Source organism: Mauremys reevesii, linkage group 7, assembly GCF_016161935.1.
Source record: "Mauremys reevesii isolate NIE-2019 linkage group 7, ASM1616193v1, whole genome shotgun sequence".
Lineage (NCBI taxonomy): Eukaryota > Metazoa > Chordata > Testudines > Geoemydidae > Mauremys > Mauremys reevesii.
This window is the reverse complement of record NC_052629.1, coordinates 3,380,924-3,449,529: the sequence shown is the minus strand read 5'-3', so window position 1 is coordinate 3,449,529 and position 68,606 is coordinate 3,380,924. Positions and strand designations below refer to the sequence as shown.

The following is a 68,606-nucleotide window of genomic DNA, read 5'->3' as shown; positions in this document are numbered from 1 at the left end:
GTGGGCTTTCCCCTTATACTATACAGATTTCATGGGGGAGACCGGCATTGTTCAAATTGGGGGTCCTGACCCAAAAGGGAGTTGCAGGGGGGCCGCAAGGTTATTTTAGGAGAGATCGTGGTATTGCCACCCCTACTTCTGCGCTGCCTTGAGAGCTGGGCGGCCGGAGAGCAGCGGCTGTTGGCCGGGCACCCAGCTCTGAAGGCAGCGCCGGCACCAGCAGCAGTGCAGACGAAGGGGTGGCAATACCATACCAGGCCACCCTTACTTCTGTGCTGCTGCCTTCCGAGCTGGGTGGCTGGAGAGTGGCGGCTGCTGACTGAGGGCCCAGCTCTGCAGGCCGCAGCGCAGAAGTAAGGGTGCCAATACCATACCAGGCCATCCTTACTTCTGTGCTGCTGCTGGCGGTGGCTCTGCCTTCGGAGCTGGGAGGTTTGCGAGGATTCCAGCCCCGTGGGACGAGGAGACCCGCTCTGGGCTAATATCTCCCAGCAGCTGGTGTGTCGAGCGGACGGGACCTGCGCTGCCCCCTGCCATGGCTGCTCATGTGTCCCCTTAGCACCCCCATACTGCTTGTGGCCCCAACTCCACTTCGAGTGGCTGGGGGGTCCCCTCCCAATGAGGCAGAAGCAGCTGCAGCGGGGACCCCTTTCCCTCCAGGAGCAGCAGGGGTGGTAACAAGCGTCCTCCTTGCCCCTCCAGAATAAGGGACTGGGGGATCCCCAGGACTAAGCCCAGCAGCTGGTGTGTCTCTGCAGGGGTGGGGTTTGGTAGGGCCATGCAGAGCAGTAGGTCTTGGGGTGCACTCCCCATTGAAATGCCCGGGGCAGTTCCCCTTCTCGGAGTAATGGGCTCAGGCTCTCTGCAGACTCAGGCAGCGTCACTGTGTCAGTGACACTCAGGGCAGTTACTCCCTCTCACAGCGAGAGGTTCAGGCTCTCTGCAGACTCGGGCAGCGTCACTGTGTCAGTGACACTCAGGGCAGTTACTCCCTCTCACAGCGAGAGGTTCAGGCTCTCTGCAGACTCGGGCAGCGTCACTGTGTCAGTGACACTCAGGGCAGTTGCTCCCTCTCACAGCGAGAGGTTCAGGCTCTCTGCAGACTCGGGCAGCGTCACTGTGTCAGTGACACTCAGGGCAGTTACTCCCTCTCACAGCGAGAGGTTCAGGCTCTCTGCAGACTCGGGCAGCGTCACTGTGTCAGTGACACTCAGGGCAGTTACTCCCTCTCACAGCGAGGGGTTCAGGCTCTCTGCAGACTCGGGCAGCGTCACTGTGTCAGTGACACTCAGGCTCTGCAGACTCGGGCAGCGTCACTGTGTCAGTGACACTCAGGGCAGTTACTCCCTCTCACAGCGAGGGGTTCAGGCTCTCTGCAGACTCGGGCAGCGTCACTGTGTCAGTGACACTCAGGGCAGTTACCCTCTCACAGCGATCTCACAGCGAGAGGTTCAGGCTCTCTGCAGACTCGGGCAGCGTCACTGTGTCAGTGACACTCAGGGCAGTTACTCCCTCTCACAGCGAGAGGTTCAGGCTCTCTGCAGACTCGGGCAGCGTCACTGTGTCAGTGACACTCAGGGCAGTTACTCCCTCTCACAGCGAGGGGTTCAGGCTCTCTGCAGACTCGGGCAGCGTCACTGTGTCAGTGACACTCAGGGCAGTTACTCCCTCTCACAGCGAGGGGTTCAGGCTCTCTGCAGACTCGGGCAGCGTCACTGTGTCAGTGACACTCAGGGCAGTTGCTCCCTCTCACAGCGAGAGGTTCAGGCTCTCTGCAGACTCAGGCAGCGTCACTGTGTCAGTTACACTCAGGGCAGTTACTCCCTCTCACAGCGAGGGGTTCAGGCTCTCTGCAGACTTGGGCAGCGTCACTGTGTCAGTGACACTCAGGGCAGTTACTCCCTCTCACAGCGAGGGGTTCAGGCTCTCTGCAGATTCGGGCCGATGTGGCTATATCACTTACACGCAGCACGGCTCTTCCTTGCTCTCAGAGTGATTGTCTGAGGCTCTCTGCAGACTCAGGTAGTATCAGGGCTGGCCCCCCTCTCAGAGAGATTGGCTCGGGCTCTCTGCAGACGCAGGCAGCTGTCAATGCTTCGGTTACACACCGATCACATTTCCAAGCTTTTCCTTGCAGCCAAGAGAGCTGGATACATAATATTTTTTTAATGACAGCTGAGATTCTGATCTCACCATGTGACTCCAGGAGCAGGGGCTTTAGACACAGGCCTGTGGGGTGTCTGCTTTCATACAGCTGTGCTGGCAGCTCTAAAGTATGTGTGGGGAGCACGAGGAAAAGAGAGGATGATTCTTCCTGGCCCATCCTGGCCACTTTTCACAAGGGGTCTGACCTGGCCGGACTAAATTCAGCCCTGGCATAACCAGGGGTAGCTCTCATTTGAGCCAGTATAGTAGCTTTGTGACTGCTTACTCCTCAGCAGTGCCACTCTGTGACCTAGGACAAGTTTCTGCCCAGACATCTGCCTCAGTTTCCCCATCTGTAAAACGCACCTGTCGCCTGTAACTGCCGGTTTCTAGAGACCTTAGGACGAGGGCTGCTGAGGATGTGAGCAGGGTGGTTAATTACTCGTTAGAACCCTGGGGAGATACTTCCCGTGTCTGTTCCTGCCGAGCAGCTCCCAGCCTCCCCTTTGGAAGCCAGATGTGTGTGATTCTCCGAGATCTTCCGCTCACGCAGCTGTTCCTCCCTGGCTCTGCGGGAGCCAGACCTCGGGAAGATGACTCTGCCAGACCCTAGCACCATCAGCTGGCCTCATAACCCCACCTTTGGATTTGGTGGGGGGCGCTGGGTCATCTCAGCTGATGGGCAATGGGGATGACCTAATGGGCTCTGGCATTAACACCTCATGGAGCGGGGGTGGATGGGGAGGGAAGGATAGTGGCCGGGGGATCTGGAAAGGGGGCTGGGGGAAGAAGTAGGAGCTGGTGGAGCAGTGGGGGTGGGGGAGTTTGCCCGGGCAGAGGGACCCCTGAGAAGGGAACAGGGCAGCTGGCTCTCCGGTGACTGGCTCAGAGATGGCCCCCCACGGCTTAGGGCCCTTTGCAGCTGTCGCTGATTTCAGCTCTGATTTCAGGCCTTGGCCTGGCCACGCCCAGACGTGGGGCTCAGGGACTTCGGAGGGGGCCAGGCAGGCTTGGCCGGGAACCCGACGGCTTTCCAGGAACTCCGGCTGCTCTGGCTGCGGGACAGCCCTGGGGGATGCATCCTGCAGCCTATAATTAACCCCCTCTTCCTGCTTCCTAGCCCGGCCCATCGCAGGCCGCAACGCGACAGGCTTGGCAAGAGAACTACAGGTCTGAGCATTCAGCTCCGCAGCGGGACAATCCGCCCATGCATGGAGCTGCAGGCCCATCGTCCCGGGCTGGACCGGAGGCTGCCTCAGGTGGGTGCTAAGAGCTCATCAGGCACCACTCTTCACACTCCAATCCCTCCCAGAGACCCTACGCGTTCCCTTCCCCAGTGCAAGCCCAAACCACACTCTCCTAGCCCGGCAGGGAGGCAGGACCCTCCCGTGGCCAGCCAGGTTCCCACGGCGCAGCGTCGCCCAGCGACTGGTTTGTGGGTAGCTGGGTGGGCACAGACCTGAGCGGGGTGAGGGGATCTATCTCCCCTGGGAAGAGATTTAAAGCGGTGGCTGAATTTATCCCGGGACTCCCCACAGCGCTGGGCACCGTGTGTCACTGCTCTGAGTCGCACGGGCCCGGGCCGGGAGGTCCCGTTGAAGCTCCGACACCTGGAGCACCAACCCCGGAGCGATGACGTTTGAACCCTGGGCCGGCCGGCCCCTCGCCTGGGTCGGACCAGAGAAGCGAGGCAGTTTGGAAGAACCGCAGCGTGTCTCACAGTATCGGGGGCGGGGAGGGAGACGCTCATGGCATGTAGCGCAGGGCAGTCGTTGAACCCCAGAAGGGGAAGCTGCTGCCACCCCAAAACCTCCCGGGGGTTGAAACATCCGGCTTTCCCTCTGTAAGGGAGGGGTGACTCCAGCACAGGCTGGACTGGGTCCTCCTCTGAGCTGCTTCTCCCCTTGCTGTGGACTCCATGCCCTGGGAGCCCCTGGCGAGGTGGCTGGGGGACGGCCTCTTCCCTGCCCTAGATGGACTTTCCACCCTGGCTGAGGCCCCGGCGTACCCGGATCTCCAGCCCAGCCATGGGGCCTGATCCCTTGCAATGCCCTTGGGAAGTCTGGCTGCTCCGGCTTCCTGGGGGCGCGACAGGTGAGCGAGGACTCCGGCCGTCGGGTCCCTGGCAGCGCCACCCTGGCCTGCATCAATCAGCAGCAGGTTATGACGCTCCCTGTGGGGGCAGTGCCTGGGCTAGCATGGCTGGGGGGTGAACCCTACCCTGGCTGGATCCTGGATGATGCTCTGGCGCAGCAAAAAGGGGCTGGAGCAAGGGCCAGGAGCTCACGCTGGGAACCCAGCTCTCTCTCTGAGCATGTCTAATCCACACATCCCGGTAGCATGGGAGGGTTCTTGAAGAGAGATCAGAGTCTAGTGGTTAGAGCCCTGGAGTCAGGACTCCTGGGTTCTATTCCTAGCTATGCTATTGACTCGCTGTGTGACGCAGAACAAGTCCCCTTGGCGTGGCCATGCCACAGCTTCCTCGGGGGGCAGATGAGGACAATCCTTCTAATCTGCCTCCTAGGGGGTTGCTAATGAAGTAGCCTCTGGAAAGTGCTTTGAGATCCTCGGAAATGGGGGCCAGGACAGAGGGAGTGAAGAAGGGCCTGGGCAGAGGCCTAGCGGGAGGGTCTGGGAGAGAGAGAGAACAGGCAGAGGAGCAGCGCGGGGAGGGGAGGATGCTCACAATGAAAGAAAGGAGAAAAGATTTGCCGGGAAAGGGCCCGATCCTGCGCCTGTTGACGCCTGGGGCCGCTCTCCCCAGCGGAAGCTGGGCTGGGCCGAAAGGGTTTCCGGGGGGAGGGATTTTGCAGATGTGGGTTTGCGAGGTGGTGGGGGAGGGGACCATTGCAGCTGCTGGCTCTGCTCCCCTCCTGGGATGCTGCTTTGGAAAGCGCCATTTGGCATGGAACAGAAACCACCCCCAGGCCGGGGCCTCAGGCCGGCGTGTGGGGCAGTGCTTGGTCTATTGCAGTCTGAGGGGGCAGGGAGCGACTCCCACCTCGCCGCTGTCCCGTCCAGGAAACACGCTGGGATTTGGCAGCAGCGCCCCAATGCTTAACCCCTTCCTTGCCGCCTGCCTAGCAGAAGGCAGGAGTGTCACGGAGTCCCCGGCGATGCTCTGGAACTGCTCCCTACAGAGCCGGGCAGGACTCTGGGGGAGTCTCCTCTCTGGGAGCAGACTGGCTCCAGGGCAAGAAGCTCCCACGGCTTCACCTCCTGGGTCTCTCCTTGGAGCATTCAGCATCCTCTGCCCCTCCGTGCGCTTCCCACAGCGAACCCGCCCCCGCGGGGTACTGGGGGGCCCCCCCACTTCGCAGTCAGACGTGACTCTCAGCCAGCCAGTAACACAGAGGTTTATTCGATGACAGGAACAGGGTCTAAAACAGAGCTTGTAGGTCCAGAGAACAGGACCCCTCGGCCGGCTCCATTTTGGGGGGCAGTGAGCCAGACCCCCACGTCTGCCCTCACTTCCCGTCCCCAGCCAGCTCCAAACTGACACCCCCTCCAGCGCCTCCTTCCCTGGGCTTTGTCTCTTTCCCGGGCCAGGAGGTCACCTGATCTCTTTGTCTCCAACACCTTCAGTTGGCAGCTTGGCAGAGGAGCGGCCCAGGCCATCAGTTGCCAGGAGACAGAGTGTCGGCCATTTTCTGTGCAGACAGGATCACAGGGGCCTTCTTGGGCTCTGCAACAATCACACACCCTGATCCTCCCAGCTAGATACCTAAGAACTGTATAGGGGAAACTGAGGCACCCACACAGTATTCAGAGGAAACATTAAGAACATTCCCACTTCGTCACAAGGAGCTCACTTGGGGCTGCTGTGTCCAACGTGCCATTATTATTAGCATCCCGAGACCCAGGAACGGCCAGACCAGATCAGACCAGGAGCCCATCTGGCCTGGTATCCCGTCTCCGACAGTGACCAGCACCAGCTGCTTCTGGAAAAGGTGCAAGAAACCCTCCCCAGTGGGCAATGCTGGAGAGGAGGTTTCACCTGCCTGGAGAGGAGGTTTCTTCCTCACTCCAGCTAGTGGCTGCCCTGATGCCTGGGGATTGAATCCATCGCATATTTGCGCCCTGCCTTACGTAACAGTGGAGGGTCTTCCTACCCCTGAAAATGTCAAATCCTTTCTGGAGCTCTTGGCTTTGGTGCTGGGGTGCGGCAGGGACTGCAGCAGGTCAGTTATACACTGTGTCCTCAAGCAGTTCCACAGTGTGGCCTAGGAGCTTGAGCATGGGACTTAGGAGAGCTCAGTTCTAGTCCTGGCTCTGCTGGGTGACGCTGGCTCATGCCTCAGTTTCCCCATCTGTAAAATGGGAATAGTGATACTGTCTGCCTTTGTGAAGTGTTTGAAGCTCTACTGAGGTACAAGGTCTATATAAGAACTTGGTATTAAGCTTATCGTTAGTTTTAAATGAGTTGCCTCTCATCTTCATGGAATGCCCCTGGTTCTTGTAATAGGAGCGAGATGAATCGGGCACCTGATTTACCTTCTCTGTCCTTTTAACTGATTTTCATCTGCCTCTATCCTGGCCCCTTTTATTTGGCCCCTCTATAAATTTCAGCCTTTTCATACCTTCCACGTGGCTGTTTATACGCCTCACACCCCTCCCCATTTATGGGACGTATTATTTTATAGGTGCTTTCTGTTTACACAGTGTTGTTGAAGCTGCGTTGGTCCCAGGACATCAAAGCCACAAGGTGGGGCAGGGAACAGATATTACCTCCCCCAGCTTGTCTTTCTGTGTATTTCGGGTAAGTCTCTTCCTATTGTTTGGCTCACAAACTAACAACGTCTGATCTCACATGGGGACCGTCATCTCGAAGGCTCTGAAGACGCTTTGCAAGCTGTGCCGACAGTACCGGGATTACTTTGTGATCAGTGGAATGCAGCCACCTCTGGAGTGCAATGAAACAGCTGCTTAACACGGCACTCCACAGGACTGTTCCGGGTAGGAAGGAGCCTGCATCCAGCTGAAATTGCAGGGGCAATTGATGGAGGCAGAATACAATTAGCCTGAGCTGGAATCTGGCCAGGATAACATTCCTGTACTTGTGAGGAACACTGTGGGACCTTTAACGAGCGCAGATGATCAGAGATAAAGACTTTAAGCTGTGCGTCAAAACCAAAGGCCATAACTGTGTGATGGGGCTATGCCAGGGTGTTTATCACAGCATCAGCCACCCTGGGCGTCACACCTAAATAACGCCCCGGTTTAGCTATACCCTGTGGTAGGGCCCTGCACCCCCCTTTAGGCTTTTTCTGCTCCTGTCTCATCCGGAATCGTGCTTCTCCCGTAAATGGAGACGCTTGTTCTTCCTCTTCTCAGCTGTCATCACGGCTGAGAAAGGCTCCTGATGGGAGAAATAGCCAAGTGCCCAGGCTGGAAGCCCACCAGCGGGCAGGTGTGGGTGGGCTGGGGGGTGCAGGGGGTACATTTCGCCAGGAAACGCTTGGGTCCCTGTGGCTCTGGATGGATTCAAATGAGAGGCTCGAGGTCCCTGGGTGGGAGGGGCCATGAAGGCCTGGAGTTTATCGGATTTCCCTAACATCACCCAGCTGTGGGGCCACCTGGGTGGTTCGCCCGGGACCCTCCTCCCTTTAACACCCAGGGGCAGCCCCTGGAGACTACGTGGCCCAGCATGCACTGCTCCACGGCTCTGGGGACCAGCATCTCTGTTTAAATCCAGGCTGTGGCTTTCTCGTGCTGGACGCGACCCTGCCGTGTGGCTGCACTTGCAGAGTCAGGGGCTGCCACGCTACACCCAAGAAAAGCTCCTGTTGGTTCGCCACGCCTCTGTGTGTCCCCAGTAGGGTGACCAGATGTCCCAATTTTATAGGGACAGTCCCGGTTTTTGGGTCTTTTTCTTATATAGGCTCCTATTACCCCCCACCCCCATCCCGATTTTTCACACTTGCTGTCTGTTCACTCTAGTCCCCGGACGAGGCCGGGGATCGTGATTATTTGCAAGCCTGGCACGTGTGGCATGTTGCACATCGGCGTGAACGGTGCTCCTCCAGCCCCCGACTTGTTAAAGTTGGCAAGGGGTCGTTAACCGGCGGGGCCTCGGGCAGACGGGGGGGTGGGGTGTTTGATCCCCAGTTAGCAGTCACAGGAATGTACCTCCCACGGCGGCCCCCTGCCAGCCTCCACTGTTGATTTTGTTCCTGGACCAGTTTTATTTGACTTGTTTTTGGACTGAGCCTCTGGAAAAACCCAGGCTCCGGACGGTAGCTAAGTGCTGAAACTGGAGTGATTCCTTCATGGAAACAGAGTGCAGGAGGGAAGAACAATTTTGCCCAGATCCTCAGGGTCACGGACTTAGCTGGGCTCAAAGGCAATGGGGCAAAGAGCTGCTGATGCTTAGTTCAAAGGCGTCATGACTCCATTAACGGGCTAAGCTTGGCCAACAGGGTATCGCAGGGAAAAAGGCCTAACAGTGAGAGCTGGTAGCCTAGGCAATAATGCATCCGTGGAAACAGTGAAAAGCCCCATTGTTTGAGCGGCTGGCCAGAGCCCTGGAGCATTGACTGTCTTGAACATCCTGCGCGTTGGTGAAAGTTTGAACTGGTTTGTCAAGCAGCCGGAGTTCCCGGCTTCGCGTGGCCAGTCCGAGAAGCGACCTTCTGAGCTCAGTAGCCTGGCTTCCCGCAGGTCCTGAAGTCTGCCTGGAGACACAGGAGTTTTGGGGCCGCCCTGGGGCCTGATTGCTCTCGGCACTGGCTGCATTTCCATCGTCCTGGCAGGCTGGTGTGCAGTCGCAGCCTCGAGGCACCGTGACAGGAACAGCCCATCCTGCAGGGTACACGCTAAGAGCGGACCACAGCCCTGGGAGCGTGAGCTGGATCTTACTCCGCCTTGTGCATCCCCGAGGGAATGATCAGCGACGTCCCCCACGCGGCGGCAGCTGGCTCCCTGGTGACCATGCGGCAGGCAGGAATTAGAAGCTGGCTCTGCGGATCCCAGCTGGAGGGTGCGGTCCTGGCACTCAGGAAACAGCTTCTGCCTTGCACATTGATTGGCAGCGGCTGAGGAGCTGGAATCCCACCTTTGTTTTACAGTCGCTTTCCCGAAGCACTTAAGCCCAGCCAGAGGCTGAGCAGTGGCAGGGATGCACTGGGGAGGGACTGTCCAGTCCCTGCTTCTGGGGAAACGGCCCAACCTGGTCTAGCAGCTGATTGTGCTCAGATTGTTGAATGGGACTTTGTTTCCAGCCGGCAAAGAGCCGCTGTGTAGCATTTTGACAGAGAGGGGTGTGCAGCGAGGGGGGAGGGGGAGTCCCCTGGAGAAGGCATTAATCCATCTAACCATTCATGGCCAACAGAAACCTATTGAAGCATGAAATAATGCTCGCACAGAGGAGCTGATGTGGGCTTAGCTGGCTCACCCCGCGCGCTGCTGCGGGGGGAAAGGCCCTTCCCTGCAGCCGCTGCTCGACAAAACATCCTCGAGGCTCCCCTGGGCAGGAGCGGAGCAAGGTTTGCCATGAACATTCCTGCTTCCTTCGCAGCCCCGCTTGCTCCTTGCGTGAGGGTGTTGGCATCAGTGGTGCCCGCGGGCCTTGCTCGTGACAGCCCTGGAGAGGGGCATCCTCGGGGCAGCCAGTCGGGAAGCTGCAGCAGGGCGGGGTAAACTTCCTCTGCAGGCTGCTTCCCTGCTGGCTTGACACACCCCCTTACACACCTGTGGCAAGAGGGGATATCTCTGTGCCTGCAGGATCTGAGCTCCTCCTCATCTTCAATGGCTTTACCCTGCCAGCTCCCAGCAGTGCTGCTCTCCTTATTTTGCAGGTGGGAAACTGAGGCATGGAGAGACCAAGGGACTCAACCAAGGTCACCCTGGGAGTCTGTGGCGGAGCTGGGGGTTGTATCCAGGGCTCCTGTGGCCCCCAGGCTAGTGTTGTCACCACTGGGCCTCTCCTTGCAATAGGAGGGGCTAGGAAGGGCTGCAGGGATGGCGAGGGGAGCTTCTGGGGGAAGGGCTGTGACCAGGAGCACTAGCAGAGGAAGCCTTGGGGTGCAGAAGGAAAGGCAGTGTGGTCTAGTGGCTAGCGCACCTGAGTAAGATTCAGGAAACCTGACTTCAAGTCCCAGCACTGGCCTACGGTGTGGCCTTGGGCAAATCCCTGCGTCTCTCAATGCCTCAGTTTCCCCTCTCATCTTCCCCCTGTGTCTATTGATCTTCTAAGTGCATTGGGGCAGGGGCTCTCTCTCACCATGGGGATGTACAGCGCCGTGCGCAGCGGGGCCCTGCTCTCGGCTGGCTGCTCCTCTAATACAGTTAATTAATAAGGGCCAGATGAGATCCTGGACAGCATAAGGGCTGACTACAGAGGGGGCATGGGGATAAAGGAGAAAACAAGGTGCTGGTGCCCCGGGGTACAAGACATTCTTCCACAGACCCAAGTGCCCCCTTGTCCTGGGCAGGGATGTCTCCTGGTTCTCGGCCGTTCAGGATGTTGCTTGGGAGGCCGTGCGGCCCCAGACGGGGAGATCGGGAGGGTGGCGGGAAGAAAGGGATCTCCTTGGATCAGAGCTGTCACCTGGAGCTTTGCTCTGTCTCCTGGGGCTCTCTCTCTCTCACTGCGCGGGAGGCTTCTCTTTCTACCCCGCTGGTAAATCATTTGCCGCGCACACCCGGCTTGGGCTTGAAGCAATGGAGAAGAGCGAAATGCAGCCATGGAAGTGAAAGTGCATTAGTGAGCGAGCCGACTAGGCCAGGGGCTCTCAGACTTTTGGACTGGGGACCCCTTTCACACAGCGAGCCTCTGAGTGCGACCCCCCCTTATACACGAAAAACACTTGTGTATCTATTTAACACCATTATCACTGCAGGAGGCAAAGCGGGGTTTGGGGTGGAGCTGGCAGCTCACGACCCCCCATGTAATAACCTTGCATCCCCCGGAGGGATCCTGACCCCCAGGTTGAGAACCCCTGGACTAGGCTGGCCAGATGCCCTGATATTCGGGGCTGTGTCTTATATAGGCAACTGCGCCCTGCCTCCCCTGGAGAGCAAGTGTCCTGATTTGTCACACTTGCTGTCTGGTCCCTGAAGACGGACAGATCTGGTTTAATACCGGGGGCTTTGCTGCAGCCCGGCCCTGACTCTCCACACGGAGGTACACAGCACTGGGCTGTACTGACCGCGTCTGCCCTACAGGGGCATCCATGCAGGATTGGGGGGCCCAGGTAGGGTGACCAGATGTCCCAATTTTATAGGGACAGTCCCAATTTTGGGGTCTTTTTCTTATATAGGCTCTTATTACCCCCCACCCCCATCCCGATTTTTCACATTTGCTGTCTGGTCACCCTAGGCCCGGGATCGCTGGACCCGGGGTGCTCGGGGGGGGGGCGGGCGTTTTTTACCATGGGTGTAGTAGCATGGGGCAGGCGCAGAGCAGCGGGGATAAGGGAATCAGCTCCCCCCCAATGCAGTGCAGCCCCTGCTACCGGCGCCAGCCTCCTTCAGGTGGGGGGGCTGAGGTGGGTCTTAGCCCCTCCCATGCCATGGAGCCACACCCCCTGCCCCTTGGTCAGGCTGGAAGTCAGGTGCAGGAGCTGGGCGGTGGTAGAGCTTCCCAGGGAGCCCAGGTGGATGCTGTGGGGAGCCCCAGACCCTCCACCTGCCCTGGGCAGTGCACCCGGGGGGGGGGAGGGCAGGGACATGGGCTGGGGGCTGCTCTTGGGGGGGGGAGAAAAAGGAGCAGGGGGCAGGGCCACAGTTCCAGCACCGGTGGCCCCCCCACAACGTCTAAACAGGTTCCAGTGCTCGTGGGACCCTCGAATTGGCTGGGGCCCCTGGGCACGGGCTGTGTGTTAATCCGTCACTGCACCTGGGAGTGGCTACGGGTCCGATCCAGCTCCCACGGACTGATCCTCATTGACCCTAATTCCAGCATCCCATCCCACCCGGCCCTGGGCCCAGTAAAGCCAGTGACGGATTCTCTAGGCTGTACCTTGGCTGCTCCAAAGTCCTGGTCAGGATCCTGGCGGGGAGGCTCCCCAGGATGTTATACCCACACTGGGGATGAAATTCAGGGCTTGAGTGGGGCAGGGGCATTGTGCTGTGGGACCTGCAGATCGGGCTTAGGGCAATACGTTCCTTATTGCCTGGGCCTGGTGCTTTAAAAAGCCCTTTCTAGTTCCAGGATAAAAGCTGGAGTCAAGCCGCAGCCCCAAATAGACATCCTAGCGGCACACCCTGTCATTAGAGAAAGCGGGCGTTCCCGGCAGAGCCGCGGAGAAAGGAATGGCCCACGCCCGCCAGCCCCTCGCCAGTGCACGGATGCAGCCTGCGCCTCTCTGTGTCTGATTGCCTGACACCCTCTCCTCTCATAATTCCCCGCAAGGGGGAAAATTTCAAATCGATAAAAATAAAAAAATGCTTCACATTAAATAGCGATAGTATCCGTCGAAATGAGCCACGAATAAAAACCGAGTCCTCCCAGGCCTGTGTACAGAGCAGGTGACACCACACAAAGCTGTACATGGGGAAGGTCCCTCTGGGATCCCTAAAACGCTTTAGGATCTAACGAGACTCTGAGGTCTGCCTGGCCCCGGGTCTGAATGATTCACCCCGGTCCAGGTGACAGTGTCTCTGTGCTCTGTTACCCCGGTAACACATTTCTCAGAGAAGGATCTGGGGCCTAACCCTGCATCTCTGAAGCCAATAGCAGCTTCACCGGAGGCGTCGATGGGCTCAGGATTAGGTCCCTCACGAGTTTGATTCTGGTGCTGCAGTGACTGTGGAAGCAAATATGCTGCCCTGAGCAGTAGCATCTGCTTTGCTGAGCGGAGGAACGTTGGCTGAGCGTTTCCCGCTGCAGTGTTCAAAATGCGCCAGGGGGTCTTTACTTCTGACCCAGATAGTTCACCAGAGACAGGACAAGAGAGGTGGGGCTTTAACGTCTCACCTCAGCTTAGAACGCAGCCAGTCCAGCTGTGAGGCAGAGTCATCACTGCCTGCAAGCCAGACTCCAGCTGCGGGCTTGGACACTATGTCTTCTCCTCCGCGGCTGAGCCTGGACAGCCCGACCAGCACCAGACTTTCACAAAACCTGGACAGATCCCCTCCATGTTCTTCCCAGGACGTGGGAAGAAGCAAAAAGGAGAGAGGAGGAGTCCTTGTGACACCTTAGAGACTAACACATTTATTTGGGCACAAGCTTTCGTGGGCTAAAACTCACTTCATCGGATGCATGCAGTGGAAAATACAGTAGGAAGATCTATATACACAGAGAACATGAAAAAATGGGTGTTGCCATCCCAACTCTAACAAGACTAATCAATTAAGGTGGGCAATTATCAGCAGGAGAAAAAAAACTTTTGTCGTGATAATCAGGATGGCCCATTTCAAACATGGCGTGAGTAACATTAGTGGAAAAATTAGCATTCAGAAATAGTTTTTACTTTGTGTAATGACCCATTCACTCCCAGTCTATATTCAAGCCTAATTTAATGGTGTCCAGTTTGTAAATTAATTCCAATTTGGCAGTTTCTCGTTGGAGTCTGTTTTTGAAGTTTTTTTGTTGGAGAATTGCGACTTTTAGGTCTGTAATTGAGTGACCAGGGAGGTTGAAGTGTTCTGCGACTGATTTTTGAATGTTATAATTCTTGACGTCTGATTTGTGTCCATTTATTCTTTTGCGCAGAGACTGTCCGGTTTGGCCAGTGTACATGGCAGAGGGGCATTGCTGGCACATGATGGCATATATCACATGGGTAGATGTGCAGGTGAACGAGCCCCTGATGGTGTGGCTGGTGTGATTAGGTCCTATGATGGTGTCCCTTGAATAGATAAGTTCCTGGGTTAGTGTTTTTGTTGTGTGGTGTGTGGTTGTTGGTGAGTATTTGCTTCAGGTTGGGGGGCTGTCTGTAAGCAAGGACTGGTCTGTCTCCCAAGATCTGTGAGAGTGAGGGATCGTCCTTCAGGATAGGTTGTAGATCCTTGATGCGCTGGAGAGGTTTTAGTTGGGGGCTGAAGGTGATGGCTAGTGGCGTTCTGGTACTTTCTTTGTTGGGCCTGTCCTGGAGTAGGTGACTTCTGGGTACTCTTCTGGCTCTGAGAATCCATCCCCTGTTTTGCACAAGACCCAGCACATGCTAGGACAGATGCTCTGTGTAGATGGCCAGCCAAAGTGGATGTGCTCAGTAAAGCTGCCGGGAGAGTGAAAAACTATCAATTCCAGGCTCTTGGAGAGTTGGGAAACATACAGGGTTTCCATGGAGACGACACCATTCGATCACACCTGAAGTCTGGAGGAAGCTTGCGGTTCGATCCCTTGGCTGATGTTCCTTGGGTGTCTTAACGAAGAGAAAGCACCAAGATCCAGCCCCCACAATGGCCGGGGGGGAATATTTAAGCAGGCTCATGCTCAGCACTTTGCCTGGCCCGGGATCAGGCTAGAGAAGTGCCTGTGAGATGCCCTGAGCTGAACTTTCCCAGTGAGGAATGGGTGGTTGGTGCTAAGCGTCCCCAGAGGGCGAGGATCAGGGCTGCCCCATGCAAATGTGGGGTCATCTGAATGGAGTGTCACAGGTGCCATTCTTTGGGAAGTGAGCCTGGGAAATCGAAAGCTGGCTGGTAGCAGCTGGAACAGCTTCCAGAAGAATTTGCTGATGGGAAAGATTTTAGGAGAAATTAGCTCCAGAAAGGCCCAGAGAAATACAAGCCAAGAATCTCTGCGATCAAGCTCCAGCTGGGGTGTAGGACTTGCCATTCGACTGATCCAACTAATCTACTGTCCTGTCTATCACGATGGCCGATGCCAGATGCATGAGCTGTAACGTGCTCCAACCAGGGATGAGAATCAATGGCATGCGACCCACAGAACTAACCAATGAAGGGCAAGCTGCTAAATATTCTACACTGACCTGTTGGCCAAGGACGGTGCTCGGAGGGAACGGGCAAAGCAGGGTGGATGCTTCTGAGAATTTCATGGGCACGACAAAAAAGGCTCAGATTCATCGAATCGTGTGAATTATTTGCTGAGCTGCAGCAGCACGTACTGTAAAAGACGGCTGTAAAGGACAAGAGTTAGCAATAAGCAAGGCTGGAAATAACCGCTTCATTCCGAAAAAAGGAATTATTTATTATAATAATTAGCAGAGCCCCACATGCCCCACAGCACAATGGGACCAAATTCTGCAGCATTGTCCTTGTATTGCATAGAACCAATGAATGTTGCTATCGCCACGACGTGTCCTTTGTTCCCAGTCTCCTGCCAGCCCAAACACGCACCCAGCTAGAGCGCAGAGGTGAAAATACTCATTGGTGGAGCACGTGTTGAGTAGTTTTGACCATACCTATTTCTCAGGGTGGGTTTTTCACTGTACTCTCTGTGCCCCAGGGCTTCAGCTTCCGTGATGTTAGCCAGGGCACCCCGCTCAGAACCAACTGCACCCCGCACTCTGTGCCAGGGGCGCAGGCACTGGAACTCAATGATCTCCCTTAGCGGGGAAAGGGTAGAACAAGAGGCAGGCAGGTCCCAGAAGGGCAGGGTGGCAGGCAGAACAGAGAATGCTGGGCACCTAAATGCAGCAAAATGGGGGATTCCATCATCACGTTATGTAGCCATGGAATTTCAGCGTCTACGGAGCCCTGACTGAGGTGAATGGGGCATGTCACACCTCTCCGGGCTCTTGTGTCAGGCTCTCTGCAGACACAGGTAGATGGCACTGCATCGGGTCAATCTCAAAAACCGGAAGTGAGTGGTTCTGTGCAACCATGAGGGCAGGAAACAATTTTTTTTAAATGTCAGGTCAGCTTCTGGAACACAGTCCTGCTGTGAGGGGCTGAATTCTGCAGCAGAGTCCTCTGCCATGGACTCACGGAGCTACCGGTGGCTTCCTGTCCATGGAAGAGATACAGTGAAACCATCACCAGGGCAACTTTCCTTCATGCTACCCAGGTGCCTCAGCACAACCTCAGAGAGATCATCTCAATAGGAAAGATTGCATGGCCTCTCTCCCGAGACTGCCAATGAGAAGGGCCAGCTAGGGCCAGTTGAGCAGGCGGTTCCTGTTACACAGATGATAGTCCACTGCTAGTGTAGGGGCTAGATTTGAACTAACCCCATAGAGTGGAAGGCTCAGTCTCCTATTATCTATCCATCCATCCATCCATCGCCATTATGGTGGCCACTGATGCATCCCCAGATACTGGCCATTCATGGGCCCGCCTCCGCCTGTGTGCACCAGCCCCTGCCAGCCGGACCTCACATGCACAGGATGTGTGAGGCCATGCCAGTGGGGGCGGGGTAGCGCGCTGTTCAGAATGGCTGCATCCTCTGTCCTGTGCGGGATACTGGACCAAACCACATCTGGTTTTATGTCCATACTGGACATGGGACAAGCCTTGAAAACCAGGACTATCTGGCTTACAAATCGGACGTGGGCTGCATTATATGGCCTAATCCCCATATATCCTGACATCTATCATCCATCCTTACATATCTCTCTCTCCATCTATCCAGCCATCCATGTTCTTTTATGGCCGCCATCACCAGGCTATCTGGATGCCCTCCGGTCCCCAGCACCATCCAATCACCGCAGCTTCCTCATTCGAAGAAATGGGATGAAAACATTGAATTGGATTTCTTGGCAGCCTGGCAGCCCCCGGGTTGTCTCCTTGTCAGCAGGGGATGGGTTTCCAAACATGGTACCAGTGGGAGGCAACCCCATGAATTCGCTTCCTCGGGTCAGACCTCTCCAAGGATTCCTCTCCAGGGAACAGTGAGTGGTGTCTGCTAGGCCAGCCCAGCCTCGAGATTTATGAATTGCTGTTCAGTGGGAGATACCTCAGGCCTTAAACCACAATCATTCTCCGTGCAATCCCTCTGCCTGTCAATGGAGGAGGCTCTCAAGGGGCCGTCAATGTGGTCCGAGCACAGGAGAGGTAGCAGAGCCGGGCGAGAGAGACGTAGCCGGCTGGGAGAGCTAGGGTCAGAACCGGTGTGGGAAACAACTGAAGCAGGGCCTGTGTGTGCAATGCCCAGGCTACATTAACCAACATCTCCCCTTCACCTAGGTGCGTTCGAGAGAGAAGGGACGGGCCCAGCCCTGACATGCTCCTAATCCTTGCCCCCGGGCACACCCTTGGGATGGCGTTCTGGTGCCATGCAGCGCACGAGGGCTGGACCCTCGGCTTGCTGCCCTGTCCTGGTTAGTGGGACCCCATTAACTCGCCCGGCCATTTGGAAGGACTGAAGCATGGATCATGGATAGAGGCCCACAGGCTGCAGTGTTCGCAAGACACTAACCCAGGAGACGCTAGGGATGCTGGCAGGGTGTATTGGCTCTACTGGACAAAATAACCATGGCGCCAGAAAGAGGAAGGACAGGTGCACGTAACATAAGCGTCTTATGGTCTCACCCTGTTCCATCCTTTGTCCTCTTCTTATCTGCTCCGCTGCTGGTTTGTCGAGGGTAGAACTCACCCTGGTGTCAATAAATAATTAAGGTTGGTTGAAAAGTTTCCATCAAAACGGTTTGGTGATGGAAAAGTGGGGTTTTGATGAAATGAAATCGTTCATGAGCAGCGTCTGCGTCCTGCGGGAAATTGCAATTTTTCAGCAAAATCCTGAACACACAAAAATGAAATATTTTGACTGGAATATGCCGCCGTGGTGCCTCATGGGAGTTGTACTTCTGTTGCCTCATGTCCTCATTCTCAGAGGGCCAAGCTCCCCAGCGGGATTTTACATCCCGTGATGCACTGCGACCAGGGGATTAGAGGTCTGCTCAGACCTAATTTGTGGGCCCAACCCAGAGAGGGTCCGGTTGGGTTCAGGTCAGGGTGCAGGACTCTTATATGGGGTTCCCATCATGCACCACTTGCTCTCACCAAGATGGGAATCAGTGGTGCATCATGGGATATGTAGTCTGATGTGGTTGCCTGGCCTGTAGAGCAGAATGGGAGCATGCTGACTCTGGAGTGGAAGATGGCAGCTCTTTGACAGCACCCAGCAACACTACACAATGATGTGGGTCTGGAAAAAGATGACTGTATCCAGCAAGGCTAGGGGCCTGTGCTGCAAAGTTCAGATCTAGATCCAAACTCTCCCCAGGCACGGGGGTGCCTGAATTGGGCCAGTCTCCAGCATCCAGTAGAAAGTGCACAGGGGATTTTAGGAAGGAGATGCAGTTGCCAGGGCTATTTGAGTGAAATGCTGAGCTTGGTCTGCCGGGGTGTCATGAAACACATCCTGGGTTTCAAGTGAACCCCCAGAACCCAAAGCAAAACTCAGTCCCATGAGCTTTGCCTGCTTTCACTTGCAGCCGTCCGTCCGGATGTGTGTGACAGCAGCAGCTGGCTTTGGTCTGCGCACCTTAAGGACGAACAGCTCGGCCAAGTGGTCTGCTGCTGCCCTGTCTCTGCTGCAGGCGGGGGCTAGTTACATCCCCAGCTCCACAGCCCTGGGAACCAAACTCTGTGGGTTTCGCTGCAAGAGTCTCGCTGAGCTTTAAGAACCACCTCAGAGGGAATGTGCTCAAGACCCCTGGCTCCCCATTCCTGCTCCGGGGGGACATGCTGTGGGAGAGATTTGAAACCCAAGCGGTCAAGACCCCAGCAGTCTAACCCCTCCTCCAAATGACATCATCTCCAGCAGAACAGCGCCCCCTAGCACCATGCCAGATACACCAGGTCAGAGGGAGGCCTGCCCCGTACCGATTCATCACCTGCTTCTCGCATCACCTTGGGGGTGTTACGTAGGGGGGGTTATCTCCCAAATCCCTGCTTAGATCCCTGGGAGAGCTGAGGGGATTGGTACTGCCACCTCCCTGTGTTGATGCCACTGTGGCGCTTGCGATGTTGCTAACCTCTGGGATGCAGTCACGCACGGTCCCATAATAACCAGCCGCCGGCCCTGGCAACGCCCTGCGGGAAGGAGGGAAAAACCCGGCCATCAGCTCCTCTGCCAAAAAACCAGCCCCCGAATGGAAGGACTCTTGGAGGGTGCTGGTCGTGTGAGTGACATGAACGAGCAACTCCCTGGGGTGCCCATCGGGAGGGAGAGATCAGCCCTAGGCTCCCCACTCCTGCCTGCTGGGGGGCTTCGGGCCAGGCCCAGAAAGCAAAGCAAACAAACAGGCAGCCCAGGGCGTCTCCCCAGCCGTGTAATTAGAGCTTTGTCGTCTGGGTTTAAGTGCAGGCTCTGGCTGCGGCTCCAAGGTGGGGGCGAGGGGGGCTATTTCTGGGTGCGCCCCCCTGCCTGCTCCTGTCCAGCTGTTCTGAGCAAAGTGAGAGGCTGTCATGTCTGGCTCCCCCGTAGGCTCCACCTCCTGTCTCTCTCTCCCCTCGGGGCCCCATCTTGCTTCCCCCACCAGGAGCCTTCGTGATTCAGGCCTCTGGTCCTGGCAGGTGTTGGATCCTGCCTGGGGATGTGTTCCTGTCTGCCTCGCCCGTGGATGTGGATTATATAAACTCTGCCCTCTCTCCACCCCCAATAGCTTGGGAGAGGGTTCCTGGGCAGGGGGGTGCATGGTGCATCGGGATTAAAGACACCGGAAGGGTTAGTGATTTCTCTGAGCCATGGCAAGAAAATGGCATGTGATGGATGGAAGGCCACTGGCTGGGCAGGCTGGCTGGGTGCCGGAGCTCATGGAGATCATTCCCCTTTTATGCATTTATCAGTGAGGCCCAGAAAATCAGCTGCTGAGGTTGTCACCTGGGGGAATTATCTGAGATGCCATTTCCTCAGAGACTTCCCTGGACTGGCTCAAGAGGAAAGCCAGATGTTCCTGTCCTCCCCCCTGCTCTTTCATCTGCTACCAGACTTTTTCTGCACGGCTGCTGTGGGAACATCTCAAATTCTGCAGGCGCTCTGGGCGATGAGTTGCTCTAGGATGAGAGCGCAGCACTGCCCTGTGTATACACAGCACCAGATGGCCCCATTGTACAGATGGGGAAAGCTGAGGCACAGAGGGGGATGTGACTGGACCAGGACTTGAACCCAGAACTCATGATACCTAGTCCCCTGCTCTACCCACTAAACCATGCTGCTGCCCCGCTGCCTGGTGTTACATTTTAGGGGTGCTGTCTTCAAACCCCCCATTTGCCATTGCAGCCATCTGCGTTGCCAAACTGGGGGCCTCCCTGTCCCGTCTGACATTACAGCACCGGGTGGAGCTGCTCCAACACGCACAGCGTGCGGGGATGGATCTGAGTCGAGTGTTCGCTACCCGCACATCTCAAGGGAGGGCTGTGCTGAGTGCCCAAGGGGCTGGGCTGTATTTAGCCAGGGGGCCCTGAGCCCACTGCAGTAACTAGAGCTTGGAGGCGGAATGGAAAGCGGGTGGAAAAACACCTTTGTGGCTGGTGGCTTTTGTGGGAATTTTGGCCAGAAACGCTGGGATCGGAAGGCTAAAACCCTTATATTTTCCATAAGAAACCACGTCTGAATTCTCAGCCTGACTGAGCAAACCCATGGGAACGGGGAAATGTGGAGCGGGAGTTGGAGAATCAGACCAGTGCAATAAAAGAAACCACATGACTCATTTTCCAGAAACCCATTCCACTGTGGCTGAAATGATCTTGTGAGGTGAACCCTCAAACTCTCTCCCTTGGTACCATGGAGGGTGGCAGCCAGCCTGTGATATGTACCCCCAGAGCAGCTGTAGTGCCCGGTTTATGCCTGAGTGAGCAGCCAAAGAATCAGAGGAGCTGGACAAATAATATCACAACTTAGAACTGTTTATCCCTCGATCCCAAAACACTTGACAAAGGTCGTCGGATTCATCAGCCCCATTTTACAGATGGGGAAACCGAGGCATGGAGCCATGACAGGACTTGTCCACAGTCATGTGGCAGATCAGTGGCAGAGCTGGGAGAAGACCCCAGGTCTCTTCAGGCCCTGCCCAATGTCCCATTGCAGGATTGCTCCTAATGGTCCTGTCTGAAATGTCCCCCTCCCTTGGCAGAGTGTTCCACAGATCTTCAGTGCAGGACCCTTCCCCCATCACTAGCCTACATGGCCCCTTTCCCAATGTCACCCCCGAAGTTCTGGGTAGACTGCCAGGTGTCCCCTGAAGCAAGGCCTGTCCGTCTTTGATGTTTGATAGAGATGAAAACCTGGATCTGAACTGCCCCAGACACTGGGGGAATCAACTCGGCCTCTTGCAGCTAACACCCATCCCCCCATCACTGCCCTTGTCCCCACCTCCGGACTTCTCAGGCCTCGTCTACATGGGAAAGTTGCACTGGTCCTTTGAATTGGTTTTTAAATCAGTTTCATTCAAACGGATCCTGCGGGCTGGATGCGCTGGTTTCATTCAAGTGCCACTTGTTTCCATTTAGCTTGAGTCAATTCCCGATTGACCTAAAGTGAAGCAAGCTGATCTGAAACTGGCAAAAGAGCGTCCACACACAGGTATACACTAGTCTAACGAAACTGGTTTAAAATCCCACCTGCAAAGTGGCCTTATGCTACTTTCCTGGCCCTCATTACTGTAGGGCCTGAGCACCTCATCCAGATTTATCCACCCCACCCCTGTGAGGCAGGCTTGGACTCTGGCTCAGGTTTGAGCCCAAACCCTCTTTCTGTCCACACACAAACCAGTCTGACTCAGGTCAGCAAGCACTCAGGGCCTGGTCCTAGGACCCTGCTTGGGCAGGGGGTCCAGAGCCCAAGTCCCGCTGCGACTCAGGTCCGAGCCCCATCAGTTTGCCGTGTGGACGCATCTCAAGCGGCAGCCCCGAGTCAGACGGTCTGCGTGGTGCAGGCCAGCGTTAGCACAGCTCAGCCCCGGGGCCAGCAGCTGCACACCCAGGGTCAGGCTGCAGTGCGGATGCAGTGCCCAAGCCCGGGGGAGGGGACATACCCACAGCTCGTCTGGGGCAGGGGGGGGCGAGCGGCTGTGGCCTGCCACGGGCTGGGGGCAGGCTGGAGGATCACGGTCCCTTCTGGCCTGAGCCCTATGGCAACGGGGCTCTTTAGCTCTCATCGCCTCTCCTGGCAGCTCCCCCCGGCCGGAGTCTCCCACCCCCAGGGGCCGCTTGGCTAGCGGGGTGTCCGGTTACAGCTGGCGGGGCTCCAGGCGAGCTGCGGAGCGCTCGGGCTCCGGCCGGGGAGTCACGTTTCACTCTGACATCAGCGGGGCGAGCGAGCCCGCTGGAGAAGCCACTCGGCCGGCGGGGCCCCCCCAGGTAAGGACGCGGGCTGCTGCGCCCCACCACGGAGATACCCGCCCCCTTCCTAGCCCCGGAGAGGAGCCGAGCCGGGACCCAGCCGGGACCCGCTCCGGAGCCAGCTCAGCCCCGTGCCGGCTGCTTCTCCGCTCCGGGGCGCACGGGGCTCCGCGCTCTGCCCCCCAGCATCCCCGGGCGGGGTAACGGGGCAGCGCCCGGGGGAGCAGCAGGGAGCTCGCCCCCGACGGCTCGGCTCCCAGCGGGGCTCTGCTCGGGCCGCTGGAAGGGGGCGTGTCGGGGGGGGGGCTTTGGAGACCCAGGGTGTTGTTTAGGGCCGGGGGGATGGGGGAGTGTTGATAGAACAAGGGCCCTCCCCAACCCCAGGTCACTGCCCTGCCCGCAGGTGGAGTTACTGGGGGGGCTCAGGAGTTGTGAGCTCTGTGCCTGGCTCCTGGAGGGGAGCGTGACCTGGTCCCGGCAGGAGACTGAGAGCCAGGGGCCGGGGCTCTGTTCTCAGCCCCGGTTGGCAAGTGAGGTCAGAGCAGGGGCCTGGGAGCCAGGACTCCTGGGTTCCCCGCTCCCCGCTCTGGTCGAGTGGTCAGAGCAGGGGCCTGGGAGCCAGGATTCTTGGACTCTGCCCTTGATGTCACCTCGCTGTAGGGCCTGGGATACCTCCTGCTCATTGCAGTTTGCCCCTCTAGGGGGGAGGACAGCGCTTCCCCATCGGAGGTGGGTTACTCCATGAACGCTTGGAAGGGCTTTGAGATCCTCCCGGAGGAGGTGCTAGAGGAAGGGAAGGAGCAGGTACTCGCTGGAGAACAGGAGGAAGTTGCCGTCCAGCCTGGGCAGGAGGGGACCATCTGGAGTCTAGTGAGAGAGAGTGATTTGCACTGAGGTTTTTCCCTCTGAAGCGCTGGGCTGGGGCGAATCGCCAGGTAGGACAAAGCCACCGATGGCAAAAGTGCCAAGCAAAGCACAGGGCAAAGCGTCTGCAGCATCCCTCGTGCTAGAGCAGGCCCAGGGATCAGCTGTGGGGATGGCCCGGGGGTGCATGTGGGTGGGGTGCTGCTGGCGACGTTCTGGCAACCCCTAGGAAAGGCATTCGGGGGGGCTCTGCAGCTGGCCTGACTTCGGGTGCCTCAGGGCTTGTTCTGTTTCCGCATGCTCAGCCTCAGCACCGTGGCAAATGTCTGAGTCCCTCAGAGGCGAAGGGAGCGTTTCTGCGCGGTCATCTGGCCAGCTGTGCGGGGGGAAGCACCAAGGGAAACTGGGGCACAGTGAAGTCAGAGCACAGGGGACCTCAGAGAATGAAAAGCCTTGCTCAGCTGGGAGCAATGTTCCGGCTTCGCTCCTAGCAGCTGGTTTCGTCCAGAGATGAACCAGCTCCATCCCTGCAGGACCAGCCGGCTCCTCTGGGTATGTTTGGATGAGGACAGAGGAAATGGTCATCGATTCTTGCAAGAGCAGCTGCTTGTGGCGGACGAAAGCTCAGCCTGGCTCTGCTGGGGCTCTCAGCTGCTGCCCAGAGAACTAGAGATCAGGGTTAAAGATCCCACTGGGATGAGGTGAGTGTAGCAGAGAGCGCGGTGGAGAGGTCTGCTCTATGGTCAAGCCCATGCAGGGGGCTGGGCCGCCCCACGTGTAGCTAAACCCAGCTAAGGACCTGCTTTCCGAGCGGCACTGAGCACCCAAAAAACTCCCACTGAAGTCAATGGAAACAGGTGCGTGGCTCTGGTGAACACCCCTCTGCCCCACTCCCACCTCCAAAAACCACAACAGAAGAGACCCATCTAAGGCACCCATCAGCGGGGTGGCTGGGCACCCTCCCGCGTCTCTGTGATCCTGGGGGAGAAGGAATTGCTTCTCCGATTTGCCATGTCCCAGGCTGGCAACTGCCTCCACCTAAGTAGCTGGGTCCATTGATCCTAAGAGAACATTGCAGTTCCCGAGTGATCTTGAAGCAGGCTTCGAGCCGCAATGCGTCCTGGACAGAAGGGAGGTGAAGTACCCATAGGTAGGGTGACCAGATGTCCCGATTTTATAGGGACAGTCCCAATTTTTGGGTCTTTTTCTTATATAGGCTCCTATTACCCCCCACCCCCATCCCGATTTTTCACATTTGCTGCCTGGTCACCCTACCCATAGGTCACATTATCTCCGTGTCACACATGGGCAATCTGAGGCCTAGCAGGGACGGGCCCAGGCTGCCAGTCACTTGCACTAACCATTAGACCACACTTCCCCAGCGCCATGAATCTCTATTTAGTGTACTGAAGGGAAGATTAGGAGGTGACTTGATGCAGCCACCTGCTGTGGGCAGGGGTGGAGGGAAGGGGGCCGATGGCAGAAGACGCTTTCATCTAGCGGAGATGATCCAATGTGCACGAGATGCACATTTCTAACAGGCAGGGGGATTAACCATCGGAACAGGGACGTGGTAGATTCTCCGTGGCATGGAGTCTTTCATTTGAGGCTGGCTGTTTTTCTAAAGGACAACCTGGAGCTCAGGCAGCTGTTTCTGGGCTGGAGATAGGAACCACTGGCTGAAGCTGGCCTGTGCGAGGCAGGATGTCAGATCAAGCGATTGTAACACGCCTTTCTGTCCCAAATCAAAATAAATCTAGGACTGAAGCCCGGGGGTGGCCCGCACTGCTAACGCTGGCTGCCCAAACCATTTCAAATCATTTGAAAGCCCATCACTCACCCAGAAAGGAAATATGCTATTGGTGGTTTCCTGAGAACCATTGGAACTGTGCTCCTGCTACAAGGTTGGGAATAAGACCCCTTTCCTATCACCTCTGTCTTCCCACCCACCACACTTTCATTTGTTCTCTCCCAGGAGCCCTTCCTCCCTCCCTCTATCCTTCTGGAGAAGACCCATGGGACACCGTGGGATGCAGCGGCGGCTCCAGCACCAGCGCTCCAAGCGGTCCCGCGGATTCGGTGGCAATTCGGTGGTGGGTACGCTGAAGCCGTGGGACCGGCGGACCTCCCGCAGGCGTGCCGCTGAATCTGCGGGACCGGGGACCTCCCGCAGGCACGCCGCCGAAGGCAGCCTGCCTGCCATTATTGGGGCGGCGAAAAAGCTAGAGCCGCCCCTGGCGGGATGCTGACCAGACCCAAATGTCTGACTGGTCAGAGATCTGCTCCGTGCTTTGCGCCACCCCAGGCGGGAGCATCTCCCTGTGCTCTAGTAACCCAGTAACCCAGCTCGCTTTCCTTGCAGGCGTTAATGGCTTCTTGGCTTTGAAGAGGGAGAGGCTGCCCGGGGTCCAGTGTCTAAGTGATGGTGGCGGCCGGGCTCCGAGACCCAGAGAGCCCGTGAGAATGTCCAAACCTGCCAACCCAGCCCCCTCTCAACTCCTCTCTCTCTTGTTGTGTTTGAGCTGGGCCCTGCCATGGCCCTGCAGGGCGCTGCCCAGTGCCCCGGACTACCTGCAGCGCGGCTGGCAAAGGCTGCTGGAGGAAGGAGAGAGCTGCTCGGACTGCAGCCCGGAGGAATGCCCCACGCCCCGGGGATGCCTGGCCGGCCTGGTGCGGGACCCGTGCGAGTGCTGCTGGGAGTGTGCCAACCTGGAGGGGCAGATCTGCGACCTGGACAACACCAATCACTTCTACGGGAAGTGCGGGGACCACCTGGAGTGCAAGCTGGACACGGGGGACCTCCGGAAGGGCGAGGTGCCTGAGCCCCAGTGCGCTTGCCTCTCCAGCCAGACCCTGTGTGGCTCTGATGGCAAGACCTACGCCCAGATCTGCAAGTTCCAGGAGGTGTTTCATGCCCATCCCGAGGCAAATCTCACCGTGGCCCACGAGGGACCCTGTGAATCAGGTAGTGCCTGGGGTCAAACCCCCTTCTCCTCCAACGCCTTTCTTTCAGCCTTCCCCTGCATGCCAGCCAAAGATCCAGGGATACAATCCATGCACCAGACCAGAAGTCCCAATAACAATGGGAGCTGTAGGTCTCTGTCAGATGGGAAACCGAGGCACAGAGAGATGAAGTGACACGCTCAAGGTCACGCTGGAAGCCTGTAGCAGAGCAGTGATTTAACCGTCCTGCTTCTCCAGTGTAGCACAGCAAATAGTCCCCAGTGGAAATCTGCAGGGACCTTTGCCAAGTTCTTCCCAGAAATTCTGGGAAGATCTCTGGGGGTTTTCAGAAGCTAATACACTCAAAACACATGTGAAAATTCCAGGGAGTTGTTAGTGAATTCTTGGTTTCATTACTGACTAGTTTTAACTTAAGCTGACTTATTTCACCCTCACTTATCATTGCAAACAGAAATAGCTGCCCAACCCCTCAGTCTTCCTGGGATCTTCCAGTCGCTCCTGGAAATGGGAATTTGGGCTGCTTTAATCTGTTTTTTTGGCTTGTTTGAATTTACTTTTTAAAAGCCATCTCTAGTTTGTTGGGTAGGTTCTGGAAGGAGACTAGGAGAAATATACACCATTCCACACTATAGCCTGAGGTTAGCACTGATTTTTTTTAATAATATTTCCAGTATTTTCTGTTGAATTTGCTTTCATTAAAAAATTCAACATTTCTATCCTTTTTTATTGTGAAGAAAACCTCCATTGAACTGTGGCCTGCCTGAGCCTGCAGACAGACACTGAAACAATCCTGCTAAGAGAGAGATGGGTCTGCCCTCGTTTGTTGTAGTAGGGTGTTCATTCTGAAACCTAATGTCAGCAGCTTACACCTCCAGCTATGCTAATTGCTTCACAGCTTATTCCCGTCACAGTAACCTCCCTCTAACGTGCTTTATCTTGTGAGATCTGATTTCTTGGCAAGGATACTCCACAGGAATGTGGCTGCATGCTCCAAAAGAGGCAAATAACTGACTCTTCTTCCAGTTGCTTGCAGCTGTGTCAGTCCTCAGCATGTTTCGGGAGGTAGTTTGAGTTATAAAAATACTAATAAAGGTGCCGATCTGAAATTGTGGGAGCCCCTGACACAGGCTACAATACCAGCAGCTAACCCCCCACCCCCGGCACCGCTTCAGGAAACTGCCTGCCCTGCCCACGCCTCAGCCCTGCCCAGGGCCCTCCCATCGTATGTGGCAGAGACAGGGCTGCCCAGAGGGGGGGGCAAGTGGGGCAATTTGCCCCGGGCCCTGCGAGCCCTGGCCCGGTGGCAGTCCAGGTCTTTGGCAGCATTTCGGCAGCGGGGCCCTTCAGTGCTGCCAAAGACGTGGAGCAACTGAAGGGCCCCCTGCCGCCGAAATACCACCAAATACCCAGACCGCCGCCGGGTGAGTACAAGCGCCGCAGCTCCCCCGCTTTGCCCCAGGCCCCCTGAATCCTCAGGGCAGCGACAAGCCCTAGTCCTGGAGAGATGCAGCAGCCCCACCCTCGCCCTCTGCGAGGTCGCCTGGAGAGCTAATAGCGAGTGCACACACCAGTGGGTTCCAGGGGCCTGGCATGAAAACTGGGCTGTGGCTAAACACGTAACCCTGAGAGTCTCCCTTCCCCCTTTCCTGCGCTTGGAGCAGGGACGGGAGTAGGGAGGCGGCTTTAAGCCACCTTTGTGCTTCCTGCATTCTAGAGCCTGCTCGGTCCTGGAAGTAAGTTAGAGGAGCCTCGGGGCTGCTCTAATTTACATCTGCTTCCCCGGGCCTGAAGGAGCAGAGAAAAGCCGCAGTCGAGTGTGCTCCAGTCGTGCCCCCAACGCGCTCTCTGTGCCCGGGTGCAACCGCCATGGTCACTGGGGAGGCCCCTTGTGCAGGGGCTGGGGGATTTGCCCCTCCTTTAAGCAGCCGGAGTTGCATGAAGGAGCCTTGGCGTACCCGAGAGCCTGCGTGTTATTGATCTCTCTCACCCCCCGGAGAAGGAACTTGAATTGTCCCCTGGGGGCGAGGAGGTGCCACCAAGACACAATTCGCCCTGTGGGCAGATGGAAGCAGCATGAGGTTATGGCGGAGGGGCCATGCCTCCCTCACCTCCCCTGAGACAGCTGCACTGAGAGGTTTCTGGGCTGGGCAGCCTGCTGGGCCCTTCCTCTGTGGTCAGCAGGGTCCCGCGGCGGGTTAGGGGGCCAGGCTGGCGTTTAACGAGCTCGCTGTCCAAACCTTGTGGCTTTGGAAGAATGGTGCCCTTCGCTGGAGGGGAAGTGACTGAAGCCCCAGGCTGCCGGGGCTGCTGCTGGGATGTTATTCTGCCTCTCAAATTGGCCAGACAATTTTAAAAACAAACACACCGAGAAAGCACCCGCGGGCGTCTCTTCCCCATTTCCTGGCAGGAGCTGGTGGTGGTTTGATGATCTCATTTCCCTGGAGAACTCGCACGACTAGGTCAGGCGAGGATGGTAGCAAGTGTGCTGGTGTCATGGTTCAGTCGGGGATAACCTTGAACACCCCCCCCCCCCCGACTAACATATTGGAAGGGGTCAAAAGCCAACGCTGAATTTTGCAGCTGTATTTTCTGCTCAGACTCTGCATTTTCAGTCTCTGTCTGACTAGTGCTGGAGATTCAGCAAACCAACAGCGAGAAAGAACCAAAGCACCGTCTCTTGCAGCGAGGCCGAGCCCGAAACAGCAGCTGCCTCCGGGTGCGGGCAGAGCCCCCAGGACTAGAAAGGTGCCGCGCACATCGAACAAAGGTGTCGCGGTCTTGGAGACCCCCCGCCACGATCTCAGACGAGCTGTTGGGGGGCGGGACGGTTCTCCCCCGGGCCCTCAACCCCTCGGGCCTGGTGATCAGTGGGTGGAAAACCCAGGGCAAGAGCAGTTCTTTTTGGTGACGTTTTTCATCACGTTTTTCTCCCTATCGGCGCTGTAGCCAGAAAGGCCGCCCGCAGGCTACTGCGACTGTTATCCTGTGTTATATGTAGGTTGGGAGCAGCTTTCAGATGTACTTGGAAAGGTCCGTGCACACAGAATCACAAAAATGTCCGACTAGAAGGGACTTTGAGAGGTCGTCTAGTCCAGCCTCTGCACTGAGGTGGGACCAAGTAACCCTAGAACATCCCTGATTTACCTCCCTGTGACTGGGTGGGAGTGTGGCCTAGTGGACAGGGGACTGGGACTTAGGAGACCTGGGGTCATCTCCTGCTTCTTCCATTGGTTTACCAGGTGCCCTCTCAATGCCTCAGTTTCCCCAGCTGTACAATGGGAATAATTGATACTGACCGCTTTGGGGAAGCACTTTCAGATCTAAGGCTGAAAAGCACTAGGGATTATTATAAGCGCTCGTCTACTACAGCCAGGAGAGTCAGAGAAGTTCCAGCATTGCCAGCTCTCATGCTGTTTGATATCTTACCTAAAGCCTCAGCTCCTGGAGTCAAAGGATTTTGGGAGAATCTGAGCTTGCTTTTTTTTTTGTTGAAAGCAAGTTTCTAGCCCTCCTGGTTGCAGACAAAAGCCTGAAATCATGAAGCTTAAAGGCTTGAAATGCAGAAGGTGAATGAAAAATGCCCAGCCTTGATTCCTGGTTCAAAATCTCATGAGTGTGAAGCCAATCTCCTGATTTTGGGAGAGGTCACTCAGGGTTCATTAACCTTTGGGTTTGCTGGTGCAGCAGGAAGCCAGCCAGCATGTGGTGAGGGGGAGCGGGGGGGGGGGGAAGTGTAGCTAGGGAAGACTAAGGTAAGTGTCGGTCTCGGGGGGCCGGCACTGGATGATTGCAGGGGTTAAACGGCTTGCAATAAGGTAGCACGGTTGGGTGGGTAATTGAGTCTGCCTGGCCTCGCGGTCGGCATGTGAAGGGCGTGACTTTGAGCATGCAGGGACTTTGCTGAAAGCCTCGTTACAGGGGCTTAGGCTGGGAAGACCGACAAGGTCTTTAATGAGAAAGTGGCACCCGCAGAGCTGCCATCCTAACGAGCGGCCGCTCCTCAAATCGCTCCGCTTGCGTTCCACCCTGGACTTTGCCTGCTCCCCTGGCACGTTTCGGCTGAGGATCTCAAAGCACTTTACAGGCGTTCACTAGTGAATTAGCACCCATCCCCCCACCTAGAAAGGTTGGGACTTGCCTAAGGCCGGACTGGGAGAACTGGAAGTGGAACCCAGGAGTCCGGGGTCTAGCAGCTAGGAAAGGTTCCCTTGCCTGTAGTGATAACAGTCATGAGTAGACCCTGATGCCCAGTCTCGGGAGGTGAGTGGGGTTGTTACGGCCTCTGGGTCCAAAGGAAATGCTCCTGAAGCCGGGAGCAGTGCGTTGGCTGGGATGGAAGCAATGGGCTGTGGCCGTCTCTGGAAGAGGGATGTTCACGAAGGCACTTCAGGGCTCCGTCCCCGTTCCAGGCCGATGGAGGGAACACGGGCAGGACGCGAGGGGAAATGCAGAATGGGCAGAGCGCCGAGGTGGGGATAGAAGGGGGCCGGCCAGCCAAGGTGACGCGGGCTGGTGTTTGCTCCTCGGGGTGAGCTAATGAAGGGGGGAGGGCTCCCAGCGGCCATGGGGTGGGTTGGAGGCAGTGATCAGGCCTGGGCCTGATTCGCCTCCAGTGCAAATCGGGAATGGCTCTGGTGGTGAGAGACTGGAATGGGCCCAGGAGTAGCTGGCTCTTGACACCCGCCCGTCCTGGTATGGCTGCTGTCTGAATGGGATGCTGGGCTGGGGCACGTCCATCTGCCCTGAGGAGCGCTATGGAAGTGTCTCGGTCAGCCTGCGATCAGACCATGCATCTCCCAGCCGGACGATCTGCTGTGGGGCTGGCCACTCCTCTGAACCAACAGGTCCCTCATTTCATCTCTCTCTCCCCCGCCTCCTTCCCCAGAGCCCCAGATCTTGTCTCCTCCCTACGACGTGTGGAACGTCACCGGGCAGGACGTGATCTTCGGCTGCGAGGTCTTTGCCTACCCCATGGCGTCCATCGAGTGGCGGAAGGACGGCGCGGAGATCCTGTTGCCGGGAGATGACCCCCACATCTCCGTCCAGGTGAGCTGCTGGATCAGAGCTCCGGGCAGTGGCTGGGGTGGGTCGCCTGGTCATCAGAGGAAACCCCAGCTCGCTGGAGGGACGGCAAACCTCCCCTGAGCTGCAGGGTGGTGTTTTCTACCTCTCTCCTTGGCGTCTCGTCTCTGTACCTCCTGCCTGCAGATGGGCTGTTGTACCCTCTGTCCTGCTGCATCCCCAGTTCCTGAACTAGGTGATCCCTCCCATTGCTCCCACCAGCCCCCTCGCAGCTGTCGGATTTTCCCAGGAACCTGGGTCCGCGTCGCTCGCTGCTGGTTGGCTCTTTGCCTTCTCCCCCAGCGGTGCTGCCCCTTTCAGAGCCCCCACGTTTTTGTGCCCTTGGTGGGCAAACTGCCATGTAATCACCTGGCCGTGATGCTTTCTGTCCCCACGGCTCCACTGGCGGCCCAGCGCTTACCGCCCCAGCCACACGTCTGCTGGGGCTCGGGGAGGGTGAGCAGCCGGCTGAGATTCTGTTCCCCCTGGCGCGGCAGTAGGAGAGCAGGGGGTGCTCAGGGCCACAGGCTGGTCAAACCCTAGGCCAGGTACCGGAGTCACAGGGGGATGGACTGAGAGTGCCAGAGAGGGGACATGTAACAGGAACGAAATGCAGCACGGCTCCAGCAGGATGTTTGGTCGTTATGGGGAGAGCTTGAAAACGGTCCCGTTTCTGGGGACAGCTGAGTTAAGGGGCACGTCGAGCTAGATCATAGAGTCATAGAATCTCAGGGTGGGAAGGGACCTCAGGAGGGATCTAGTCCCACCCCCTGCTCAAAGCAGGACCAACCCCAGCTAAATCATCCCAGCCAAGCTAGATCGTTGGCCTGGCGCATGGTTCCGCTGAAGTTTTACCTCCAACTGAAGCAACTCCCGTTTGACGAACGCGTAGGGCGCTGGCCAATCCCACAGGAAGCTTCGTTTCCCTCCCCGCCGGAGGGAGGGACCCTGGCTCTCTGCCACAAATCGCCGTGTTTAGCAGTGGCTGTGGCCTGATCGGGTCATAACTAGACAGCTGCTTCTTCCCTGAGAAGCAGGGGAGGCTCCAGGCCCCAGCACGCCAAGCGCGTGTTTAGGGCGGCACGCCGTGGGGGGCGCTCTGCCGGTCGCTGGGAGGGCGGCAGGCGGCTCCGGTGGACCTCCCGCAGGCTGGTCCGCAGCTTCGGTGGAGCATCCGCAGGCACGCCTGCGGGAGGTCCCCCGGAGCCGCGGGACCAGCGGACCCTCCGCAGGCACGCCTGCGGGAGGTCCCCCGGAGCCACGGGACCAGTGGACCCTCCGCATGGTTTTCATAGGTTAAGGCAGAACAGATTCTCTCCTCACAGACCACTTGGATTTCACCCAGCTAACCCCATTGGCTGCCCAATCTCGTGTGTTTGATTAAAGCATCTTCCAGCAGGCAGCCAATCTTGATCTGAGATGGTGAATCCACAACTCCCCTTGGTAGTTTGTTGCAATGGTTCATCACCCTCGCCGTTAAAAACGGGGCCACGTTTCTCCTTTGGATTTGCCTGACTTTCATTGTCAGACTGACAGATGTTCAGGTCCAAAGGGACTGTCGTGATCTTCCAGCAAAGCAAAGACCAGAGCCCCTCAGCCAGTGGCTCCTGCACCGAGTCAGTGATCTGAGGCTGAACCTAGCCCATCTCTGGAACGAGGCTGGAGCATGTTCTTTTCTTCCACCTCAGGCAAGGGAAAAAACCCCAAACCCACAACCGGGCCACAAATGTATGTCGCAGGCAGGTGAAATCGAGTCTTTTCCTGGAGTCGAGGTGGGAGCCGCAAAGCAGCGCCTTAGAGGGAGAGGAAATAGGGCCCAGCTTTGGGGATCGCAGGGGAAATGAAGTTCCCCGTCAGCTTTGAATTCCACACGAGCCTGTCTCCCAAGCTGCCCGGTGCAGAGAGGAGGACGGTGCCTTGAGGGGCTAGTTGCTTGTTTTAAAGGAGACGCGTGTTGGCCAGAGAAGCGTCAGATCGCTGGAAGGCCGCGGAGACGGGGGCAGGCCGGGTTCTGGGCTCGTTGAGGTTTTCCCCTCCTTGCTTGTCCAGTTTAATAGCTCGGTTGTGTTAATGACGAGCGGGCAAGGCCCTCGCTGGCGAGAACGTGATGGGCTGCAGTGGTAGGCAGCCAGCACCATGCCAAGTCTGGCCCAGACCCGTTTCCTCAGGGCTTCAGCTTTATTTCAGCCACAGGAAACCCATGTCACCTTCCCCTCACCTGGGATCTTCGTCAGGGGCCTATCGGTTCCCTCCCGACAACATGGCTGCTGGCCACGTTGTGCCGGGGCTTGCCAGCCGTCTCCTGGAGCTCTCCCGGTTGGCTTCTGTAATCACCTGCGTCTCAGCTGAGAGCCAGCTGAGCTGTCACAGGTGAGGCTGGGCTCAGCCCCCTTTGAAGGGCCAGCTACCCTGGGAGACTTCACCAGGCAGGGCCAGACCCCCAAAGGCATGTAGGCTCCTAACGCCCCTTGAAACTGCCCAAAGTCCCGCAGGGAGCCTGGCCCTGCCCAAGCAGCTGACAGTCTAAGCATGCAAAGGGTGAGAGAAATGAAGTAATATTACAGATGGGAAACTGAGGCACAGAAAGATTCAGTGACTTAGCCAAGGTATGTGACAGAGGCGGGAATTGAACCTCATGAAACCCAGTGCAGAGCCTTAGACCATCTGTCCTCAGTTTTTAATAACCCCTGGACTTCACGAAGTCCTCCATGCGTTTCACTGACTTTATTTGTATCAGCCATGCACACACACTCCTGAATTTCCACCTCTGCCGTGGGCAGGGAACCTGCTATGTACAGGACCTCAGGAAGCTGATATATATGTGCCAGACAATAATAAACTGTGCATCACCAGTGAGATGCAGCCACTTCTGGGGTGGAACACAGTGACCTTTCTGCATCATGAACAACAGAGGAGAGAAGACTTGTTTAGGGTGGGCTGTGGAGGCAGAAGTAGGAGTCATGGGAGGAAATTAAGCAAAGGAAAATCGAGTCCTGTGAGGAATTACTTGCTCTCATTGAGATGTTAGACCATGGGAGGGTCTCCAGAGATAAGTGTACAAGGCACTGGCGCCCACGTGGCATGCCCGATCATCCCCGGCTGGTGACGGACTAGCTAGAATCTGATAGGAACCGGAACGCTGGTCACCTTACGCCACTAACTACAGGCTCACAGCCGTCTGCTTCACTGGTCAGCTACTGCCGCACTGAAACTGCTGCAGTTCCCGTGTCTCGCTGGGATAGGACAACACGAGGCAGTGGAGGTGCTTGTGTCAGATGAAGTTGGGGGAAGAGTCACCAGGGGATGAAGGAAGAGACGCTATGGTACGACAATGGGAAGTGGGTGAGGGGAGTGCTGGGTGGTTCCCAGATCAGATCAAAGTGCTGGCTGGAAATAGATGGCTCTGGACGGTCATGGAACTGGTAATCAAAAGCAATTCCAGCCTTCCCACTGTTTGGTATCTCTCATCCCCAGCGCAGTGGCCTGGAGGCAGCTCAGAGGCCCTGGGTTTACAGGCAGGGCAGAGCAGGGATGACACAAACGTTCGGGATCGATTGGTTTCTTCTGGCTTTGTGTATCCTGTTTATGGAAGGGAAGGGGGGAAACCCCAGCAGAAAACCAGACCACTGGGTGGGGTTTGCCCAGGCCCTTTTAAGTGTTTGCAGGGTTTGGGGTTTTTTTTAAGGGAAAGCCTCAGATTTTCACATCTGAACAGAAATGGGCATATTCCCGTTTGGATCCAGAGAGTCGCGTTTCCCAGCAGGCTGCGATGGGGGTCTCTGGATAGGGGTGTTGCAAGGGAGCTATTCCTGGAAAGATGGCTCCCTGCCTGGCCTCAGTGACCGTTAAAGAGCCCTTCCTTCGCCTACGTCCTCCAGAAAGCCCCACACAGCTGCTGCTGCCAGCCAAGGGCCTTGTGTTGTGTTAGTCCCGCTGTGTAGAGCCACCACCTTTACCAGGCCACTAGAGGGAGCCAGTATCCTAGGCACCCTGGGGGTCACATTCCTGGCTGCCTCCGAATTACACTGGGGAGGAGGTTGGCCCCGGAGCCTGGCCAAGAGAGACCCCTTTCCCTCGGCGCTGTCCTGGGGATGGCCTGGCAGATTCCCACAGCTGGACCCTGGCAGCCGCCGGCGTCTCACTCTGCCGTACGCCCGGCTGACACTAGCTGAAAGTGTTTGACCCCAGTTCAGGGGCGGCCCCCAGAAATACGAAGTGACCGGCTGGCTGCAGATCCAGGGCGTCCGGGTGACGGACGAGGGCACCTACCGCTGCTTCGCCAGGAACAGGGTCGGGGAGGTGGCTGCGCTCGCCAGCTTGACCGTGCTGACGCCGGGTAAGTGAGACGCCCCCCGGCCAGCCCCTGCGCTTCAGGGAGCCGGGTTCTGCTTTCCTCTGGATGCTGGGCCTTCCCCAATCACCAGTAAAGCTACGCTGCGGGCTCGCTGCTCAGCTCCATGCAGCTCGGCTAGGGGAGCTGGCGGGGGAGTTGGTTGTGGGTCTGCCCTTTGTGCGGTCAGCAGGGACTTTCAACACCGCCGCAGCCCTCTACCGCCTGAGATAAAGGAGGAACTCCATTCTCTGAGGCAGCAGTAGGCTGTTACCCTCTAGCAGCTCAGCCATTTGAGGGGGATGCCACACACACCTTGCCCGGTGTCTTACCCATTCTTGACCCCTAGAGACAAGTGGGGGCTCTGAGGCCAAACTACAGAAGGATGGAGACATGTGGGGCTCAGGAGAGCTCGGGTGGAGGGGGGTGCATGCGTGCGTGCAGGAAATGTGCGCACTCACAGCTGTTGGTTCCATTAGACAAGATCAGAATGAATACGTTATCGTTGTTTAGAAGGGCTGAAACCCGCCTGCTTCAGGGCACCCCCAACCACTCGCTGACGGGGGTCAGGAAGGATCCACCCTCGGGGCAAGTTATTCCATCATTGTCCATTGTGGGGGTTTCTTGCACCTTCTTCCTGCCACTGGGCTGCTTGGACCCATTGCTGTGAGTTAGCAGAAGCAGCTCCATATTGTGCTTGGCTTTGGGCACTAATCGACCCCGGTCCAGCGTCACGGCTGGCAGCGGGATTAGCCCAGGGATGGATGTGGCCCATTAGGATTCAGGGTGTTGATGCCACTGAGCGGTTGGGTTAACCATCCCCAGGAGCAGGGAGGGGCGGAGGGGCCCGGGGCGCGTACGGCGGAGATTAGGCAGAACTGTCCCCCTTGGCTCCTGTCGTTCCAGATCAGCTGAACATGACAGGGCTGTCCCTGCCCAGGCCACGCCCGGGGCCCGAGGACGACGCGGAGAGCGAGGAGTTGGACGATTATTACTAACGGCTGCAGCGGGGAGGTGGGACCAAGCTCGGGATCCAGGAGGGAGACGTCGTCCGCCAGCCTTCCTCCTCTATGGCAGTGCGAGGCGTGGACACCCGGCCTCCTTCCTCGGGAACCTCTGCGGGTGGAGTTTGGGGAGATCCTCTGAGCAGACCCCTCCCCCCCACATGGAAACTCCTGCTATAAACAGTTTTGCGTTGAGATCTTTGGGGCGGGGGGTGTCCATCTTTCAATATATCCCTTTGCTGGGTGAAGGGGGCAGCAGCAGGGTGGGGGGAGGGAGGGCTTATTAGGTGTCTAGTGGCTCCCAGGAGAGGTGAATGCGAACGGCACCGTGGAACCGTGCAAAGAGCGTCTCCCGATTCAGAGCAGCTCAGCACAAGTGGCTATGGGAGCCCAGCAAACAGGGGCTCGGCTAAGCTCCTTTCTGGCTCCCCTGCTACCAACAGACCTGGGGGATCCCGGTCAGACACACCCACCCACTCACCAAGTCAGCCTGGCCACTACCTGTCTGCTCCGATGTCCGGCTACCAGCTGGTAACCAAATCAGGGCCCGACGGGCCTAGCCGGGAAGTGCGCTTTGGAAATCCTTGGTGCAGCTGGTCCCTTGGTCTTGGGGCGATTCGGAGCCACTCTCCTAAGGCGGGGAGCCACCCTCGAGGAGCGGAAGGACTCGCTTCCCAGGTTAGGGTGCTGCCACGGTACGGACCGACAGGCTGGGGGGTTGGAAATGGGATTCAGAATCCAGCCCCTGCGGAGCGACACAGAGGGCTTGTCACTAACCCGTGAGGACGACCACGCCCCATTCCCAGCAGCCTGCATGTTACCAGCTCTGTAGCCCCCCGCTGCAGTACGGTGACAGCCAGGCCTGGGGCCATGCTGGTGCCTGCAGCTGGAACGGGCTCTCGGAGCGGTTTGATCAGCCTGCGGGTTAGCACCCAACCGTAGAAAGGTTCCTCTCTCCTGACTCCGGGTGAGACTCTCACTCCAGTTTATTAAACCTTTTCTCAGCTCCTCTTGTGTGTGGACGGATTTTCCTCTCTTCCAGCCATGCTGTGGCTTCGGGATGGTGGGGCAGGGAGGGCCAGTCCACTGCACCAGGGCTGACCCTAGCCTCAGTGGTCAGAGGTTCCTGTGTAGAATGGCCAGTGCAGCCCTCCACCCCGCCCTTTATAGAACCGGCCCCCCTTCTCGTCCTGGTAGAGATACTGTAGCCAATCACGACACTGCGTGGCCACCGGACCACAATGCAACATGCCCACTGGGCGACACTGCTGGAGCAGAGGGATACAATTCCTGTAGTACAGGAGAGTCCTGCCCACCAGCCTGCCTGCTGCACATGGTACCGGTGCGACACAGGAGCACAACCCAGCATGTGTTTATTGCATTTACACGCCTAAGGGAACGCGGGTGCTTCGGCTCGTTCCACATAAGGCAGGGCTCAAGGTTCAGGACAGGATGGGGTGGGGCTGCTCTCTGGAGGATCTTCTCCCCTCCCACAAAGAGGTCACTGGCCAGGGGTGTCTGAGGGGTAGAGCCAAACTGGTCTGTGCTGGGCTGGTCACTTCAGGAGTTCAATGTCCATTGACATCCAAAACCGCCTACTTCTGTTCACCCTGGTCCTGAGCTCCTGCGCCGACCCATCGCTCCCAGTCGTGACTGGAGACGCTGTCCGAGCGAGGACTGAGTGGGCAAAGGCGACACGACGGCCAGCTGTCCACCCAGCGCCTACTCACTTGCAATCGCAGTGAGGAGCCGCTCTGAGCATGGCCAGCCCCAAGCGGTCACAAATCATGAGTCAGGCCACACACAGACACACACAAAAATCAGGAGATGAGCCCCCAAATCATGAGATTTTCCTAACACTAATACAGTTTGGGATCCTTTCCTTTGCCTTCGGAGCACTCAGGGTCATACCCGGGTCACACTTCCACCTTTTCTCTGCTACCAGCAAGGTTAGAAACCTACGGTTTTGGGGGGTAAAACAAAAAGAGATTCTCATAAGATCACATGACTCCGGGAGCTGGGGCTTTAAGCAAAACACCCCTCCCCCCATCGTGAGACTTACCATCAAACTGTGAGACTTGGCAATGCTGCAGCCCCTTGCACTTTTGAAATTTGCCCCTCCCCCCGATTGGCGCCGTCGGGCAAGGCGCGGGGAGCCGGGCTGCGGCGGTCACGGCAGAAGACAGGCAGCAGGGGTGTGAGGCCTCACATTTCCAAACAGCAGGATCTTTTGCCCGGCCTAATTCTGTCCCAGTGCCCTCCAGCCAAGCTCTCAGGGACAGGGCTTTTGCCTGAGGACGACCTGAGTGAAAGCTACGGGCCAGATCCGGAGTCCAGCCACCGTGGTGTAAACCTGGAGCCACTCCAGAGCTCAGTGGAGTTACTCCGAATTGACACCAGTCAGGATTGGGCCCACAGTCCTGGCCCGCCGCAGGGGCCGGCTCCGAGTCTCCCCCCGGAAAGCGACTCGGCTGCTGGTGCTGGTTGGAGCTTCGCTTTTCTCTAGCACCTCGGGGGGGTTTCAAGCCGACGCAGACGACGATTCCGGAGTCAAACCCGCCCAGGCAAATAAAAGGGTTTTGTGTGCAGCTGGCAGGGGAACAAAATTCCTGCAGTCAGAGCGGCTGGGCCAGCCCCGGGCCTCTCTCCTCATCCCAAAGTCAACAGTGGCGGCAGTTGTGCATGACGGCCGGACGCTGAACAACGCCACAGCCCCCGGTGAGCTAATCCCCCCTCCCCCTCCACCCCCCGCCTGACAGCCCCATGGGAGTCAAGCGGAGGGAAGGCGAGGGCTGGAGGCGAGGGCCGGCGTGCACAGGTGATCTGCGAGATTGTCTGCACATCTAGCCCTGCCAGGGTCCCCCATCCCAACCCCCCCACCCGCTACGCCGGCTCTGGACTTCCCCACACCAGAGTCTGCCGAAGCCCCTCGATCCCAACCTCCAGCCCCCCCTGCTCTTCCAGCCTGGGGCTCCCCCAGACCTAGCCTCACCCCTCTGTTCTGCCACAGCCCCCCCCAGCTATGCCAGTTTCATGCCCTGGAAACACACCCTGTATCCTGACCTCAGCTCGGATGTTACGATCCCAGGCAGGCGCCATGTGACGACCTAGGGAGGAGAGACTCCTGCTGGTGGGCCCTGCAATGGGGTGTGTGTGTTACAGCCCCCCATGCCTGATCCAGAGGCTGTTCCAACCCCAGCTGACGAGCCTTGGCTCTTTAGCTCACGCGTTTAGCTCGAGTTTGGTCCCTGGTGCGTTGGCCGAGACGGTGGCCACCACCCCTACTTTGGCCGAGAGGCCCAGCACCACCTCCCCCCTGCGACTCGACCTGCTGGAGGTTGAAGGAAACCCAGGGCCTGATCCGACACTCCCTGAAGCCCTGGGGAGACTTTCCCCGGACTTGAGCGGGCGCCGGAGCGGGCTGGCCTCCTCTGAAGTGAAGCGGCTGGGACGAGGGGAGGTGACTGGCTCGCGAAGCCGGCTGCCGAGCCTGTGACTCCCCGAGAAGGAGCCAGCTGGAGCGGGCTGGGCCTCTCCCCCGGCATTACATTGCGGAATGGGTCGAGCTGAGGCGCCTTTCATTAGAGGGATGGCTCCAAAAGCCCCCCTCCCTCCCCCCGATTCCCAGGCCTCTCTCCAAGCCGTCAGGAATAACGGGTATGATTAATTGACAGGGGTGGGGGAGGAAGGGGAGGAGGGAGCCAGCACGGGTGGGCCGGAACCGGAACAGAAACCCAGATTAAAACAGTTTGATCCATGGCTGATGGCAACAGCTCAAGGCTGGGCCTTGGGGCGAAGGGGAGGCAGGGCTGAAGGAGCAGGGAGAGAGGAGTGGGAGGATGGTTCAGTGGTTAGGGCCCTGACTTGGGACATCTGGGTTCAATTCCCTGTTCTGGCATAGGATTCCTGTGCAGCATTTCACTGCTCTGTGCCTCAGTTTCCCCCACCATAAAATGGGGGTAGTGACACTGACCAGCTCTGAGAGCTATGGATGCCAAGCACTAATATAAGAGCGGGTTGTGGGTGGGTGTGTTACTATTTCCAGAGGTGGCGCTAGATGCACCGTGGGTTGTGATGTAGGTTCCTGTGTCTCCACTGACGTTCTGTACAGCTGCTCTAAGGCTCACACGCGATTATTCGAGCTGGCCGAACGTTTCCCGCCGGAAGGGACTGGTTGGTTTTTTTGGATGGAAAATGGCGCTTAAAGACCAATATTCCATTTTCATCCCAAACGTTCAATGAACCCTACCAGGCGTTTGCAGGTTTGAGGTAAAAATTTCAGAGCTGGGATTTTTGCAAACCCCAGACCACGTTGTCAGAGTTTCCCTTCACTGCCTCACAGCTTTCCATGGGGGGAAGGATCATTTCCCACCCAGCTCTGCTTATTACATACAAAGGAGGAACGAGGGCCTGGAGGCTGGATCCGACGGACCATCACCTTCTACCACGACCATCTCGACTAGGAACGGCCAGACGCTCAGAGTATATTGGGGCACCACCAGCCCTTCCCACCTGCCAGGGAGGAGGGAGTGGTCAGGGAACCAGGGCCTGCAGCAGAGCCAGGCTCCGGGCAACCTAACAAGTGCAGCTGGCCTGCAACAGGCAGCCAGACTGACTACCCCGCCTGCCTGGCTGCAGTGTGGTGCCTGCTCCTGCTTGTTCCCAGTCCCGCTCCTGACTTGCCTCACTCCATGTCCTCGGATTCCGGCTCTGAGCCCCGGGAGCTGACGCCTGCTCCAGCCACTAGGTCTGATCATCCAGGTCCCGCTCATGTGACAGGAACCATCAGCCTCTGTAGCTATCCAGCTACCTGGGACATGTGTGTCTTCCTCCGCCAGCCCTGTCACACACAGCCGGTCTCTCTCGCACAGGAGCAGAGGCTTGCCGTGCCGTGGCCAAGTCTCCATTGGGCTGAGCAATGTCCCAGCTCCTGTGGGATGGGCTAGCCGGGGGGAGGCGACACTGGAGCAGGATCTGAGAGAGCTAGGTTCAGTTTTTGGTTCAGTTTTTGTCTGTGCTGTGGACGTCCAGGGTGACCTTGGGTAAGTCACGCAGCCTAGGGCTGCACTGCACACTACGCCTGGGTCTGGGGGATTCAGTGTTTCCAAGCCCGTGTTCGAGTGTCCACACTGCATTGTTAACCCTGGTTTACAATTGCTGGACCTGGGTCCCACACCTGGGCGAACACAGCCAAGCTGCACTACAAAGACCTGACTTGGGGCTGAGGCCTGAGCTGTGTCCACACTGCAAACCGACAGGGCTTGGACCCACGTCACAGCGGGACTCGGGCTCTGACCCGCCCCCCCAGAAGGGCCCAGGCTCTGAGTGACCCGAGTCAGACCGATGTGTGTGTGGACGGAACGGGGGCCTGGGCTCAGACCCGAGTCAGAGCATGGGCTTGGGGAGCAGGGTAGACATCCCATGGGTCGTCCTTGCGGCTCAGCTTCCTGTCTGTAACATGGTGATAATACGGCCCAGCTGTGAGGAGAAATCCATTAGTGAGCGCGTGGGGCCGAGGCGAAGAGCCGCTAAATGGCTAGGCATTGGGAGGCCTGTGTTATAACGGTTTGTGATTACAACCCTTCCCGTCAGCCCAGCTCTTCTCCTTCCGCCGTCCCCAAACACACGGTGCGCAGCAGTTAACGTTCGCCGCGCCAGCCTATTCCTGGGGAGCAGTGGAGAAAACACGGCTCTTTAATCTTCCTTATTGCTCCATTGCCTTCTCCGGCCCAGGTCCTTTGCAGAGGGCATTAAAAAGCAATGAAGGAACCCGAGCACTTTGTATCCTTTGCAGACAGGCCCGTCAGCCAAAATTGTGGCTTCGGTGGGTCCCTCACTGGGGTTGAGAGTCAAAGGCAGTAGAAACATAATCCGTTACCGAACGAGGGTGAATCAAAACAAGGGGTAATTGTCATTGTCTCCTGAAAGGAGCTGCCGGGCATCTTTGATCCTCATGGAAGGATTGTTCTCAAGTCACCAGTTCTCGGGAAGCGATTGGTTTCTAAACAGGCCTGAGACACCAGACACAACGTACCACGCAGAGGAAACGTGCAGGAGAAACACGCCAGCTGAGTCTAGGAGATAAACATTCCTCCCGCGATTATTTATTTATTGCTCGTTAGGTGCTGAGGAAACAACTGACATGTGCCCTGTGAGTCACAGGCGCTGCCGGCCAGCTATGCACTTAAGAGGGCAGGGGAGGGGAGGTGGAATTTTTTCCACTCACAATTTTTCACTCAAATCCAGCTCAGGTCGCTAATGACCGAGGGTTGGCCCTGCCGTCACAGACGGGGCAGCTGGGTCTCAGGAAAGGCTGGCGAGTGGATGGATCCTGACCCAGTGTAACATCCATGTAACTACAGCCGGTCTGGCCCGGTGTTAGCCAGGAGGCTCAGAGAGTGAGGCGAGGTGAATTCCTCCGTCATGCCCAGAAGTGACCCCTGGTGGGAAGAGAACTCAGGTGCATGATTTGTGCAGGGGGAAGGTTGCATGCAGTGCACAGAGCAGGTCGCAGTCCCTGTCCCTAGGCGCCAACGCCAGCATCTTTCACCAGCACGAAATTCACTTCAACCTTAAAAGAGCCAATAACCTGCCCCGCGCCCCAGATCCAGGAGCCGGTGCCCAGAATCAGTCACTGCCACGGGACTTAATTAAAGTTATTTGTTGTAACTTTAAAAAATGGTTGTTCAGCACTCGCCTGGGATCCTGTCCAGACGTTCCCGTTAACCCTCCTGCTGCTGGCCCTCCCCACGCCTGCGGTACTGCTACTGCCCACTGAGACGCCATTGCACACCTGGGTCCCTGGCCAGTGCAGCAGGGGCGCGCCACCTGGATGTGCCTGGCATCCTTACCAGCCCAGCGGGGGCACGCCACCTGGATGTGCCTGGCATCCTTACCAGCCCAGCGGGGGCGCGCCACCTGGGTGTGCCTGGCATCCTTATCAGCCCAGCGGGGGGCGCGCCACCTGGGTGTGCCTGGCATCTTTATCAGCCCAGCGGGGGCACGCCACCTGGGTGTGCCTGGCATCCTTATCAGCCCAGCGGGGGGCGCGCCACCTGGGTGTGCCTGGCATCCTTATCAGCACAGCGGGGGCACGCCACCTGGGTGTGCCTGGCATCTTTATCAGCACAGCGGGGGCACGCCACCTGGGTGTGCCTGGCATCCTTATCAGCACAGCGGGGGCACGCCACCTGGGTCTGCCCGGCATCTTTATCAGCACAGCGGGGGCACGCCACCTGGGTGTGCCTGGCATCCTTATCAGCACAGCGGGGGCACGCCCCCTGGGTGTGCCTGGCATCTTTATCAGCACAGCGGCACGCCCCTGGGTGTGCCTGGCATCTTTATCAGCACAGCGGGGGCACGCCACCTGGGTGTGCCTGGCATCCTTATCAGCACAGCGGGGGCACGCCCCCTGGGTGTGCCTGGCATCTTTATCAGCACAGCGGGGGCACGCCCCCTGGGTGTGCCTGGCATCTTTATCAGCACAGCGGGGGCACGCCCCCTGGGTGTGCCTGGCATCCTTACCAGCCCAGCGGGGGCGCGCCACCTGGGTGTGCCCGGCATCTTTATCAGCCCAGCGGGGGCACGCCACCTGGGTGTGCCTGGCATCTTTATCAGCATAGCGGGGGCGCGCCACCTGGGTGTGCCTGGCATCCTTATCAGCACAGCGGGGGCGCGCCACCTGGGTCTGCCTGGCAACTTTATCAGCACAGCAGGGGCACGCCACCTGGGTGTGCCTGGCATCTTTATCAGCACAGCAGGGGCACGCCACCTGGGTGTGCCCGGCATCTTTATCAGCACAGCAGGGGCACGCCACCTGGGTCTGCCCGGCATCTTTATCAGCACAGCGGGGGCACGCCACCTGGGCAGATCTAGAACACTCATCTGCCGCCACGTGGCCAATGTAAGTTACACAGGGAGCCGGGGGTGGACACTTCTCATTCTGCACCTCTGGGAGGCCTAGATGTGTTTCTTGCCACTGGACCGTCCCGTCCTGTCTCAGCTGGGTGACAATTTCCAAAGGTGCCCGGGTGTCTCTGGCTCTGGCCCAGCACCTCTCTAAGTAGAGCGGTCACCTATTCAAAACTTCCTTCCCTGGGGCCTAAAAGCCCTGAACAGATAGTTCCAGGCTGGCTGGGGGGTCATCCATGGTGGCAAGTGAAAGCCAAGCACCCAGCTTGCCAGCCCAGCTGCAGCCAAAGCAACAGCTAGGTCCAGATGTTGTGATGACGCAATGGACAGGGGTCAGGCTGGGAGCAGCCTGGGGGGGAATCAATCTAACTCCCCATTAGCACTCTGCCAGCCAGCTCTTCAGAGCAGGAAAATCTTCCCAGTCGGATTCAATCATATTTGCCTTGATCATGGACAGATGGCAGAGAGCGAAGTCCTCTGTCTCCCCGGGGCTGCTTAACGGGGTCTGAGATAGGCCCACGTGGATCTAGATCCTGCCAGGGTTTGGGGCAGACCCATTTCTAGGTTGCATCTCTCTTTGCCTGAAGAGCGTGACCACCCCCAGTGACAAGGTTCCCGCAAGACCCGGCTTTGAGCCTCGTGGGGGGGGAGGGAACCAAAGCTGTCAGAACAGGCCCAAGTTTTGCATTCAAAATGTTTTCGCCTCGAAAAGTGGCTTTTTGGTCACAATGAAAATTTCCACTGGAGATGTTGGTTTTCTATGACATTTCGGCGGCTTTCACTGAAAACCCCAAAGTGACCAAATATCCCAACTTTTAGGGCCCACCCCCCAAAGGCTTTTTGGTTTGGGGATTTTCAAGGGAAACCCCAAAGCTTTGGAAGACAATTTTTGATAAAAAGCAAAAGAAAAATATTGTCACGTCCATCAAAAATGTTCACGGGAACAAAAGTAACTTCCCGAGTGGGTCTCTGGATGGAGGCTCGTCTGGGCCAACTGACCCTCGTGGTGCTGGAGAATTCACCCAGGAGACAGGAGAATCGGGGGAGGGAGGAGGTTAAGCCACTAACAAGCCACCCAAGGGGTGACTTCAGCAGAAGCATGCGGGGAACCAACCCTCAGAGTGTATCAGAGACAGCAGGAGGGGGAAGTCATATGCGGAATAAATAATACGGGACTCAGATCCAAGGCTCCCCATATTTGCAGACATCTAGTAATTAACCAGGAGGCGAGCAACAGCCAGAAAGACAGATGGACAATCCTAGTCAAGAAGCGTCTGATGAGAGGCAGAGCGGGAGAACCACTTCCGAGGCATCACTTAGCCTGTGATCGGCAGGGGCTGCAAACCCACCAGGGGTCAGAGCCTGACCTTGCAGCCTCAGCGGGAAGGGGAGTGCACTGCGTAGCGGCTGTGCCTGATCTGGGCTTCGTCAGCCACTCGCTCCAACAGGACAGCGTCACCGATCGACGGGCAAGCTGCTGGCCAGACATGCGGGTGGGCTCTGGGGCTGGGAGTCCAGAGCTGCCTTTCCGGCTGCTGCTGCCTGTCTCCTCCTGCGGATGGAAAGGCTATCAACTGGGGCGGGGGGTCATTGCTGTGATTGAAATGCCAGCACCTGCCAAATGACACCCCTAACCAAAGGGCACTGGGAGAGTCGCAGAGAACACGCCAGCCCAGCAACCCAAGAGCTGTTTCTGGTTTCCCTCAGGCCACAACCTCAGCAGCTAGGAGGGATTGTAGGGCTTGGGGCCACCTGGGCTGCTGAGGAATGTACACGTTGCCCAATTGGATTCAGAGGAAGTGCCAGAAACCTTGCAATAGGCAGACAGGGGATAATCTACCCTCCTGAATAGTTCCTTCCTGACCCCATGATGAGAGGTTGGTTTATGCCCTGAAGCATGAAGGTTTGTTAGGCTCTCTATTTATGTTACCTTGGACCTGTATGAGTGCCCCCAGGGAAGGGGGGAGAGAGGATTTACTCCCCCTGGTTGAATACACTGAGAGCACCAGGCAAGGAAATCCATGCTCTCTAATTTACATCAGACATTCCAACCTCAAGGATCCCAAAGCACTTTATAGCCCATGGACCCACTTTTCCTCTCTCATATATTGGTGTCCATCAGGAATGACTCCACTGAAGTTAACTGAGTTAAACCATGTAAAACCAGGGTGACCGCAGAATTGGGCCTGGAACTGGAATATGTTAGGATCACTTCCCCTGCCACTGAAATGCAGCCACCTCTGGGTGAGAGCAGCACTTCTCACCCTGCTAAGATCTTTTTGGGCACAGAAAGGCCTGTGAGAATGGTGCTGGATGCTTCCGCAAACTCCTGGCTTCTGTTCAAGGGCTTGAACAAAATGACCCCCGGAGCGACCCCTAACTGCCCGACATTCACTCGGCTTGCAGCGCCGCCCGGCATGATCTGTAGCCACGGCCCACGTGAGGCATGCTGCCTTGCAACACAGCACAAGCGGCTTGGTAGCTGACACTGGAGCAGTCAGCAGTTCCGTCCTTGGCTGCAGAGACAAGGCCGGGACTTGGAGAGACGCATGGGGACGCTGGGATGCACAGGTTAGTCCTTCTGGGAGCAAGAAACCTGTGAGAGCTACCAGGTTTCTCTGTGTCCAGCAGCCTCATCAAAACATCCCCTAGTCATGAGTCCTACTGTACCACCCGGGATGCTACAGTTGCCATGGAATGTAGCTACTGGGAGGATGGTAGGTCATAGATGGATGGTTCTTGAGGTGGTATCTAAAGGAGGGGAGATCTCACCTACCTGGCCTTTTCCATCGCTACCTATTACAATTCTGTGACAAATCCTAGGACGTAAGAAATATCTGTAACTGACCGAGCAGGTCTCCCTGCTGCGGAAGCAGTCGCTTCCCATGTTGGATTGACCAAAGGCCGTGTGTAAAGCAGCTCCTCCTCGGAGGATGGATTCTCAAGACCTCGCTTACCTCCACCGCAATGTAAAGGGCTGCCCTGCGTGGAGGGCGTGACGCCCGAGGGATGGAGAGGATCATTGTCTGTGATACATCGGAGAGAGGGCACGAAATGGAGCAAAGGGCAATGCAGGCCGTACGTCAGGATAATCTCCTGAACGCGGAGAGCTACGAGCGAAGGGGGCGTTCGTTCTCCCCAGGGAAGTGCCAGGCCGGCGAGCCGTACCGGAGTCATTTGAAATCAAACAGCACTGGGCATGATCCTGTAGGAGGGCGATCCTGCCTTGCAGAGCTCACAGGCCTGTTCTCCCTCCATCTTCTCTGCTCCACAGCTCGGTTCCGACCTGGCTGGAGGCAGGAAGAAGGGGGAGAAGCAGGAGGGGACACTGGCGTCCTGATCCCCAGAACACAGTGGCTGCGAGAAGTTTTGCAAGATGCGTCTGTGGCGGGGTGGATGCTATTCCAGCCCTGTGGGGGAAGCTCTGTCTGTGGATTCACATGGACTCCGTCCCCAGCAGGGATCCTTCACAATGCCACTAATTTTGCTCCAACTTCAGTTTTCCAACGTTTTGGAATTTGTGCCACTGTCCGAAGGCCCTGGCACGACCCGTCTCCTACATGGACACGCCTGGGGGACGGCTCCCCCGCTAAGGAGACCCCATGTGTTCTCCCACCCAGGGGATTTGCATGAGGAGTCAGGGAGGGGAGGCGAATTTCTATTGCAGCCATTACAACATGCCTAAAACCGCCCTTCAGTTATCGCCTGCTGCTGGGATGTAAGTGATGGGCCGTTAAATAGCACCACCTACTGGCCAAGTCCCCACAGCACACTGAAACTTCATAGCAAGGGGGTGTCTGGAGAGCACCCTTGCTTCTCCCAGCCCTTTACAAGGCAATGCACGGGACACAGACAGGGCCGCGACTGCCCGGGCAGCTGCAGCAGCCTTTGCATTCTCATCAGGAGCTCTCGCACCCCCCGGGGCTGCAGCGCCTATTTCACGGAGAGGGTGAATTGCCACCCAGGATTATCCTCGACGTGCTACGGGACCCTTAACTCCCGCTGGGCCTGCACTCGAGAGGCAGCGCGCAGCTGGGTGGATGGCTCCTGTGGGACATGGCGCCAGGGCGGGCGTGCTGCACCTGGCCACGGGGCGGAGGGGCTTCGTTTTAGCAGCGCAGCAGGGGCACTCCCCCCAGATGCGCCCCCGCGTGGTGTGGCAGGGGAGAGAGTCACCTGGATGCATTCCTGGAACATTCCCCCACGTGGCGTGTGCCCCTGCCATGCTTGGCCGCACAGGGGCAGTCTGGCTGAAGGTTTCTATGGTACAGAAGGCTGAGGAAGAAACCCCGCCAATGGAGCGTGACGGAGCACCCTACCCCATGGGGGATAACCTGGGCGGGGTTAGAGCGACCAGATGTCCCGATTTTATAGGGACTGTCTCGATTTTGGGGTTTTTTTCTTATTTAGGCTCCTATTACCCCCCATCCCCTGTCCTGATTTTTCACCCTTGCTGTCTGGTCACCCTATGTGGGGTGGATAGGCCCCTTGGCTAGATCCACACCCCCGTTCCCAGCCAGAAGCCCCCAGACATCACGAGAAAGGCCCTGCACATGTTATTCCGAGCCAGAATGGAAACAGAAAGAAAAAGAAATCTCCCGAGGAAGGATCCTCAGCTCTCCAGCCCTGAAACACAAGCCCTGGGGCTCTCCCTGGCTCTCCAGTTCCCCGAGAGTTTGGTGGAACAGAGCAAATTTTCGGTGCTGATCTGATGCCAACGTGGACCCTTCTGCAAGTTGCTCATCAATAGCAACGGGGTGAAATGTCCAAGGGCAGGCTCGGGCAGCCAGGCACCCCACCAGAGGAGGGAGGGCCCCTTGGCTAAGGCTGAAGAGACCCCTCCCCACACAAACCAGGCGCTTTCAGCGTGAGCAACTTTTTAGATCAAGGGACAGGCAATGCGACAAGATAGAGCAAAAATAAAAATCAGAGAGGGAGAGAGACAGACAGACAGACACAGACACGTGTGTGCAGCTCCTCCGGAACTTACTTCATTGCCTCTGCTTCACAACAGGGCAGCTGCCCCAGCAGGCCTCCGAGGAACTTAGAGGAGCGGTGCCCGGCAAACAAAATCATCACAGCTGCATAGCCACAGGTTCTATTCCTGCCTCTGCTGCCCACTTCTTGTGAAACCTTGGGCAAGGCGTGTGTGGGCCAGCCCTGCAGCCTTTCCTTAGATGAGTCGCCCCAGGGATTTAAATAGGGCTACTTTCCTGAGTAAGTGCGGAATGCCTGAGGGGATAGTCTCTCTGTGCCTCAATGTACCCATCTGCAAAGTGGGGCTAATAACACTTCTCTGCTTTGCAGGGGGGTATATGCGGTTAAATTCACACATGAGTGGAAAATAATTTGGGGTCCTCAGGTAGAAGGTGTTCAGGAACTGCAACCCCTTATCCTCCATGTGTCTAGCACTCCCATGACATGGCCCTGTCTGGGGGACTTGTCTGAGCACCTCACAAGCTTCAGCAGATTGATCCTCGCACACCCTGGTGAGGCAGGGCAGTGCCATGAACTCTGAGTTAGAGATAGGAAACTGAGGCACAGAGAGACTCACCGGGACATAATCCCAGATCTCCCAGGCAGAACACTCATGCCCTAATACCCAGACCACCTTTGCTGGCTAGGGATCACATCCCAAGAGGTGCTGCCTATATTTTAAGAAGGGGGGGGAATCCCCCAAAATGTTCCCCCCTCCCTCCCCTCAGTCTTCCAGGGAGACAAATGACACAGAGAGGAGTTTAAGGAGTAGGCACTTGCATCTGGGTCTCCCAAGTCCTAGCATAGTGCTCTAACCACTGAACCATACTTCCTGACAGTCACTGCCCCTGATCATTCCACTGGTATGACATAACTCCTGTAGTTCAAAACTAACTTACTTTAGCTCTGCCTCCTCCCTGCACTTATTCCATCGTATCAATAAAATGGCAGGGGGGGGGGAGAACCCCCCAGACCCTCTGGTTTTTGAAGCAAGCAGGCCCCTGCCGGGGCACCTGCTTTAAATAATTCAGGCACGGTGCTGCCCGAGCAGCACAGAGGCGTTTTAATAAACACAGCCATAATGTGACATGCAATTTATTATTAAACTTAGAGCAGAAAGAGGCGGGGAAGAGAGGAGTTTAATAAAACCAGCCAGATTCCCAATATTAGTCACAGCAAAACAGATGAGGGTCTTCGGGTTTGGCTGGGCTGTTTTAATGAAGAACAGCTAAGTTGGTCTCCTGAGATGTGGAGGGCCGGGCTCCTGCATTGGGGAGGGTGAGCTGGTGGGGTCTGGGTTGCTGGGGGTTTCTTTGCTAGACCATCTGTTTGCAACGAGCCCCTTTGCTAATTCCCCCATTCAGCTCCCAGAGACGAGCCTGTACCAGGCCTACAGCGCCCAGGGGGGCCCGAGGGAGTGCCCCACAGGGGATCTAAGCAGCACAGGCAGGTCCTCCAGGGCTAGAGAGAAACTCAGGGCCTGTCCGTCTCCAACACCCTCAGTAAAGTCAGCCCAGTGTAGTAATCACAGCTGAGACGGGTGTGTGCTTTGCAGTGCAAAATAGCAGAGACTCAAATCGCAGGATCAACCCGCACCCCCCAACTGTGATTTTCAAAAGTCAGATCTAGAGAGTCAGGGAGGGGGCACTTCTGCTTATTAGCAGCAACTTTCTCCAGCATTGCAGGAACACCCCCAGTCAGCCTAACCCTAGCTACTATAACCTCCACCCCCCATTCTCTAGGGGGTAGAGAGGGGATTTTATAGTCCTTCTGCTCCCACAAAGCCTTGAGCCTCAGGCCAGCAAATGCAACTAACCCACCTGACCTCCCCTTTATAAAAAACCTCCCGCTTTAACCTGTCCCCTTCCCGGATCAGTGCATTTATAGGCAGGACAATAACAGGAAACAACCCCCACCCTTCAAAGCTGCCCCCTTCATTCAGTTGAACCAGCCCCGCCCCTGCTAAACCCAGCCCCACCCACCTTTATTCCCACTGAGCATGCTCCAGGAAGGCTTTAAAAGGGGGAGCATGAGCACCCACAACCCCTTAAAGAAAATCCTGAGGGCTGGGTGTGCAAGGGGGGGGGGAGGAACAGGCTTCTTAGAAGGGGAGGTTATTCCTTAGCACGATCCTGAATTTAATGCTCCCTTCCCTACAATTAGCTTGAGCAGTGGGGGTGTCTCAGCCTGTTTCCTTGTGCTCGTTACAAACTCACCTGCAAACCCCCACGTGCGCCGCTCTGCACAGTCACTCGTGTCTGTGCGGAAGCAGTGGAGTAGCAGGGGGCTGGAGGCTGGGCTGGAGGAGCAGCTGCAGGCAGTGTGTGCGGAGAGCCCAGGACTGAACGAGCTGGTCTTAGGGGATGTTGGCCGAGCTGCGGGGGCCCAGAAGGCGCCGCAAACTAGAACTGAGATAATGGCAAAACACGCCATGGGGCAAGGGGTAGCATAGCGGGGCTGCTGCAGGTTCTGACTGCGGGGCCTTGGCAGACTCTGGAGGCTGCAGAGCAGGAGGAGCCAGCGTGGTGCAGGATGGGCTTGGGTTCTACCCAGCAGCGCACGTCCCGTCTGCTGAGTCCTAATCTGTCCACACTCTCCTCAGCACCAGCCCGGCCTATCACCCACTCTCCCAAATGGCTTTAGGCTGGGGATTAGCTGCCAGGCGCTCTTCAGTTAAATGGACAGGGGCGGCACCGTAGCTGCTGCTGTTACGTGTACCACTGAAACGTGACATTGGCTGTTTCTCGGTACGCTAGTAGGGTGACCACAGTTGCTGGGTCTCCAACATGGGGGTAAGAAGAGTCCAGGTTCCCCCCTGTGGGAGCCCACTGTGATTCCAAATTGGGCCCCAGGCCTCAGGAGAGTTTCACTTAATAAGAACTGATGGCGCGCTCAGTGCTGTATGGAGATATAGAGGGGGCCAGCCCGTGGCTAGTACAGGGAAATAGCGCCATCCAGTGGACAGGCTATAGAACTGGGAATCAGGAGGAAAGGTGGGTTCTAATCCCGGCTCTGCCATAGGCACACACGTGTTCCTGGGTATGTCTATCAATTGCTCCCTGCCTCAGTTTCCCCATCGGTATAAATGGGGATAATGCTGCCTGCCTTGTGATCTGCTTATGTTTTTTACAATCTCTACTCTCGGGGGGACTGCACCAAAAAGTTAAAAAATTCTGCACACCGTATTTTAAAATTCCTCCTATTTTATTTGACAAAATAACACAATATACTCACACCAGTCTCAATTATTTTGGTAGTTTATTTCAAAATACCCACCAGCAAGTCTGTCTGTAACAATACAGACACAAAAAAGATTCAGGGAATGTGTTTTGACAAATAGATTCCTTAGTAGGTATATTAATACAGAACTTTGGTAATAATTCATTTAAACTACAATACAGAACTGTATTTCTTGTACCCCTCAGAAGCAGTGCAAAGGCTTGGGGGAGTCAGGAGCAACGGAGGAGCTGAGGGAGGGGGGAGTAATTGCTGGGAAGGAGCCTGGGGGTGCACTTGGATAGTTTTTGGGTGTGGGTGGGAGAAATATAGAACAGTTTTTTGGAGGGGGGAGGGATTGTTAGGGAGCCTCCCCCATGCAGACCCCTGGCTTACTCCTCGCCTCTCCCATTCAGCTGCAGACAGGAGGAAACCACCCCCACATAAGCCTGTTGTAGCTTTGCACAATTGGCCAGGTGTGGTGTGGGTTATATTTCCAGAACTGCCCCACCCCCAATATCAAAATTCATTTGGGAGCAGGAGGCAGGGTTGGATTTGAATCTCCACGGCCAGTCCCACCCCTGGCGGTGCCAGTTCTGGTTCACATGGGGCTGCAACCTCCAGCTGAACAGTTGAGACAGGAAAGTTTCCATCATTTGAAAAAAATCCTTCATTGCCAAAATTTCAGGTGACTAATTTGAGGTTTTAGTGTCACTGATCCTGAAATACGAACCCTCAATCTGACCCCTCCTCCCAGCCCAAACCCCACCCATTGGCCAGTGGGGGAAGGGGGATTCCAGGCTAGCTGGGTGGATAGTGCGTTCATAAAGCTGCGTGGATACGCTCTGGAGATACAAAGAACTGTTAGGGTCCCATCCAGTCCATCTTGCTGGGATTATGCTGTGTTCATGGCATACAGAGAAATTAGATTTAAAAAAAAATCTCCCCCTCTTTCCGGAAGCTTGCAACATCCCAGCACTTTTATTTCTTAGAATCTAGAGCTCCTAACATACGAACCCCAAAGAGGAGCGAGACAAAGCAGGCTGCTCCCTAAAGCAGAGGCCAGACTTCCCCACCATGCGCTAGGCTGGCTTTTGCAGGCCGCTCGCTGAAGCCCCAGATCACCTGCTTCCCTAGAAAGCCTCCTCGCCCATGAGCAGAAAACCCTGGAGAATTAAAGTGACCGTCTTGGCAAAGGCAGGGCTGTCTTGCGCCATCTAGCGTTCCTGCCAGCGAGGACTCGGACAGTGGAAGCAATTCTACCGAGCAGGCCTCATCCCGCAGCTTAACCAGGGCTCTCGAGCTAGATAAAGCCGCGTACATGGCCTTTTCCTCCCCTCTTATCTGAAGGGCTGGTGGTGTCGCCCGTGAAGTGGCTTTTCAATATTTTCTCAAGTGGGTTGATAGCCGATGTGTCAAGACTGGAGTTTGCTTTGGACTTGTTGTGTGTTACATACGGAGACTGGGCTATAGAGGTATCGATGTAACGACCAGCCTGATCAGTGCTCAGATGCCCCACGAGGTTTACTTGTGAGTTTGTTATGAAGGGACTTATTTTAATATAGGGGTTTTTTGGGCAGATTCCCCCTTCTCCTGCCCCACCCCCTTATCTACAGCCACATCCCCTCTAGGTGTGATGGGGCGATGGTCCCTGAGATAGCCTGGTATGGGTCCATGAAGGGATTTGAAGACTAGGAGCAGGACCTTGATTCGTAGATTCTAGGGCCAAAAGGGACCAGAGAACTTCCCCAAAATTCCCATTTGAACTAGAGCGGATCTTTTAGAGAAAACAGCCCAGCTTGATTTAAACATCGCCAGGGATGGAGGATCCACCATGGTCCCTGGTAAATTGTTCCAATGCTTAATTCCTCAGCTGGACCCAATGAGACAATGGAGGAATCAAAGCACAGCTGGGCTGTGTTCCCTGCCCCTAGGTCTGCTCAGGAAGAGGTCAGCTGTGTGTTGGACCAGCTGGAGTTTCTGGCTGGCTGTGAGTGATAATCCAAAGCAGGGGCTTGAAGGGACAAATTCCTGGTTCAGGGTGGGTCAGAGGAAGGGGAAGTCTCCTGGAAATTGGGCGGTAGAAACCGTTCCTGGTCAGTTGTTGCTTGCGTCTCAAGAATCAGGGACGTGTCTAATAGAATGCCAGGGGCCTCCGGTACAGGGACTGCATCCTGGTCTTTGGAAGCAGATCAAGCCACTTCCATCTTCCTACAAGCGTTGCTCCTTTCTTGCCAGCTGCTTATCATCCCTCGCAGGCATGATGACACCCGTGAGAGGTCGAATCTGCTTGAGGATAAGTGGTACAGCCTGGAGATCTCAGCAAATCGGTGGCAACGGAACACACTGGGGGGATGGGACACTAACGCTTTCCCCTAAGGGTCTCCTGCATGTCTTGAACAGGAAGGGACATGACAGAGCCCTGCAGGACACCACATGGGAGGGCTCCGGGAGATGAGGTGCATTTGGGATCCGTTGGTGAGAAATGACTGGTTCCAGGACTAAGCGGTGCCCACAAGCCCGGCTGGTCACGTAGGCTGGGTCAGCACCCCCTGGTGGTCTGCAGAGAAGTTCAGCCTGATTGTGAGCCATGGATGGGTGCTGTCGGTGTGGAGTTCCTGACGCCATTTCTATGGCCAGAGAAGGGACACTGATTTGCAAGACCGTTGCTTCCCCATGTTGTGTGTAGACGGCCTTGTCTGTAGGGCTTGTGAATGGCAGCCGTCAGTAACAGTCCTGTTATCAGTTTCCACTGGCCATGATTCTGCAGGGCTTTGCCTCTCACTGGGCATCCCTGGTACGTGGGAGCTCGTTCAATGAAGTAAGCAGAGAACTGTTTGAAGGGCAGGATGTGGGTCTGAGAGCTGATGAAGGCAGCCTGGGTTTATGGGCCGGTTTGTTTATTCATGAAACAAAAACAAGCACAAACCAACCCATCCGATCTGTCACTCACAGACAACCACAGGGTAACACACCTGGGCGTAGGGGTACCCCAGAATTCAGGAATAACCTTAAAAACCCAAACCAGTCCTGAAACAACCCTATAAAATGATGAGTTTGAATAATCTAGGGTGTATTTCCTGAACCGCCTGCTGGGTCAGTAATGTGAGACGACGCCACGTTGGTAAAACTAAACTGGCTCTTTATTCAGAGAACAATTTACAGAGATGTTGCAACTGCAGCTAGCATGCCAGCCATGTGCACACAGACTGACTTCCTGGTACCTCCTCCAAAGTCTTCCCTGCTGCAACCCGTATTCCTCCCTCCAAGTTCCAGGCAGGTTGCTACATCCTGGCCACTGCACTCACACAAAAAATTCAATGAAGCAGAAAGTAAACAAACAAGTATTACTTGCCAATCCGGCATTCAGAAACACCCGTACAATAGCAAATCGATGTGCTCTTCGTTCCTAGCCAATAAAGCATTTAAGCATGTGCTTCAAGTTAAACGCACGCTTATGTGCTTTCTGGATTGCGACCTGAGCCAGCTCATGAAGATGTTTAGAAGGAAGATGTCCAGGATCATGGGAACAGCTTTTTAACTCTCTATGCTCTGTTTCTAAACAATTAAGGGAGTGACATGAATATTGGTGAGGTAATAAGAGTGCAGGACACGGGTTGTGGGCCAGGTCCTTCTCGGCTGGAGGCACTTGCCCTAGAAATGAGATACTCTCAGTGAATGAACAGTCAGTGAGCGCTGAGAGTACAGTCAGCAAATGAAATTCCATCGCATGGCAAAGATTTCCCCAAGGACCTGCCGCTGCCTCTTGGCTCGTCCACTTCATGTTGGTGGGGAGGCTGGAGATAAGATATGGAGCCGGTGTCTGCTCTTCCCGGGGGGAATGGGAAATGCGGGGACGGAGCTGTCGACAGGACCAGAGTAGTCCGTGTTTGTGTGTGAGCTGGCAAAGAGCACAGGTAGCCATCCGTTCATAAAGCCCCCAAGAGTGCTGGCTTCAGTCATTTCTGACACCCGGCTTTGGGTTATCTCCCTGAGCTCGGCGCGGTGAAACAGCTTATCAAACAGCGGCTTAGCTGGCTGCTGTCTCTCTTCGCAGCGATTGCCAGCCCGGAGCTGCTCTCTGTCACCCTCCTCCTTTGTGACAACCAGAGGCAGGCGGAAATCAAAGCCTTGCCTCTGCTCTCTCACAAACCAAAGGTGATTTGGGTGCAATGGATCCAGGTCCCTGCTAGCCCAGCCTTTGGGTCTGCCGCCCCAGAAAGTGACCGCTGCAGCTTCAGAAAAGTAGAACCAAAATCCCAAGGAACCTGAAGAATCCTAGAAACGTAGAGCTGGAAGGGACCTCAAGTGGTCACCTGTTCCAGCCCTCTGGAACAGGCCAAGTCAACCCAGATCATCCCTGACAGGTGTTTGTCCACCCTGTCCTTAAAAACCTCTGACGGGGATTCCCACAACCTCCCTAGGAAGCCTGTTCCAGAGCTTAACTAGTCTTAGACTTAGAAAGTTATTCTGAATATCCAACCTCCATCTCCCTTGCTGCAGATTAAACCATCCCTTCTTGTCCTACCTTCAGTGGACTTGGAGAACAATTGATCACTGTCCTCTTTGTAACAGCCCTTAAGATATTTGCAGACTGTTTCCAGGTCCCCCCTCCTCAGTCTTCTTTTCGCAGGACTAAACAGGCCCAGGTTTTTTTTAACCTTTCCTCACAGGTCAGGTTTTCTCAACCTTCTATCATTTTCGTTGCTCTCCTCTGCACTCTCTCTGGTTGTCCTCGTCTTTCTTTAAGTGCAGCGCCCAGAATTGGACATGGGATTCCAGCTGAGGCCTCACCAGTGCAGAGCAGGGCAGGGCAGTTGCATCCCGTTACTCTTGCTAGTATGCCCTAGAAGATGAGCGTTTTTCTCAGCTGTGTCACAGGTTTGGCTTAGGTTCAATTTGTGATCCACTGGAACGCCCGGATCCTTTTCAGCAGTAGGGCTGCCCAGCCTTTTGGGTTTGTGTGTCTGATTTTCCCTTCCTCGGTGTCACACTTTGTACTTGGCCTGGTTTGGGGATGGGAGACCTCCAAGGAAATGGGGCTGGTTATTCAGTGGGTGGCTCCCTTCCCTATGGCTCAGTACTTGGGGGTACTGTGCTGCTTGAGTTGATTGACATAAAACCAATTTCCCCAAAGGGTCAAAGGGAGGGATGCTGGTTCCCATCTCCCAGTTTGGGCAGTTACCTTGTGGCTGCCTAAATTTCCCCTGCAGCTTCAACTGGAAGAATAATTCACTTCCAGTCCTTACCACTTGGTGCAGCATCACTGTGTATTGTTAAAACAGCTGCCCTGCTCCACCCCAGAGGTGGCTACATTGCCATGTAATGGGTGAAGTGAGTCCTGTATGTGGCTTATAATTCACCTGGTGATCTTTTGGGAGTTCAATGTACGCTGTTTGGAGTCACAGTTGAAATGATTTTGCTGTCACAGATTTGATGATATTTCACCATGGGAATCACATGGGCTGTGAGAAGGTGATGTGGGGAACAAAAAGGATCAGGGGGGATGGACCAGCTTCCATATAAGGAGAGATCAATAAAACTGGGATTTTTCAGCTTGGAAAAGAGATGACTAAGGGGAGATATGACTGAGGTCTATAAAATCATGACTGGCGTGGAGCAAGTAAATTAGGAATAAATAACACTTCCTTCTCATAACACAAGAACTAGAGGGTCACCCAATGAAATTAATAGGCAGCAGTTTTAAAACAAACACAAGGCAGTATTTCTTCACACAATGCACAGTCAACCTGTGGAACTCCCTGCCAGAGGATGTTGTGAAGGCCAAGACTATAACAGGGTTAAAAAAGGAACTAGATAAATTCATGGAGGGCAGGTCCATCAATGGCTATTAGCCAGGCTGGGCAGGGATGGTGTCCCTAGCCTCTGTTTGCCAGAAGCTGGGAATGGACAGCAGGGGACGGATCACTTGATGATTACCTGTTCTGTTCATTCCCTCTGGGGCACCTGGCATTGGCCACCGTCGGCAGACAGGATACTGGGCTAGATGGACCTTTGGTCTGACCCAGTACAGCCGTTCTTATCTTCTTAACTAAGGGGTGAATTAACTAGGGGTGTGAAGTTGGTGGGGTTTTTATTTCTATACTGAAGCAGATTGTCTCAGGGTCTTTGGGTGTTCTTACGTTATGTTCTTATGTTGTAACTGTATCTACCAACTGCATAAGGCAAGGAGGGAAGAGTCCCACCCACAATCATGCTGAGTAACCATGTGTGATGAGCCTCAGCATGGGTCGGTCATCAGCAGGGAATGAACCTGGGCCTTCAGCACCAAAGCATCTCCCTCTATCACTTGAGCTAAAGGAATAAACTCCCTTAACAGTTAGCAGTAGAAGGCTGTTATCCTGGAGCAGAGCAGCCACTAGGGAGGAATCCAGCACGCACACTGCCCGCAGTGTGTGCAGCATTTTCACAACTGGGAAGACCTAGCTGGGAAGGACGTTCCTGTAACCTCTTACACTTCTATAGCGCCGAAGCCGTTCACAAAGGATGGTAACATCCAGGAATTGTTCCACTGGTGACTACTGGGAATGGAGGGTTGGGCAAAAGTTCTTATATTAGCCAAACATTCGTCCTTATGTTTAAAGGGCCCTAGTGGAATTCGATGTGTGAAATCACTTCCCTTCCTTCTTTCTTACAGCAACCGAGAGGCAGAACAATAGGCAGAAAGCTGCCCTGGTTGTTTCTACACCGAGGTCAATAGGATGGGGAGGGGGTCAGGAGACCTGATTCAGAGATTATTCCGAGAGTTTAAGGCCAGAAGGCACCTTAAAGATCATCTAGTCTGACCTCCTGTCTATCTCAGGCCAGAGGATTTCGCCCGGTTACACCCCCCCCTTGAACTCAACAACCGGTGTCTGATGGAAGCACATTGTACAGTCTGGATTTGAAGCCATCAAGAGAATCCACCACTTCCCTTGGTAGCCGTGGGGGCTGATCGACCTCCCTGTTCAAAGTCTGCACCTTATTTCCAGTTTGAATGTGTCTGGTGTCAGCTTCCAGCCGTCGGTGCTTGTTCTTTTTGCGTTAGATTAAAGAACTGGGTATTTTCCCCCCATGGAGGTATTGCTACACCAGGATCAAATCACTGCGTGATCTGCCTGGGCTGGTAAGGCCCTTGATCAGAGCAGTTTGCCTTGGGCCACAGCTGTGTAGAAACGGGCTCCCCTCGGAGCCTGTCCGTGCTGGGCCAGAAAGAGCCGCTCAAGAGAAATGGAAAGAGCCTCTCTGAGAGCTGAGTGTGTTGCCTCCCTAGAGAGCTTAGCTCCTTCCAGCCTAGGAAGAAAGGCCCCCTGGACCTCGTCCCCTCCCATAGTCAGATACTGCAAACAGCTGGACTTGGGGAATGAAGGGTTAAGCTTTGCAGGGTCTCAGAAGATCAGATTAAACCAACAGCACTAAACAAAACCCAAACATCTCCCCCCCCCCGCCCGCCCCCACCCTTATCCACATCTTTTATCTGCAGCCCTGAAGAGGAGGGAAGTCAGGGCACTTCCCCTGTTAGCATCTGATGGGGAACAGAGCTAGCGCCAGGCGGAAATTGGCCATGACCATGTGCAGGGACGGGGAATTGGGCTGGTCAGCATGGACAGATAAGGCTGAAGAGTAATGAGCTCAGGCAACTCCTGCACCCTTGGGGAGGTGGTTTTCCTGGTGAATGCTGCAGGTTGAGCCTCTCGCTCTTTAAATGCACCGTGGTCGTGTCACAGAGACTGGGGAACCCGGAGGATTAGGTGGGAAAGAGCTTAAAAACCGTCGTTCCTTCCAAGGTGACTTTGGTCCAAATTCTGCTCTCAGCCAGGCCCGGGCGATCCCACTGACTCCCAGTGCAAGTCCAATGAGCTCTTTGGGTAGGGACTGTGGATTGAGGGAAACAGGACACAGGAAAAGACATCTGGTGAGAAATGGTTGATTTCACTGGAAATACAATCCACTGAGCATCCAGGGGCTGGCTGGCTTGGGTTATAGGGAACTGGAGCCTTCCTCACAGAGCCGGCCCTCACACCAGCAAGCCACTCCCATGTGTTCGGTAGTCTGCTTCTCTCAACCCCTTCTCAAGTGCGCTAAAAGTTGGGAGATGCTAAGGGTGGAACAGGCCGTGGAGTTTCAACTGCCCTGTGCCCCTAGACCCAGGCCTGCCGGGGCAGTGTTGCCACTCCCTCTGCCTGTGCTTGGACCGGTTCTGTGGCTGGAGAGTTTGCAGATGTTAAAGCCCGAGGGGAGTGTTACGAGGATCTAGTCTGACCTGCAGAACGCAGGCCTGAGAACCTTGCTCAGCGATTCCTGCCCCGAACCCCATCACTTGTAACGCGAGGGCATCTCTCTGCGAAAGACAGCCGCCCTTTCGGGTTGTCAATCTGGCGCTGTGTTTGAGGGATAAAGGCTTGCAAATGTGCCGTGGGTTTTGGCTCCATGTTTAATTAACTTTGAAGGGCTCCCGCTGATCTCGGGCTCTGCAGCCTTGAGTGACTTTCTGAAAAAGAGCTTTATTAAAAAAAGGAGAATCCTGGCTCTGACATGCCACATTTCAAATGGGAAAGTCATTATTTCAGCTCGTTTGTGTGCGGGGAGGGAGGCGAGCTCGTGGAGGTCTTAAATGAGTCATCTGCATACTGGGAGTGTGTGTGTGTGGTGATCTGTGATCAGATATATAAGCACTGTGATGGATCTGGGGCTGCTCTGTAATAATTTAGCAATGCTGTTGCATACAGACCTGGTCATTGAAATGGTCACTCTATGGCTATATTGCTTTTGTTTAATAGAAGCCTGTCATGAAACAAGCAGGAAGGAAAAAACAGCTCAAGATAGGCCACCCCACGCTAAACACTTGAGGGCCGTTATGGGACAACGGCTCTCAGGAGTCTGGCTCGACCTTCTCCAGAGCCTACCAGACTAGTTTGGACGAGCAGGCCCGGGAACGGACAAGAACAAAGGGACAGCCGGCTTCAATGGGCTGTCTCTAGGGAGGAGGTAATTTGTTGCTGGGGAACTGTTCCAGGAAACCAGACTGAGGCAGGCACCCACTGGGCACTGCCCAGGTTAGCATCAGGGGTAGGTAAGAGACACGGGTGTGCAGGTGGGTTGCAAATCCTTTGTTCTCGCTGATGCTTGGCTCCTACGTGCAAATAAACAAGGCTTTGGTTTAGGGCGATTGGTGGGCGTTTCTAGTCACGGCTCCCAAAGGGAAGAACGGCAGGTGCCAAAGTACTGTAGATACACAGGGGACGGTAGCCTAGGGCTCGGGCTGGGTGGGAGAACTGTGGCATCTCAGCCCATGGATTCAAGCCATGGCAGGGTGAAACTTGGCTTCAGAATGGCGTGGGCACAGGCTCCTGCTTCCACGCCACGTCAGCCTGCCCACCTGATGAGAGCTCCTGGGCTAAGCAAGGCTGGGCTTGGTCAGCACTTGCAGCGGAGACCTCCAGAGCGTGCCAAGGCGTGTCAGGCAGAGGTGTTGGTGCACTGATTGGAGAGCGATGCACCCTTGGGGGCTCGTATGCCAATAGCAAACTGAGAGAGCCACTGGCCCTGCAGACGGGATGAAAGACCCTTGATATAGACTTAGGCAATGACTAGCCTTGGACTCAGAGGGCTGCAGTTTGCTGGGATTTTTGGCTCCAAGCAGCCTCCTGGTTGCATGGGGGGATGTGCAAGTCGGAGCAAAGCTGGGCCCGTAGCATCCCCTGAAATGAGAGGAAAGAATCACTGACAATAAGAGGAAAGCACCTGGAGACGCTGAAGTCCCTCATCGGCAGGAGAGTAAACGGTCAATGCAGGTAGTCAGCATCCTGCTCCTCCAGTGCTGTTCGTGTCACGCTCGTTTCGCTGACACGCTCTTGCTGGGTAAGTCGGCACGGGGGCAGTAAAGCTGCTTTACAACCAGTATTTAAGAACGTGGGAGAGGCAAGGAGCTTGGGCTCGGCTCCAGCTCACAGCCCCCCCCCCCCCATTCATATTATGCTATTCAGCAGAAAGGAGGGTTGGGATCTCATGGCCTCCCGCAATCAGCCTACGTGGAGATGGCTTCTTCCTGGTGCTCACGAAGATCCAGCCGTTCTGCCAAGTATTTCCAAATAACTCCCCTGGGGGAATGTGTCTCCGGTCCCCTCCTTAGCCCTTCCCTGGCAAGGCTGCCTCACTCATTTCTGGATCTGAGCCTTTGCATCCAACTGCGCTTCCTAGATCTCTTTGCCACATGGGGCGGCCTCCCTCCTGGCATCTGCTCAGGCAAGTCTTTATTTCAATGGACCAACAAATGAATCGATTCCTCAGACAGACGTCCTTCCCGACCCCCACAGCACCTGCATCCCTGGGGCCCTCAGGTTATCACGGATGAAGGGGAGTGTGTGGGGGTGGGACCCCTTAAAATATAGGTAGCACATCTCAGGGGGTAGCCCCAGGAAGGAAGCATGGTGCAGTGGTTCCAGCACTAGCTTAGGACTTGGGAGTTCCTGCTCTGGCACAGGATCCTCTGTGTCCTTGGGCCAGTCACTCAGTCTTGCTGTAGATCGGTTCTTCGTCTGCAATGGTGGCAAGAGCCCCGCCTTGCAGTCCTGGGGTGCTGTGGGAGTAAATACATGGAAGATTGTGAGGTGCTCAGACACTGCAGTAATGGACCATAGACATGGCAAAAAGTGGGGTTACAATGAAAGCCCGTCACCAAAAGGCCCTGGCTGCCCCTCCTGTTCTGAAGCCATAATGAAGACAGACACTGCCCTGTGCTTTGGCAGGCGTCATTGACATCAGCCCCTCCGCACATGCAAGAGCTAAACCAGATCCCAGCCGGTCTCCTCTGAAAACGCCCCGGGGAGAGGAAAGAATCCATCTTCCTGAGCGTGGCCCTTGGGATGATGAACAGTTCCGAACCGTCCTGGAGCGGAAAACACGGGCCCCCGCTCCCGACGTCACTGGGAATTCCAGAGTGGGGAGCGGGAAAGCCGAGGGAGGAAGGGAAAACAATCCAGGCTAGACCAGGGCGAGTGGGTTTGAGCAAAACTTTTTTTTTTTAAATATTGGAAAACGGCTTTTTTGGACCAAACAAACGCTCATGGAAGAAATTCTGTGGTTGGTGAGAAAATGCAAAATTTCATGGTGGGTTTTGACAAACATTACAAAAAATTCTGTTTGGGGGGTTTCCAGGGAAACTCCTCCCATGAGTGGAAGCAAAATTGGATGGACATGAAAATATTTTTATTTCATCAAAAATTTGAGTGGGAGAATAAATCATTACCCAGCCCTGCCCTAACTTCACCCTACAGGAGCTGGCCAGGGCCACATGTTCAGAGTGTAATTTTTGCAAATAACTCTTCCTTTCTGCACATTCTACAGGCATTAATGACCCAATCTCTCTTAGTTTGAGCTCTGCGTGTATCCATAGCCAGCAATTTATTAGCCATTAGCCCTATGATTCTGTTTGGAAATTGTCTGTGAACGGGTCACATTTTGATGAAAGAGCAGCGTGAAACTGCTTCTCAGCTGTTTATATTTCTACCTGTGAGTCAGTCGCTCATGAGCTCTTTGCCACAAATATTGCTTTTAAGGACCAGATAGTCACAAGTCAACCCCTGATGGGTTTTGATTGGCCCTATAAGTCACGTGGTACTTTTCTGTTTCCCAACTGGAACTCTTAGAATGAGGTTTCTGACAGAGGCACTCACCATTATGAGTCTGAAATTGGATTTCTACAAATATTCTCCAGTGGTCACTTGGGAATGTGTGAGTTTTGCAGCCAAGGACTAGACACTAGAAAGTTAGCTCAACCCAGCTACATTGCTCAGGGGCGTAAAAATTCACACCCCCTGAGAGCTGTAGTTAAGCTGATCTAGCCCCCTAGATAAATTCGTGGAGGACAGGTCCATCAATGGCTATTAGCCAGGCTGGGCAGGGATGGTGTCCCCGGCCTCTGTTTGCCAGAAGCTGGGAATGGGCGACTGGGGATGGATCACTAGATGATTCCCTGTTCTGTTCATTCCCTCTGGGGCACCTGGCATTGGCCACTGTTGGAAGACAGGACACTGGGCTAGATGGACCTTTGGTCTGACCCAGTCTGGCCACTCTTATGTTCAGTGTACACAGTGCTAGGAGGATGGAAGAATTCTGCCACTTACTGAGCGATCACGTGCCAGAGAGGTGGATTTACTGCCCTGTTGGTGAACCCCTCCTGCTGCTGCCTGTCTGCACTCCACCGCTGTAGCATTTTTAGTGTGGATGTAAGTGAAAACAATGGGAGCGGCAGATGTTCAGTACCTCTGCGACACAGGGCCATGGTGTCTCAGGTGGGGCACCCAAAAATTGAGCCGCCCGAAACCAGTGGCCATTTTGGAAAATGTTGGCCTAAGCAACTTTTCAAAGGTGACTTTGGAAGTCTGTGGTGGAGCTGGAAATAGAAGCCATGTCAGCTGATTCTTGGTCCTGTGGCTGTACTGCGGCACCCCCGTTCATCCAGCTTGCGTTAGCATCTTAGGGTAATTCAGCACACAAATATGGCAATGGCACGCGCCCAGCTTCCGCCGCTCCCATCTACACAGGCAGAGTTAGGAGCTGGAGCTGGCTGAAAGTTTGCTGTCAAAACATTTTTTGAATGACAGATCTTCTTTGGACAAAACAGCAACTTACAAAACCCACAAGCCATGTAACCCGCGTGGAAAATCTGTCCCCTGGCCTGTTCTCGGTCCGCCCTGAGCTAACAGAAACCTTTTATGCATAAGCAGAACCTTTCCCCAAACCGCTGCGGCTCTGAGACCATTGCAGGGTAATGAGTTTAATCATGGCATAGAGCAAGGTCTGTATACGGCCCCCACGGTATCAATTATTTATCTGATCAGCGATTCCTCTGGGGGTCAGGGAGGGGGGAGACCCCTCGGATAAAGGAATGTAAAACGAGGCTGTAGATTAACTCCTCTCCCTAGTTAATTCACTAGCACACACGCAGAGCTGGAAGGGTTAATGCTCTTGTAGCTCAGAGCCGCCTCCCCCCACCCTCCCCACGCTCCCAGCTGCTCTTGAATGATATAGTCAGGCCCAGAGTTCATGGGAGCTGTACCTGCGCTTTGTCTTCATCTGTCACCCCTCCTGACAGTCAGATCCATCTTAAATTGGGAGAGAAGGAGGGGAAGCAATAATTAACCTCTGGGCAGCCCGCTCCCGAAATACCGCAGCCCAGTGATGCACAAGGAGACATCCCTGACACTTTTATTGCGAGGCCGAGCCCCCGTTCTGTGTGGAGGAGTGAATTCTGCAGGGCTGGGATACCGGAGCCTCTCATTCCTGGCGGAGAGATGCTGGCACTTGCAGCCTGTCCCAGCTGGAGTGCATTAATGAACGTTCACCACCACAGCCCGAGTTCCCTGGGCCCAGGCGTACCTAGGAGGGATCCCCCACAAGCAGCAAGGTTTTCGGGCCGCTCTAGGTTTTTTTACACCCTCCCAAGTTCAAGGTGTTTGGCTCTGGGTGTCTCTTTGGTACCCAAATGGCCAGGATTAGGAGTAACACTGCTGTCTTCAAACAAGCCATTCTCCAACAGGGCTCTGGAGAGATGTAAGAGAATTTCGGATTTGTTACTTGTTGGTATTTGTTGTTACCGTAGTGCCCGGGAGCCCTCAGGATGGAGCATTGTTCTAGGCCCTGACGGAACAAAAAACAATCCCAACCCTACAAGTTTCCAAGCTATATTTTTAATACCCAGTTTCCCTTTGTATTGCACCACCAGTGTCATTCCCCAGGACCTGAAGGGTTTCTGCTCTGCGGGGCAAGGGAGTGTTCGTGACCCAGTCAATCCAGGGAAGCTCAGGGCCCAGTTGTGTTTGGTGCTGTCCAAATGCACAGTGAGAGATGATCCCTGTCCCGAAGTGCTTGCAATCTAAACACACAAGACGGAGACCGGCACTATCATTTTCATTTGCATATGGGGACCTGAAGAACAAAGGAGCAATGAGACGATCCGTCTGGGAATAACGCCAAGCAGGGAATATTTCTCATAGAAGAGGGTGAGATGCTGGCCGACCAGGTCATGCCAGAGTGAATTTGGGCCAATTCACTTGTGCGTTAGTAAGGATCAAAGTGATTGTCACAGGTAGACGAGTTAATTTGGTGTTTAGACTTCGTAAAAGGAAGGGGCTGTTACTTGCATTGTTTTCACTTCTCTGTATCCCGTTATGATGCAGCAGCAAACACTGACGTTGTGTGTGCCCCTGTTGCTAAATAACCCACCCGAGAAGCCTTGTGGGATGCTAATGAAGGACGTTAACCAAAAAATGCTAATTTCAAAGCAAGTGGCCATTGTGCATGAGAACCGGAGGTCAGAGACTCAAAGTGCATTCCTCACTCACTGTCATCAAAGGCAAAGCCCACGTGGACAGACGCTGTCTCAGAAGAAGCTGTAAATCTGGATTCAAGGAAAGAGCCTGGATCTCTGGACTCTTACAGGGAAGTGTAGGGGACGCAAAGCAGAGATCCGCAGAGACAATCCAGGTATCATGCAAAGACTTTGATTACATCACTGCCACCATTGGGAATTACAGACTGTGACTCACCTGTGCATATATTTCACCTGCTTTAACCTCTCAGTAACCCTCACTTCCTTTTCTTGGGTACTAAACCTTTAGTTAGTTTCCAATAGTACTGGCTGCCGGCGTCGCTGCCGGCGTTGCCTTTAGCATAAGATCCAGAGGACCTATTGAACTGGAGTAAGTGACGGGTCTCGTGGGACTGGGAGCAACCTGATGAGTGTGATTTTTGGTTTGTGACCTTTTGGCCCAAAGTTCAGTTTGTCTGGGTGGGCAAGACAGGCTGGAGAGCCACAGGGGACTGTCTGGGACTCCACTGCAAGACTGGTGCCGCGCTCCCGGAGTTCACATTTGTCACTGGCTTGGTGAAAGCAAATTACAGAACACGCCACCAGCCTGGGGGTATCTGCCCTGGTTTCTGCACTCTGCCCTGAGGCAGGCACTCCCGGTTGGGAGCCATTCCAGACAGCGTGACAGAGGCTTCGTTATTCTAGCAGACAAAGGCATAACGAGATCCAGTGGTGGGAAGCGGAGGCTAGACAAATTCTGACAGGCAATAAGTTGCAACCTTTTTACAGTGAGGACACCTAATCATTGCAACTACTTACCTGGGGGCATGATTCTGCACCATTTGAGTCCTTCAGTCCAGACTGGCTGTCTTTCTAGAGATGTTCTAGCTCAGCCAGAAGTGATGGACCTTGAACTTGGGAGGGTGTAAAAACCGCTGCTCGGGGGAATTCTCTGGCCTGGGTTCTGCAGGAGCTCAGACTAGATGCTCGCAGTGGTTGTCTCTTGTAGCCTGTATGTGTGTCTGAATTGAGGAAGTCATTGGACCAAGATCTGCGGCAGAGCTGAGCATGGAACCCAGGTGTTCTGAGTCCCAAACCAGTGCCTTAGTCACATGACCTCCAGCAAGGGGGCTAGTTCGGGATAGCAGAGGGTTTAAAGAGCAGCTTGCTATGAAGCAAGCTGAGCACTATCAATTCAGCTCACATATGACATCAATGTGGCTAGTAATTACGTGTGGTTGCTACTAACCTCGCCTTAGTTTGAGCTGGTGGCTTAGAGGTTGGAAGGCTACAGATACATCCTGGCCCACCTAATGACACACGTGAACATGCGTCCTGTATAGCTAACTGCATAGCCACGGAAAAGAGCAACACAGCTAACAACCTGGATTCCTAAAATCTTTTGGCGTTTATGGCCAAATTGTTTTCCCACAATAAAACTTTGGCTAATGATGGGTGATTTACACAGAGCCGGCCGCAGCCTGAGTCCCTAACAGAGCGCCGCCGCCGCAGTTCTTGAATTTCAAAATAGTGCCAATTTGGAATTAAAAATTTAAAAAAACCTAGGAAAAATGTTGACAATTTTTGTGAAAATCTCTCCTCCCCCAAACTGCTATAGATCTGGTTGAATTTTTTCAGATTTTGGACAAATTTCAGGTTTTTACTTTTTTTCTAAAGAAAAAAAGAAAAC

At 55.6% G+C, this 68,606-nt stretch overlaps 1 protein-coding gene across 2 annotated transcripts; it reads left to right on the top strand.

Moving 5' to 3' along the window:
- Positions 1–22,248: 22,248 nt before the first annotated feature.
- KAZALD1 (Kazal type serine peptidase inhibitor domain 1) lies at positions 22,249–37,450 on the top strand. 2 transcript variants are annotated; one of them, XM_039546550.1, is made up of 5 exons: positions 22,249–22,296; positions 25,505–26,107; positions 30,992–31,152; positions 35,356–35,503; positions 36,404–37,450. In XM_039546550.1, the coding sequence occupies exons 2-5, from the start codon at positions 25,606–25,608 to the stop codon at positions 36,493–36,495; spliced, it is 903 nt and encodes a 300-aa protein (XP_039402484.1). In that variant the 5' UTR covers positions 22,249–22,296; positions 25,505–25,605; the 3' UTR covers positions 36,496–37,450. The 2 variants fall into 2 exon arrangements, with proteins under 2 accessions (XP_039402484.1, XP_039402485.1); XM_039546551.1 differs by lacking the exon at positions 22,249–22,296 and adding an exon at positions 25,205–25,235.
- The last annotated feature ends 31,156 nt before the right edge of the window (positions 37,451–68,606 follow it).

Coding starts and splice junctions, on each gene's coding strand:
- KAZALD1 (XM_039546550.1), top strand. CDS start 25,606: ATGTCCAAACCTGCCAACCCAGCCCCCTCTCAACTCCTCTCTCTCTTG. Junction 31,153..35,355: donor ACCCCCACATCTCCGTCCAG/GTGAGCTGCTGG, acceptor GTTTGACCCCAG/TTCAGGGGCGGCCCCCAGAA. Junction 35,504..36,403: donor CTTGACCGTGCTGACGCCGG/GTAAGTGAGACG, acceptor CTGTCGTTCCAG/ATCAGCTGAACATGACAGGG.